This window comes from Lissotriton helveticus, chromosome 7 (genome assembly GCF_964261635.1).
Source record: "Lissotriton helveticus chromosome 7, aLisHel1.1, whole genome shotgun sequence".
Taxonomy (NCBI): Eukaryota; Metazoa; Chordata; class Amphibia; order Caudata; family Salamandridae; genus Lissotriton; species Lissotriton helveticus.
The window spans coordinates 1,470,424,780-1,470,496,868 of NC_136068.1; the positions used below are offsets into that span (position 1 = coordinate 1,470,424,780).

The 72,089-nt window shown below is 43.3% G+C and overlaps 1 protein-coding gene across 1 annotated transcript; it reads right to left on the bottom strand.

Annotated features, from left to right (window-relative positions):
• Positions 1–39,566: 39,566 nt before the first annotated feature.
• LOC144770382 (serine/threonine-protein kinase SBK1-like) lies at positions 39,567–53,336 on the bottom strand. The gene is made up of 4 exons (XM_078654859.1): positions 53,137–53,336; positions 48,317–48,511; positions 47,439–47,641; positions 39,567–41,958 (listed from the first exon to the last, which is right to left on the bottom strand). Exons 2-4 carry the CDS (start codon positions 48,480–48,482, stop codon positions 41,338–41,340), a joined length of 990 nt encoding a protein of 329 aa, XP_078510985.1. The 5' UTR covers positions 48,483–48,511; positions 53,137–53,336; the 3' UTR covers positions 39,567–41,337.
• Positions 53,337–72,089: the final 18,753 nt, after the last annotated feature.

The window sequence follows — 72,089 nt, forward strand, 5'->3', positions numbered from 1 at the left end:
AGGCCAGCCACACGTGGAACTCGCTGAGGTGAATGACGGGTCGTTTGCCCCCATCGGTTTTGTCCACAAAAATATGTTGCTGACGAATCCCCATGAGGAGTGGAAGGAATGATAGCCCCTTTGGCTAGGAGGGATGAGACCTCCCTGTCTACTAAGACGGATTTCTGTTGGGAGAACTGGATGGGACGGGGTACACACCGTTGGACGGGTTTGCCCACGTAGTGTATGTGAAAACCTCAAACCATTTGTAACACCCATGAGTCCCCTGTGATGGAAGACCAGGCCTGGAAAAAATTCCCCAGCCTCCCCCATACTTTTAAGCGGGAAGAAGGGAGAACACTCACCGGGATTGGTTGAGGCTGCGGCTCCTCTGTATCCTCTACCCTTGCTTTGCCTGCCTCTTGCAGGGTAGAAGTTGCCAAAGCTGGACTGGTCTTGGTACTGACCTGTAAGGAGCCCTGCCCTCTTAAAGGTTGGTTGGAAGGGAGGCCGGTCGAGCGACCCCTACCTTGACCCGCCCCACGGAAAACCCAGGGGAACACCTTCTTAATAGATGACTGTGCCTCTTCAAGGGAGGTAAATGTGTTGACAAATTTACCAAGCTCCTTGACAAACAGCTCACCAAAGAGTCCTCCTTGCGCCACTGTCCCCGCCTCTGAGTCAGTGAGATCCCCAAGCTTGGGGTCTACCTTGATAAGAAGGGAGCAACAGCGCTCTGTGGAAAGGGCACAGTTGGCTCTGCCCAAAAACACAATGGCCCTTTGTACCCACCCCGAAAGGAACTCTGGGGAGATCAGGGAACCTGACGTCTTGGTCTTCTCGACCATGTCCAAGATCTTTGTGAGGGGCCCTAAAACGTCCAAGAGCTTGTCCTGGCATGCTCGTCAGGACCTGTCAATCCCTTTTTTATGATCTCTCATAAAGTTTTGTAAGAAAGTAGCCATGGAGGTGTCAATCTCTGGAGTGAGGGCAACTTTACCCTCCAGGAGAGGTCGAGGGAATTCTGCCCAGAGGTAGTTACAGGCCTCTTTTTCTAACGGCTTCTGTATCCACATCTCCACATATCTGGCAACTTTATCAGCTGGGTCCCAATCCGATGGGCGGAGCTGGATAATCTCATCGGGATCAAACATGTCAGAGGTGTCCTGGGAGGGACTGGAAGGAAGCCAAGGTCTGGAAGGGCAGGGCTCAGCGTCAGAGCCCCCTTTGTCATCGGTGGGCAGAGCATCTTGTGGGGTTGACAAACCGTCTCCTGCAGTTGACAAATTTGGTTGGGTAGCCAGAAAGGCTTGTTTTAGCCTGTCAAAGGTGCTAAGATCCACTCCGTGTCGCGAGCGCTCTTGGCGGGGGGCGCGGTCTGATTTCCCCTACCTGGGCGTCTTCCTCATAGTCCCTTTCCATACTCATTGGACAATAATAAGGGTAAATGAGTGTTATTAATGGGAGTATGGGGGGCAGGCCAGGATGCCTTATCTTGAAAGGCTTTACCTTGTAGGGCTGAGAGTCAGCCTTATCTGATGTGTGAGGCTCTCGCTGACTCAAAGGGACCAGGCCCTGGGCACAGTAATACCTGGTACAAATGTTTTTTTTCTGTTTTAGTGATATTCTGTCCTGGGTATTTGCCCAACAGGCATCAGGTGTCTGCAAATGCAGACCCACAACAGGCGTTCAAGTGTCACCAATACCAACTCTGCTTCCTAAATGAAACAGCGCCTGGGCAGCAGAGCGTAAATAATCCAAGATCGCCTGATAAAGACTGCGTGGCACGATCAAATACACTGCAAAGGCATCCTCCTCAGGCCAGGCGCTCGGGGGGACTATGACACGCCGTTCAATCCCCTCAGGAATTTGAATGCATGCACCACGTCCCACTGCATCACACGCCCCCTGGCGACGGGAGGTCAGTAATGAGCGTACCAGTAAAAGAGCTGCGTAGGAGCGGAGACGCTCCCTCTGCTTTCCAACAAGGACGCAGGCACTTCCTCAGCGTTCAGGGGAAATAAAGGATACACCGAAATGCCAAAATAAACACAGCAGCGCAGCAGGAAACGCTGAAATGACAGATAAACACAGCGGTACAGCGATAAGGCAAACACCCTCAATTAACTTGCTCAATAGGCAAAACAAGCACAGCGGTAAAGCAATAGAGAGTGCACATGCTCAAATAACAAAAGGAATTTGGCAGAGCCTCATTAACAAGCACAGAGCTACGCGCAAGATAACTACAAGCAATTCAACGCAAGCAATTAAACAACTAAAGAGCACAATTGAAATACAAAAGTTTCCACAGAGTAGGAAAGGCACTTATCTCGGCTGTGCAGCAGCAAAGAAAGAGGATGAAGGGCCAGTGAGGACAGACTATGTTGGGGCTGGAGTGTCCCTGGTTGGAGGCCTCAGGACTGGTCCTGATCGGACACTTTTCTTTACTACAATTTTCCGAAGGGTTCATGGGAAATGTAGTCTTGCTTGTTAAAATGTGCTGCTGTTAATAAAAGTGAAGAGAGAAGGCATATTCCGTGCCTCCAGTCCAGACATAGAATTTACATCTATTGAAATGAACAAGTACTTACCCTCTTCTGGGATAAATCCTTCCTGGGCTGTTCTTTACAATCCACTATCTAATGGTGTGATTGAGAGGGTCAATAGAATGGTGAAGGAGATGATCCAGTTGGCACAGGTTAATAGAAAGGATGTGGAGAGATTCACATCAGAAAGGTGTGGGCATATCATACAACAACATACAGTGTGATAGAAAAGTGCTCTTTGTTGTTATGAGAGTACACAAACCAATTACCAAGTTGGTACCAGATTAGATGAAGAAGATGGTTGTGAGTGGGATGAAGTTACGTCAGGAAAGAATATATGGGGAGAGTGAGCTTGTAGGTGGTAAACGATTTGACACGGACACTGCATGTGGGGGAATGGATTGACTGTGGGTTCGAGGTCAAAGTTAAGTCTGCACAAGTGAGTGGAGTTTTGACAAAATTTGGAGATCCATTCAAAATCAAGGAAGTGCATAGGTTTCATGGGGTTTTAATAAATGGTGAAAGTTAGAATCGAAGAAAGGTGGCCCTCTACTAGAATGGTGGTGAGTATGAGAGTCAAGTGCAGGAAGGTGGTAGCAGTTTCAAGATGGTGAATGGCCTAGATGTATAGTTCATTGAGGAATGATATAGATTCGAGATTGTGTGACACTGAGAGATGATCCTGGTATTGATGGAAAAGGGAGAGGAGTGGGAGTAATAATAATGTCATAGAGCTTCAATTTTGTCCAAGAAAACATGGGCTTCGGAAAGCTCCAGCTTACTTATGGGAATATGTGAAATGTTACATATATCTATATATAGCTATATATATATATATATAGGTATATTAAAGACAAAAAGGAAGGTGCACTAAACAAATCAAAAAGATGTAGAATCTTTGGAAATTCTTCTTTATTATTCAGTTTCTTTTGGAAACAACAGCGGCACACAGCCAACGCATTTCGTTCCCCCGTGCCATGGGAACTTCGTCAGGGCTTGAAAAGTAATAATAATCTGGGCTCCCATATTCGACCCGAGCACAATGTGTATCTGTATTAAAGTACCAGGAAAAAATGTCACACCTATAAAAATCTTGAGACAGTGTAATGGTATGGCAATCGAAGATTCCACGAACTGGTAAGGGAAATACTAAATTTGGCCACTCTTCAGGATCCCAATTGTTGTAAGAAGATATGAAAATATGGGTGCGAATAGCACCGCAGGTATGCAGTGTCCTTCCCAATCACCCCCCGAAGAACCACAGTGACAGGGGATAAAGGTGAGAATCAGTGGCGAGAAAAGTCCTCGTGTGGCGGCCAGTCAGAAGTTCCGTGATAAGAATCTGTATCGGGCAAAGTGGCGGCCGTCTCCTTCGGACAGCACCGAATCTTCGACTGCCATACCTTCTGACGAAGTTCCCATGGCACGGGGGAACAAAACGCATTGGCTGTGTGCCGCTGTTGTTTCTAAAAGAAACTGAATAATAAAGAAGAATTTCCAAATATTCTACATCTTTTTGATTTGTTTAGTGCACCTTCCTTTTTGTCTTTAATTCTTATTGTAAATTAGCATCTTTTGGCAGCAGGTGCTGGAAGTTGTTGCACTTGAAATACATATTTGAAACTAAGTGAGTGATTGTGCTTGACCTTGGTCTGCTGCTGTATTCTTATGCTCTGGATATATAGGTATATATCTATATATATATATTCACTGAAAAAACCATAGGTTTTACACCAGTTATAGTTAGCTGAACATTTTACTCGTACAAAACCATTGAAATTCCCACGTTATAGTTAGTTGGACTCACTATAACTCGCGCGACCGCAATCCACTGCTGATGATGTCACATATTACATCATTCATGACATGGTCAGTGACAATACTGATGACATCACTGATGACATCTCAAATGACATCACTGATGACATCACTGATGACATCATCCATGTGATAATACGATGCAGCTGCTCACACTCTAATCTAACCTTTGATACACCAAGTGATAAATACAAACTACCATTCCTGAAATTATTGACACACCAATATCAGTAACTACATACGCACTCACTGATTCCTAGGTCTACACACACATCCACTCATTCACACATACAATCCCTCATACCTACAAACACTCATCAATACAACACTATCATATGCACTCATACACCTATACAGACACTCACACACTGGCGCTCATCCATGGAGTTACTCACACACCTAGTCAGTCATGCAAAGAATCAAACACACTCACATTTTCTCATCTATACAGTTATACACACTAAACTTTACTTATTCAAACACAGACTAACACATACTTACTCTCTTTTACAATCACTGATACAAGTACACATTGATAGATACAGTCACTTATGCAATCACAGGCTCTCATGTATAGTCATTTATATATGCCAACTCTCACATGCACTGTATTTTACATATGTACTTACTTGGACATGTAGCACTGAGATATCCATTCACTCACCCACACACCCATTCACACAGTCAACCGCCCATACAGTTGTTTTCACATGCACTCTTGAACCCATACACCAAGTGAATCAACTGCTCACACGTGTATGCACAGAGTCCCACACCTCCTAGCCACCCACACACACACGCAGCCTCACATACAAATACTTGGGCAACCAATCAATAACTCATATAGCCACTCATATAGCTACTGATCAACACATGCAGCAGCTTACAAAACAACAGATATAATGATGCACACATTCAGACAGATTAGTCACTAACCCATGCATTCAGTAAAACACATTTAATCACTCACTCATACAGTCAGTCACGCACCTACTAAATCCTTCATCCAGACACTTATACATCCACTCATTCTTCAATATGTAAAACATATTAAAACTTTACAGAAACACACCACAGACACTGGATGATGTCATCAGTGATGTAATTTGAGATGTCATCAGTGATGTCATCAGTGATGTCACTGACCATGTCATGAATGATGTAAGATGTGACATCATCAGCAGTGGATTGCGGGCGCGCGAGTTATAGTGAGTCCAACTAACTATAACGTGGGAATTTCAATGGTTTTGTATGAGTAAAATGTTCAGCTAACTATAACTGGTGTGAAACCCATGGTTTTTTCAGTGAATTTCAAAGGTTTTTTAAATGCTAATTCCTAACTATAATGATTGTGAAACCTATGTTTTTTTTAGTGAATTTCAAAGGTTTTTTAAATGCTAATTCCTAACTATAACGATTTTCAATGTATTTTTCATGTGTTTTTTTTTATCATTTTGTCTTGGAGCGCTGAGGGTGCGCGCACCGGGAAGCGCACCCGAGAGCGCAGCGAGAGCGCTATTCCCGCGTGCGGAAAAAAAAGTATGTATTTAAAGTAAATATTAATGCAAGACATTCAGTGGCATACTTATAAAAGTTGTATTTTTGATTTTAAATAACCGTATTTTAACTTTAAACGCATTTCTGAAAACCTAGCAAAACGTCATTCAGGCACGCCGCTTAAGCGCCCCCGGAAGCGCCTACGTTCGTGCCGCGTAAGCGCCCCCAGAAGCGCTCTGGTGCGCGCAGCGTAAGCGCGTCAAGTCATGTGACCTTAAAATTACACTTTTCATTGGTTGTTAACAGGTTTTTTTTACAACTAATGAAAACCTCACCCATTTCCTTCACTACCTCTTTCACTTTGGAGAGAGCAAGACCTGTTCCCTGTTTGTCTTCAATTCAGTGGAAAGAATGGCTGCAAGACCACCAAGCAGCAGTGATAACTCTGATGAGTTTATCCAGGAGGACCCTCCTCAGCCAAAGGTGAAGGAGCACTTCACATGGAAATTTTTTACAATTCCACCAGGGGAAAAGAAGGTAAATGCTCCTAAGGTGGAGTGTAAGATTTGGCACACTGTTCTTTCTCGTGGTGACCGCACCAAAAAAAATAGTTTTGGCAACTCAATAATGATCAGGCATGTTCAAAGGAGGCACCCCCAGAACTATGCCTGGGAGAGTGTCAGGGACCTGGCACGTAATCCCCCGAGAGATGGCGCCTCAACTCGGAGGAGCAACATCATCAGGGAGAGGAAGAGGAGTGGAGCTGATACCCAACATTCAACCTGTATTTACTGACATCACCATTAAATGTAAGCAATGTGACGAACTGCTGTGCTACGGAGAGCAGAGTATCATGCTAATTGTACGCAAAAGAGAAGACCATCGCTGCCCTCCCCAGCCCTAATTTTTCCCCTTTTTTTGCTCCTGTTGAGCAGTTTGGCATTCCCTATTTTTGTTTTTGTTCAGAAAAAAATAACCAATTTTTTTTTTAAACGTTCGGAAAAAGTAAAAAATAAAAATAAAAAAAAAGAAGAAAGAAGAAAAAAACTGTTCTTTTTAGAACTACCTCCAATCCTCCAAAAAGAGCTGTATTCTTTACAAATTCAAAAGGAGTGAGTGAAGTGGAGTGCAGTGAGAGAGAGGAAAGGAAAATGAGTGAGGGAGCAAAGAAAGGGACGAGAGTGGAAGGGAAGTGAAGTAGGGGGATTGAAAGAAGGTGAGTGTGGGAGGTGAGTGAGGGGAAGGGGAGTGAACAAGAGGAATGAGGAAAAGTGAAGAAAACAGAGTAAGGGAACGGGGTGAGGAAGGGTAAGAGAAGAGCAGTGAGGTTGAGGAAAGAGTGGTGATAGAGAGTGGATAAAGGCAAGTGAGCGTGAGACAAGGGGAGTGAGGGAGTGAGGAGACAGAGGAAGTGAAGGAAAGAGTGAGAGAAGAGGACTGAGTGAGGGAGCAAAGAAAGATAAGTGAGGGAGTGTGGCTGAGTTATAGGGAGTAAGCATAACAGAAAAGGAGTGAGGGACTAAGAGGACGGAGAGAATGGGGTAACAGAGAGAGAGTGAGGGAAGGGGAGTGATTAATTTAGAGGACAGAGGGATTGAGAGAAGGAGTTACTGAAGTGGAGTAAGGAGAGTAACAGAAGGGAAAAGAGTGAAGGAACGAAGGAAGGGAAGAGACAGGAAGGAAAGTAAAGGAGAATGTCTAAAGAAGGTGAGAGTGGGAGTGTGGCTGAGTTATAGGGAGTGAGCGTGACAGAAGAGGAGTGAGAGACTAAGGGGACGGAGAGAATGAGGCTAACAGAGAGAGAATGAGGGAAGGGGAGTGTAGAAGTAAGAGGACAGAGGGAGTAAGAGAAGGAGTTAGTGAAGTGGAGTAAGGAGAGTAAGGGAAGGGGAAAGAGTGAAGGAGTGAAGGAAGGGAAGAGAGAGGAAGGAAAGTAAAGGAGAAGGTCTGAAAGAAGGTGAATGTGGGAGTATGGCTGAGTTATAGGGAGTGAGCGTGACAGAAGAGGAGTGAGAGACTAAGGGGATGGAGAGAATGAGGCTAACAGAGAGATAATGAGGGAAGGGGAGTGTAGAAGTAAGAGGAAAGAGGGAGTAAGAGAAGGAGTTAGTGAAGTGGAGTAAGGAGAGTAAGGGAAGGGAAAAGAGTGAAGGAGTGAAGGAAGGGAAGAGAGACGAAGGAAAATAAAGGAGAAGGTCTGAAAAAAGGTGAATGTGGAAGTATGGCTGAGTTATAGGGTGTGAGCGTGGCAGAAGAGAAGTGAGAGACTAAGGGGACGGAGAGAATGAGGCTAAGAGAGAGAGAATGAGGGAAGGGGAGTGTAGAAGTAAGAGGACAGAGGGAGTAAGAGAAGGAGTTGTGAAGTGGAGTAAGGAGAGTAAGGGAAGGGAAAAGAGTGAAGGAATGAAGGAAGGGAAGAGAGAGGAAGGAAAGTAAAGGAGAAGGTCTAAAAGAAGGTGAGTGTGGGAGTATAGCTGAGTTATAGGGAATGAGCGTGACAGAAGAGGAGTGAGAGACTAAGGGGACGGAAAGAATGAGGCTAACAGAGAGAGAATGAGGGAAGGGGAGTGTAGAAGTAAGAGGACAGAGGGAGTAAGAGAAGGAGTTAGTGAAGTGGAGTAAGGAGAGTAAAGGATGGGAAAAGAGTGAAGGAGTGAAGTAAGGGAAGAGAGAGGAAGGAAAGTAAAGGAGAAGGTCTGACAGAAGGTGAGTGTGGGAGTATGGCTGAGTTATAGGGAGGGAGCGTGATAGAAGAGGAGTGAGACACTAAGGGGACAGAAAGAATGAGGCTAACAGAGAGAGAATGAGGGAAGGGGAGTGTAGAAGTAAAAGGACAGAGGGAGTAAGAGAAGGAGTTAGTGAAGTGGAGTAAGGAGAGTAAGGGAAGGGAAAAGAGTGAAGGAACGAAGGAAGGGAAAGAGAGGAAGGAAAGTAAAGGAGAAGGTCTGAAAGAAGGTGAGTGTGGGAGTATGGCTGAGTTATAGGAAGTGAGCGTGACAGAAGAGGAGGGAGAGACTAAGAGGACGGAGAGAATGAGGCTAACAGAGAGAGAATGAGAGAAGGGAAGTGTAGAAGTAAGAGGACAAAGAGAGTAAGAGAAGGAGTTAGTGAAGTGGAGTAAGGAGAGTAAGGGAAGGGAAAAGAGTGAAGGAGCAAAGAAAGGGAAGAGAGAGGAAGGAAAGTAAAGGAGAAGGTCTGAAAGAAGGTGAGTGTGGGAGGGGAGTGAGGAAAAGGGGAGTAAACATGGGATTGAGAATAAGTGAGGGAAGCGCAGTAAGGGAATGGGGGTGTGGGTGGGTGAGAGAAGAGTAGTGAGGTTAAGGAAAAGAGTGCTGAGAAACTAAATTTTGTACATCAAACTTACCTTATAAGTAATGTAAACTCACTTACATATTTTCAGTAAATGTAATATCTGTGGAAGAGAAAAAAAGTAAGTTATAATATTTATAATATATATTTCACAATACAAGAGAGAAAGCAGGAGATTAAAATTCATAACAGGGTAGTAAGAGATAAAGTAGGAGTGAAGAACTCAGAAAGGAAAACAAAGGAATGGAGAAGGTCAGAGAAAGTGAAAAAGAAATAGAGGGAGAGCAAATTACTAAGAGGATAATGACATTGATACATTCAATGACAGAGAACAAGAGAAGGAGAGAGAAATAAAGTGAAAGTGAGTAAGATACTAAAGGAATGTGCATTAGGAAAACTAAAGAAAGAAAGGGGAGTAAAGAAAGGAGAGTGAGTGACAGGGAAGCAGCAGTGAGTGATGGTGGTTTCATGACATTGAGGGATGGAAGGTGAGTGAGGGTGAATGTAGGGTCGTAAGACAGTGAGGGGACAATGGGAATGAGGGTAACAGAGAGGGAGTGAGGGAAGACAAGTGAGAATATGAGAGAATAGAGGGAGTGAGAAAAAGAGTGAGTAAAGGGGAATTAGGTGAGTGAGGGAAGGGGAATGACTGAGGGAGCAAAAGAAGGAAAGAAGGGGAAGAGAAGTGAAGCAAAGAGACTGGGAAAAGGGGAGTGCTTGAGGAGAGAAAGAGGAAGGGGAGTTAAGGATGATGATTGAGGATAACTGAGGGAACCGGAGTTAGGGAACAAGGATGAGAGAGGGTGAGTGAAGAGCAGTGAGGTTGTGGAAAGAGGGAAGATAGAGGGAAGATAAAGGCAAGTGAGCATGAGACAAGGGGAGTGAAGGAGTGAGGACACAGAGGTAGTGAAAGAAAGAGATACAGAAAGGGACTGAGTGAGAGAACAAAGAAAGTTAAGTGAGGGAGTGTGGGTGAGTTATAGGGAGTAAGCGTGACGGAAGAGGAGTGAGAGAATGAGTGGATAAAGGTAGTGAAGCTAAGAGAGAGGGACTGAAGGAAGGCGAATGAGGATGTGACAGGACAGGTAGTGAGAGAAAGAGTGAGTGAAGTGGAGTAAGGTGAGTGAGGTAAGGGGAATGAGTGACTAAGCGAATGAATGGAATAGAGGGGAAGAGTACTGAAGCATAGGTACTGAGAGAAGGTGAGTGGAAGATGAAAGTAAAGGGAAAGGGAGAGAAAGATAGGGAATGACGGGTAGTGAGGGAACCAGACTAAGAGAATGGGAGTGAAAAAACGGCAGAGAGCATGAGTAAATTGGGATGAAAGAGGGTGGATGAAAGTGAGTGAGGGTAAGCCAAAGGGAGTGAGGAAATGAGGGGATAGAGGTACTGAAGGAAAGAGGGAGGGAGAAAAAGAGTGAATAATGGGGAGTTAGGTGAGTGAGGGAAGGGGAATGACTGAGGGAGCAAAGGAAGGAAAGAAGGGGAAGAGAAGTGAAGCAAAGGGACTGGGAAAAGCTGAGTGCTTGAGGAGAGAAAGAGGAAGGGGAATTAAGGATGATGAATGAGGATAACTGAGGGAACCGGAGTAAGGGAACAAGGGTGAGAGAGGGTGAGTGAAGAGCAATGAGGTTGAGGAAAGAGGGAAGATAGAGGGAGGATAAAGGCAAGTGAGCATGAGACAAGGGGAGTGAAGGAGTGCGGACATAGAGGTAGTGAAAGAAAGAGAGACAGAAAGAGACTGAGTGAGAGAGCAAAGAAAGGTAAGTGAGAGAGTGTGGGTGAGTTATAGGGAGTGAGCGAGACAAAAGAGAAGTGAGAGCCTCAAAGGACGGCGAAAGTAAGGCTAAAGGAGAGGGACTGAGGGAAGGGGACTGAGGAAGTGAGAGGACAGAGGGAGTGACTTAAGGAGTGAGAGAATTTGAGTAAGGTGAGTAAAGGAAGAAGAATAAGTGAGGGAGCAAAGGAAAGAAAGAGAGGGGAAGGGAAGTGAAGAAGTGAGACTGAAAGAAGTTGAGTGTGGGAGGGGAGTTAGGGAAAGGGCAGTAAACATGAGGAATGAAAATAACTGAGGAAAGTGGAGTAAGGGAACGGGGTGAAGTAGACTGAAAGAAGGGCAGTGAGGTTGAGGAAAGAGGAGTGATAGAGGGTGGATAAAGGCGAGTGATTATAAGACGAGGGGACTGAGGGAGTGAGGACATAGAGGTAGTGAAGGAAAGAGTGAGAGAAAAGAACTGAGTAAGGGAGCAAAGAAAGGTAAGTGAGGGAGTGTGGGTGAGTTATAGGGAGCGAGCGTCATGGAAGAGGAGTGAGAGAGTGAGGGGACGGAGAGAGTGAGACTAAGAGAGAGGGAGTGAGGGAAGGGGAGTGAGGATGTGAGAGGACAGAGGGAGTGAAAGAAGGAGTGAGTAAAGTGGAGTAAGGTTAGTGGGAGAACGGGAATTATTCAGGGAGCAAAGAAAGGAAAGAAGGGGAGGGGGAGTGAAGTAGAGTGACTGAGAGCTGGAAAGTGGTGGATGGGAGAGAGGGAAAGGGCAGTGAAGAAATGGAGAATGATGATAAGTGAGGGAAGTGGAATAAGGAAAGGGAGGTGAGGGAGAGTGAGAGAAGGCCAGTGAGGGTGAGTTAAGAGGAGTGATAAAGGATGGAAAAAGGTGAGTGAGCATAAGACAAGGGGAGAATAATATATATTTGATAATACAAAATACAAAATATTTTTGTACAACATGTTATATGGTTTATTTTTGCTGTTCTCAGAATATATTGAATTTCACTTAAAACAGTGACTTCAATACTACTAATCATATGACAGTGGGCAAAGAAAAAACACACTCAAAATGATTGTGTTTAAAAAACACATACATAGTTTCAATAAATTATGTAAAATTTAGAAAAAACTTATTTTAAGTCACTTTTGATCCACGTACTTTTCCACGAGGCCAAATAGTATATGGAAAGTCCTTTTCTTTGGAAATTACTCAAGAGTATTCTTAATGTCCCATTTACCCGAGTTTCTGAAAGAAAAGCTCCAACATCTTTTACATTATGAAACAATAGTTTTATTTCCAACTCCTCGCTTACTTTTCATTCATATTTCCTACAATACTCACATCACACACTACGTGATACACTTATACTACCTCTATGACAACTACATGTTTTTTATTATCTTCATCACTCTCACTCGGAAAGTAATTTTGAACAACAAACTACATTTTATTAACTGCTCCAATCTTCATAGGCCAATTACCTTCCCTAAAATTTCGGTTGTAAGAACACTAGGTAAGAATTTTGTAAGTCAGAAGGCAAACGTTGTTTGAAAGTCAATTGAGTATCATTACAGTTACTCCAGCCTTTTTGACAGTTTAAATAAGCTGTGTAATGTTATTGAAGGACCATCATGGCAAATAATTGCTGCAGTTTCAAAGGTTCTTCCTGAAATTGATAATTGAGAAGCCACAACATTTTTAATTAAAGTTGTCAATTTAGTTCCATCAGGTCTACATCATTGGAACATTAAAATTACATACTGTCCATATCTTTGTATAAATAATTTTGATAGCATTGCAGATTTACATCGAGTACAGACCATGTTTTGATTTGCTTCTCTAACTAGATTATTAAAAGACACTGATTTGAAGTCTGGTAAAGTCAAATATATAAATCTTTCAGTGTCTATTGTAGTACTACTTGAAAAGGAGCAATTGTCGCAGTCATGTTGCCATTTATAAGAAAGGCCAAAAAGATTTTCTACATCTACACCTTCATCTTGCAATACAACAAGCATATACATTAGAAATTCCTGACAATCTTGCTGAATATTCTGTGAAAATTGATTTAGACCAGAACATATGTCTAAAACATTTCGAATTTCAGAAACACTTTTAATTTTTGTTCTATCACTGCTACATTTCTCAAACACAGAATTCAACAAACAACAAAATCTTTGATCTCGATTTTCAGCAATCTGTTCTTGTACAGTTTGGAGAAAAAAAACAACATTAACCACTACATTAGCATAGCAGTTGACACCAGAACTGTTTTCAAACTGAAATCCAACAACATCTTTAACTGAATCCTTTTCCTTTCTGCTTACAATTATTGGTTCATCTACTTTTTTTCTTTTTGCTACAACTTCACTACAATTTTTTTCATTTCTTCTTTTTCAGCCTACCACATGCTTTTCAAATAGAGGATATTGAGGTAAATTTGGAGCATACTCTCTTCTTAACCTATTATATTCTTTTACACAATTTAGATCTGCACTAATCTTTGTGTCATCAAAATCAATCAAGTACAATCCAGATAAAGTTCTGACTCGAGATAAAGCAACATATGCCGTACCCTCCTTGAACACAGAACTTCCAATATTCACCAAAGCACTATCTACACTTAAACCTTGAGATTTATGAATAGTCACTGCAAATGCCAAAGAAACAGGAAACTGTTTTCTGCGGACATATAAATCTTTCACAATCAAAAATCGGGCAGAACAACGACTGATTTGTTGTACTTTTTCGGTAATTCACAAAATCATCAACATGACCCATTGCTCCATTTACTAAACCTCTTTCCACATGTAAATTACGTCGTAAAATTATATGACAATTTAAAGATGCATACAGAGTCTTTTCCAAACCAGCAGTTTTAGATATTGTCTTCTCTAAAGAATCCAATTTTGATTTCAACTTTTCTGACAAAATAATAGTTGCTCCTTCAAGTTCTATTTTATCAATAGCTTCCAGTTTCACAATCTCTTGATTTTCCAACTTTAACATTTTGTTGTTGAAGATTGAACATTCTTGCAGAGTTGGCATCAAGCATATGACAGATTCGTTTTCAGGAATTTTCATAAAAATATTCTCTGGGAGAATATTTTCATTTGGAAACAAATTTGAAATTAATCGTCCATGTAAAGCTTCTTTGCCATGCTCAGTTAGTTTTCCAATTCTTACATCTTGTAGAATATTTTTATAATCTTCATCCTTTGCCTGTCGCATATTTTGAAGCAGTTCTGCATATTTGAAATCTAACCATATGTTAACATTTCCAATGCTTCCTAAGCACTTCCTGGTATCTTCATGCGTAAGCATTTTAAACACTGGCTGTCCTTTCACTGGAGTTAGCTGCAGTAGATCTCCAAAAACAATGATTTGTTTGCCTCCAAATAACACATCATACTCTGTTTTAAGAATTTCTTGCATTCTTAAATGCACAAAAGCAAGCATTACATTTGATACCATGCTTACTTCATCAATGATAAGAAGTTTAATTTTCTTTAGGACTCTTGAACCTTCACAACAAGCTTCTCCAGATAGCTTGTGGTATTGTAATTTATTATCATGCTCTAATGGCAGCATCAATAAGCAATGTAAAGTAATCCCTTTAATGTTGTGTGCTGCCAACCCAGTTGGAGCGGTAACAACACAAGACAGCGATGACTCCGTTCTTTTCTGCAGATACGTTGCAATTGCCTTAATCAGGAAACTTTTTCCAGTTCCTGCTTCTCCTCTCACGTACAGTCGGACAGGTATAAATGATGTACATGAGCACTCTTTTTTCTCATGAGATAAACCATGCTCAATATGTTCTGTGACTTCGTCATATATTTGTCTCTGCTCAACGTTTAGTTCTTTTTCCAAATCTTCTAAGTTAACTACATCCTCCTGAGCTTGTTCCATTGCTCTACTGTCTCTAGCAATCTCTGCTGCAATTGTAGCGTCTTGCTGTATTTCCTCGTTCAACATTTGCAGATAATTTGTAAAAACAGGACATTCTATGGTATCCTTGGTTGCATTGAACGAATCTTCATAAGTAAGAAAATCTCCAAGTAATTCCTCTTCTGTACGCCAAGGCTTAAAGAGTTGTAAAAGAGCTAAGTAATAAAATTCCCTTTTGTCTGGAGGTTCACAGCTCAATTTTCGATGATTAATCAAATGGCCTTTTCTTTGTTTCACCAGACAGCCTTCACATCCAATTACAGCATATACACCTTTATTGATGTCTTCTGTGACGTTCCTATTAAAAGTATAGGTTTGCAGAACTTCATAGAGACAAATGTTCTCAAGATGAGTACTTCTATTTGGATAGTATGTATCCAACATGTTTGTCTTCAAAATATCTGTACTGTCTGGTTCTTTCTCCGCCAAATACTCTATTTCTTGCACAGATTTCAAAACTCGGTTTCGTGTTGCAGCAAGACCTAGACTCACCCAAATGATGGTTCTAGATTTGGCATATAGACTTGCTGATGATAACCGATCAGAACATTCATATGCTCTAATTTCTCGATGCGACAACATCTTCAGACTGTAACTGTATAATTTCTTGCTTAGACTCTTTTCATGTGAAATTTCCTCCCACATTTTTCTTCACTTCCGTCTTTTCTGATTTTGTGATGTAAGACGTCATATATCGAGCCACAGCAATAGAGTTGTCAGCAACAACCGAACCCTGATGGACAACGGAGAAACAGCGGCCCTCATCCTCCTAGACCTCTCCGCGGCATTCGACACTGTCTGCCACCGCACCCTAGAGCAGCGCCTCAGCAACGTCGGAATTCAGGAGAAGGCACTGGAATGGATCGTCTCCTTCCTCGACGGAAGAACACAGAGAGTCCGTCTACCACCGTACAAGTCAGAGGCCACCGAAGTCATCTGCGGCGTCCCTCAAGGATCCTCGCTGAGCCCCACCCTCTTCAACGTCTACATGAGCCCCCTCGCGCCCATCGCACGCCAACACAACGTGAACATCATCTCCTACGCCGATGACACCCAGCTGATCCTCTCACTGACCAACGACCCCGCCGCTTCCAGAGCCAACCTTCACAAAGGGATGAAAGATGTAGCCGAGTGGATGACGACCAGCCGCCTGAAACTGAACTCAGACAAGACGGAAGTCCTCATCCTGGGCTCTTCGCCCTCCGCCTGGGACGACTCCTGGTGGCCCCCCGCCCTGGGCACTGCACCCACACCGACAGACCACGCACGCAACCTGGGCTCCTCATCATGCTTCAACATCCTGCGCATGCTACGGAAGATCTTCCGGTGGATCCCCACTGAGACCAGGAAGACGGTCACCCAGGCCCTCGTCACCAGCCGACTGGACTATGGCAACGCCCTCTACGCCGGAACCACCGCCAAGCTCCAGAAGAGACTCCAGCGGATCCAGAACGCCTCAGCCAGACTCATCATCGACATCCCCCGACGCAGCCACATCTCCGGACATCTGAGAGACCTGCACTGGCTCCCCGTCAACAAGAGAATCACCTTCCGTCTCCTCACCCACGCACACAAAGCCCTACACGATCAAGGCCCGAGCTACCTCAACAACCGCATCAACTTCTACGCTCCCAAACGCCACCTCCGATCAGCCAGTCACACCCTCGCCCATCGCATCCCGTCCCCCGCATCCGAAGAACGACAACAGGAGGAAGGTCCTTCTCCCACCTGGCCGCCAAGACCTGGAACTCCCTCCCTCCCGACCTGCGCCTGACCCAAGACCACCTCTCCTTCAGGAAGAAGCTCAAGACCTGGCTGTTCGAGCAGTAGCAGCACCCCCCCCCCCCAAGCGCCTTGAGACCCTCCGGGTAAGTAGTGCGCTCTATAAATGTCCTTGATTGATTGATTGATTGAATATCCATGTTAGCATTCCACATGGACAAAATGACTGGGTTGTAGTCATTTATGTATTTGGACTCCTCATTTCTTCTTAGGTTGTATTTATTTTTAGGTGATTTTCTTGTCACAGTATGTCGCAGAGAAGACATAAAATTGTTCACTCTTCCTTTCGATGTTACTGGACGTGGAAATGCAAAACGACATTTCGTGTAGAACTTGTCCTTGGATTTGTATTTTCGACAACAGTATTTTCCACAACGATGGGTTTGAAAGCGTAAAACTTGATGTCTTAAATTGTTTTCTTCTGTACTTTTCGGAACAGCACACGTAGAATACTGCTCAATGAAACTCATCACTTTCTCATCTGAATCTGTTCAAAATTTTGGTGCATCTTTAATCCATAGCAGCATATGTATGTGAGGAGCACCTCTTGCTTGATACTCTTTCTCCAAAAGAAATCCAACACCTCTCCAAGCGGAGGATTTTTTGTTTGTTTGTAATAAAAGACATAATAGCTTCAAACATATGATTGAAATACCTGCATACATTAACTGGATCCAAAGAGCACAGTTCTCCAGGTGTCTTGTATTCAATATTTTCAATGTTTTTATTTGCCTCTCGTAGAAAATCAAGTAAGTCTTCCCAAGCATACTCAGCACAGCTAAGAGTGAGGAACCATGTAGGAGTTCCTAAGTTTCTTAGCATACATTTCAATTCCCCCTGACGACGGTACCAATACTCGTTAGTACCACGCTGACATGCCATGAGATTAATTAGCTGAGATTCCAAAACACTGTCTTGCAGTTTCACTTTATCCATAAAGTCCTTTGTCGAAACATTTTGTAGATGTGCTCCACTTTTAAGTATATGGTTCACTGCATAAGAAAGTCCAGGCAAGTCACTCTCACACAGTAGATGGAACAAATATGGAATGCATTGACAAAACCTTGGATCTTCTGCACATAATCTTGAAGTCCGGTATTCAGATGCAGGAATATGAACAGGTCGGTCATCATATCGTCCACCTTCACCTGTTGGAAATAACTGTGGAAAAAAGCGAGCTTCCAAACTTTCTTCCCATACACTAATGGGACTTCTCTTTGCTTCTTTCATTTGAAACAAGTCAATAGCATTCCCCATTACTTCTTTGGAATGCAAAGGGTGAACACTATAATGTTCATGAATTTCTTCACTTCTAGAGACATAAACTTTTTCAATTTGCCCAGCTGAGAAATCACTGTCCTCTTCTACAGTTGTTTCCTCTTCTCCCACATACACATTTTTATAGTACTGATTATTTTTTACCAGATACAACGGTGCCTTTTTGACTTTCCTAACATCCACCAATTCTTGCCAGATTTTCTTACTCTTTGTCGGAACACCATTAACTAGAATAACCAGAGGTTCCTCCTATACTTTTTCTACACCAATTGTATCAATATTTTTCTTAAAATCTAGAGGCAAATAAACAACTCTTCCCTTTAATCCTCTCTGTAAATCTGAAGGAGGCAATTTCCCTGTCTTAGGCTCCATGCGAACAATAGCCTGAAAAGGATGCACACATTGAATCAGAATAGACTATTAGGTATTTAAATCCATCAATTCAGAAGGAATGTCTACCAACTCCAGATTATTATAAACAGCTCGAGCAGGCATTCTGTTTTCATTTAATTTATTATAACAATAGTTACAAATACGTTGATCAGAACCCAAATTAAAACAATTATCTACCAACAAATAAGTTGCAAAATCCTTCCACTCATTATTATTTACCTTTTCGCTTTTTACATATAAATTAACTAATCTAGTCTGATGCTTATAATGAGTTCGTCGACAACACACACAAGTAAAATTAGGCCTTTCACTTGAATTGACCTTAAACTTGGTAATTTCATGTTCACATTTTTCTGTACTTGAAATCTCTACATTCTCTTCTACATTATCTTCTATTACTGTATCAATTTCTGCACTGTCCTTTTTTTCTCCAAAGTAACAAAACTCAATTTCTTCACAAATGTTTTTCACATCTAATTCAGTTCCATGCAAAAGAGCACTGTTTAACTGTTTTAGTTTAAGTGCTGGACTTTTTGCATAATACAGCCTTCTCACTAATTTCCTCACTTTGTTATGATGCACTGCTAACATCCTAAAATGGTGAAAAACACTCTGACATACTTTTCTTGAAAGACAAGCCAGTGAATGCCCTTGCAAACCTTTTTTTTCTCTCACTCTACAAGGATCTAACTCTTGCAAAATTTTCATTATTTGTTTTATACTTTTCTTAGTATATGTCCGTAAGAAACTGCCAAACAAATCAATTGAATCCTGTTGCACACTACAAATACTACTACAATTCCAAGTATACACTGGAGTCTTAGGACATCTCCCTAAAACTTCACCAGCTAACACCTCTTCTGTATTTCTAGGTACAATCTTTTCTTTTTCAACCGGACAACCGTCCTTCACCTCATATGCTCGACCACTAGTGTCAACTACATGCACCAAATCATTATCCTGAAAGTAACTTTCTTCATTAAAAAATGGCTCACAACTTGAACTATGCTCCCATTGCCAGAAAAAACATCACAAAAATGAGTCAGATTAATTACTCTTTTCCACTTATATTTTGATTTGAACACATTGTTTACCTTATCTAGTGTACGAATTCTATTCATTACTAATCCATATAACTTATTTTTCACTTTAAATGCTTCATCTACAATCTTAACTATGCTTTTTTTTCTTGTAAAAAGCGGTCTTTTTTTATACCTTTTTACATTTTTTAATAAATTGTATACTATTCTGTTATAAAACATTTGTCTATGAATTTCAATAAATTGATTTCTCCTTCTATTGCTATAGACAATATCATCTCCTTCTACAGGTCTATCATTTTTTGAAGGACACAATTTCTTCTTTCTAATTAGATGTGTCTTATTCGTCTTTGAAACAACATCTTTTTTTTTGACATTTCAATACCTTCCTGAGAAAATTCTTAGTTTGCTTACCAGGAGCATTATTTTTTTTCACTGAAGATTTTGTTTTCGATGAGTCTTGTATTTCTTTTTTCTTGGACCTTAAATCTTTTTTATATTTTTTTTCACGTCTATCCTTTGATGGCATATTCTTTTATCTTTCTATAGATGATTATAATCTGTGGTAAAGAAAAAATAACATATTATAGACCACTACAAACATATTACATAGCAATTACAATAAGTAAACGATATAAACACTAGTTTACAACATAGGCCTGATTTACATTACATGTGCTGTGCTTTGTGTCAAAAACGATTTACTATGTAAAATGTTTTCTGGTAAAATGTCTGGCTTTAAAATTTTTGTCAAGGATCACATATGTCTGTATGAAATAAGGAATTACATTTTCACATTTTTCAATAATGTCACCTGTGCCTTCTAACAGTTTGTCTCTCTTAGCTTAAAAGGTACTCTGTGTCTGTGTCTCATGTCACTTTGCACGTGCATAATCTGTCTTTTTATGTGTGTCATTTCTCTCTTTGCGTGTGTGTCTTGACATGTGTCTCATGTGCCTAAGATCACACTGTTATTCAAGCTTAATTTTAAGTGGATCTGGGTGAATATTATGCTTAGTTGATGTCTTTTAAAATATGGAAATACATATATTTTTAAAGTCATTTAGGCTTTACCATATGTACTACTAGGGAATCTTAGGCAGCATGTCTGTTAGGCCTCTTACTTCAGAAATAGGCTCTAAGCTGTGCAATCAAGATCCAGGGTGTGCCTTTGAAATGAAAAAGGAATGTTATGTCTTGCTTATATATATGTGGTCTGTTTTTTGCCAGTAGAGACAGTGATATAGTATTAGCACAAACACACATATTGCATGCAGAGACAGACATGGTAGATTACATGTAACATCCTGGTCATGTGCCTAAGATCACACTGTGAGTCAAGCTTAATTTTAAATGGATCTGGGTGAGTAATATGCTTAGTTGATGTCTTTAAAAATATGGAAATACATATATTTTTAAAGTCATTTAGGCTTTAGTATATGTACTAGTAGGGAATCTTAGGCAGCATGTCTGTTAGGCCTCTTACTTTATTCACTCTATCTGGGCACAGGAGAAAAACAACTGACTAAACTGCAGGCTATTCAAAATGCCGCAGCCAGGGTCCTCCTGAATCTCCCAAGAAGACATCCAACCTCCAAAGCCATTCGTGGACTTCACTGGCTCCCAGTTAGGCGCAGGGTTCAGTTTAAGGCCCTCTGCCTGGTCCATAAGTCCCTGCATGATAATGGCCCGCATGACCTCGTAAAACTCTTCTCCCGATACTCCCCCCCACGTATCTTGAGGTCAGCAACCCAGGATCTAGTCTTCCAGCCCAGAATCAAGAGAGCGCGCTGGGGAGGAAAATCCTTCTCCCATCAAGCTTCCAAATTATGGAATTCGATGCCACCCATGCTCCGCTCACTAAAACCCAGAATGAGCTTTAGGAAGGCATTAAAAACATGGCATTTCTCCCTGCTATAGTCACCCCCCCGTGCTTCTACACCACAGCGCCAAGACGCCACGGCATTCGAGCGCTCTACAAACAATTCAGTCAGTCAGTCTTACTTCAGAAATAGGCTCTAAGCTGTGCAATCAAGATCCAGGGTGTGCCTTCCAAATGAAAAAGGAATGTTATGTCTTCCTTATATATATGCGGTCTGTTTTTTCGCCAGTAATGACAGTGAAGTAGTATTAGCACAAACACACATATTGCATGCAGTGACAGACATGGTAGATTACATGTAACATCCTGGTCATGTGCCTAAGCTCACACTTTGAGTCAAGCTTGATTTTAAATGTATCTGGGTGAATAATTTGCTTAGTTGATATGTTTAAAAATATGGAAATACATGTATTTTTTAAAGTCAGTTAGGGTTTAGCATATGTACTAGTAGGGAATCTTAGGCAGCATGTCTGAACAGTGTCAGTCACACACACCAGATTTTCTTAAGCAGAATCTCTGAATATTGCTTCTGTCACTGCAGCCTCAGAATAATGGCACAGATTCCCTCTAATTTCAGACCCATATTCTTGTACATAACCAATCAAAATTCTTCCCACACAAATTCAAAACCAAACTGCACATTTTAATTGGTTGTACATTTCAACACTTTGAAACTCACATAATATTCACCAATCCCCCCTGTGCTCATTCACCCTGTTACCATGGTAACTCCCACCTAACCCAGCACACAGTTCAAAAGTTCATCATAGTATGTTGCAAAAGAATCTAGCAAGGGTGTTTGACCTCTCAATGTACTAGCTAATCATGTGCAATGTTTCTTTAAATGACCTTTTTTTAACCATTAAAATGACTTCTTTAAAAAAAAAGCATGCACCCTAAAATGCACTTCCAGATCCACACCAACCCGAAGACCACCCTCAGAGGCACCCTCATCTACAGACCCCCGGGACCCCGCACACAATTCAGCGAAGACATCACCGACTTCATCACCCCGCACGCCCTCCCCTCCGCTGACTACATCCTCCTCGGGGACCTCAACTTCCACCTGGAGAACAACAATGACCGCAACACCACCACCCTGCTGGACAACCTCGCCTACCTCGATCTCAAGCAGCTGGTGACCACCCCCACCCCCACCCACTACGCCGGACACACACTCGACCCCGTCTTCTCATCCAGCAAGGACATCGTCTTCAGCCACGCCACCGGACTCCACTGGACGGACCACAGCTGCATCCACTTCAGCTTCAAAAGAACAACGGTCCACCACCACCAGCAACAGGGTGCAGGCAGAAGCTGGAACAAGATCACAGCCGAACAGCTCGCCGCATCCCTGAGCCAGCACCCTCCCACCAGCTCAGCGAACCCCAGCCAGGCCGCCGACAACCTCACGAAGTGGATCAGCAGCTGCGCAGACGACCTCGCCCCACTGAGGACCCCACCTAGCAGACCCAGCAGCAAGAAAGCACCCTGGTTCACCGACGAACTCAAGAGCTCCAAGAAGCACTGCCGAGCCCTCGAGAGAACCTGGCGCAAAGACCCTACACCAGACAACATGACCAGCCTCAAGCTCGCCACCCGAAAACACCACCAACTGATCCACGCCACCAAGAAAACTGCATTCAAGGAACGACTGGACAACAACGCACACAACAGCAAGGAACTCTTCAACATCGTGAAAGAGCTCTCCAACCCCAACGCCGGAAACAACGACATCACCCCATCTCAAGCCCTCTGCAACTCCCTCGCCTCCTACTTCCACAACAAGATCGCCGACATTCACAACAGCTTCAGCACTCAACCAACGCTCCCCACGACCGCACCTACGCTCCCCACCACCACCCTACGCGCCTGGACCCCGATCAGCACCGAAGACACCATCCGCACGATGAACACCATCCACTCTGGATCTCCAACCGACCCCTGCCCCCACCACGTCTTCAACAAGGCCGACGCTGTCATCGCACCCCACCTGCGGGACATCATCAACACCTCCTTCGACACCGCTACCTTCCCTGAGAGCTGGAAGCACGCCGAACTCAGCGCTCTACTTAAGAAACCGTCAGCGGACCCCACCGAACTCAAAAACTACCGCCCCATCTTGCTCCTCCCGTTTCCGGCCAAAGTCAACAAGCAGCTGGCCGCCTTCCTCGAGACAAATGGATCCCTCGACCTCTCGCAGTCTGGCTTCCGGGCCAACCACAGCACCGAGACCACCCTCATCGCTGCCACCGATGACATCCGAGCCCTGCTCGACAACGGAGAAACAGCGGCCCTCATCCTCTTGGACCTCTCCGCGGCATTCGACACCGTCTGCCACCGCACCCTAGTGCAGCGCCTCAGCAACGTCGGAATCCAGGAGAAGGCACTGGAGTGGATCATCTCCTTCCTCGCCGGAAGGACACAGAGAGTCCGCCTTCCCCCGTTCAGATCAGAAGCCACCGAAGTCATCTGCGGCGTCCCTCAGGGCTCCTCGCTCAGCCCCACCCTCTTCAATGTCTACATGAGCCCCCTTGCGGCCATCGCACGCCAACACAACCTCAACATCATCTCCTACGCCGACGACACTCAGCTGATCCTCTCCCTCACCAACGACCCCGCCACCGCCAGAGCCAACCTACACGAAGGGATGAAAGACGTAGCCGAGTGGATGACGACCAGCCGCCTGAAACTGAACACAGACAAGACGGAAGTTCTCATCCTGGGCTCCTCTCCCTCCGCCTGGGACGACTCCTGGTGGCCCCCCGCCCTGGGCAGCGCACCCAAACCGACAGACCACGCACGCAACCTGGGCTTTATCTTGGACTCCTCCCTCTCCATGACCAGACAAGTCAACGCCGTCTCCTCGTCTTGCTTCAATATCCTGCGCATTCTGCGCAAGATCTTCCGGTGGATCCCCACCGAGACCAGGAAGACGGCCACCCAGGCCCTCGTCACCAGCCGTCTGGACTACGGCAACGCCCTCTACGCCGGAACCACCACCAAGCTCCAGAGGAGACTCCAGCGGATCCAGAACGCCTCAGCAAGACTCATCCTCGACATCCCCCGGCACAGCCACATCTCCGGACACCTGAGAGACCTGCACCGGCTCCCGGTCAACAAGAGAATCACCTTCCGTCTCCTCACCCACGCTTACAAAGCCCTACACAACCAAGGACCAAGATACCTCAACAGCCGCCTCAACTTCTACACTCCCACCCGCCAGCTTCGATCGACCAGCCACGCCCTGGCCGCCGTCCCCCGCATCCGAAGAGCCACAACAGGAGGAAGGTCCTTCTCCTACCTGGCCGCCAAGACTTGGAACTCCCTCCCAACCCACCTCCGCCTGACCCAAGACCACCTCGCCTTCAGGAAGCAGCTCAAGACCTGGCTGTTCGAGCAGTAGCGGACCCCCCCTCCCCAGCGCCTTGAGACCCTGCGGGTGAGTAGTGCACTATATAAATGCTTGATTGATTGATTGAATTTTCAGTGGTGAATTTTACCACCAATCATTTCTTGTTTTTCAAGTGCACTGAATCTCAACCACTTTTTTTCATAATTCCTACTTTCAAACTGCCATTTCATTTCCACAACTCATCTGACTAGAAGCACATCTACCTTCAAGATGCCAAAGGTCTGGTTTGTGGGTCATAGCTTTGCCTACTGGAGTGAAACATTTGCAGGTAACAGAGGTATTTACAACCTTGGTTTACCAAATGTGGACATTGTGTGGATTGGACAGAGAGGATTAAGAAGTCTCCAATTGATACCATCTACCACAGCCTGACCTCATAATTGTGCACTGTGGTGGAAATGACCTGGGCACTTTGACTGGGGTAGGTCTAGAAATGCTTTTAAAGGACATCTTTGGGCAATTGATGTCACTTTTTCCAAAAACTGCCTTGGTATTTTCTAATATATGCCAAATACAAAAATGGAACTGGTCCAACCAATTTTGTCCACAGATTGAGAAAGCAAGGAAACATGTGAATAAATCTATTTCTGCTTTCCTCAGAGACTATGGTATGGGTTCCATTTACCACAACAACTTGCGTTACAACATGCAAGGCATCTATAGGAGAGATGGTGTACATTTTACAGATGAGGGGAATAGAGTCTTCCTCTTGAATTTGAGACTCTGCATTGGTACCTACTTGTAGGTACAAAAAACACCCACATAACACAACAGCTCTTTTCAGAGCTACCCTACCTCTAAGCACTCTAAATTTTTTTTACTATAATTTTTTACACTGTTTTCCCCCGTGGTGCGCTCAGGGTGCGCGTACTGGGGAGGGTACACGGGAACGCACCCTGCGCTCACCCCGTGAATTTTTTAAAAAAAAAAAAGTTTTTTTGCCCTTCAGGGTCCTTCTAGGCCCCCCTCAGAAAACCTAGGGGGTCAGGGGGTGTGTACCCTGCCCCCTTTTAATCATTTCCCCCTTTTTATTTTCACCTCTTGTGTCTCGATTCTACCGAGACACAAGATGGCGGACTCTCCGGACTGTTTAGAATGTCGACAGCCAATCAGCTTTCCGCTCGCGCACTCCCGTAGCGCGCCAGGTGCGCTCCCTGGTACGCGTACCTGTGAGCGCTCGGAGTGCGCCTATAGATATATATGTGTTTTTGAAGTTCATTTTCAAAAAAACCACTGGAGCAATTTTCACCAAATATAGCAAAGGCACATCTGCGTACCAGTCCCTACAATTTTGCAACGTTTGGCGTAATTCCGTTCAGCGGTTCGGGCTGGAGCCGTGTCAGAACGTCCCATGGAAATTAAAATGGGGAAAACACATTTTGGGACCCCCCTTTTTTCTCTGCCCCAACTTCACGAATCCCCACGAAACGTTCAGGGAAGGAACGGAGCGGAGCTGGCCAAAATTTTGGAAAATTACACGCAAATTCCTCAACTGGCGCCAGAGTTATTCCCATAGAATGTTGCGGATTTCCTATGGTAGCTAGGTCCTAACTATAACTACCTACTGGCGACCGCCAGTAGGTAATAGATATATATATATATATATAGAGATAGATAGATAGATAGATAGATAGATAGATAGATAGATAGATAGATAGATAGATAGATAGATAGATAGATAGATAGATAGATAGACAGATAGATAGATAGATAGATAGATTCAGGTGTTCATGTTAGGGTAATTTAGTGCTCTGTATTTTTTTATTAATATTATCATGTTGTTTTCTTCCTGACTATCTTTTGAATTGAAGGAAAGGTGATATATTATGCTTTTACAGCACAGAATCTGAACTACATGTGGCTCTGGTGGAGATCCTTGTACTGTGGCATGAGCATGAGCATTTCGAAACAGGGCAGTTGAGAGTTGGATATAGAGGGAGGTTGTTAGAAATAGGGTCTCTAGTTGCCAGTTGTTTGCACCTTTTCCAAGTAGGGACCCACACTCTAGTCAGGGTAAGGGAGTTAAATGGCCACTGCTCACCTGCATGGGCTTGGCACAAGCAGTCAGGCTTAACTCAGAGGCAATGTGTAAAGCATTTGTACCCACGCACATACTAACACAGTAGAAATACTGCACAAGTAGTCCACACCAGTTTAGAAACATAGCCAATATTAATGTGAATAAAACAAGACCAAAATGACAAAAATCCAACATACACAATTCAAGATATCACTTTTAAATGATCAAGCAAGTTTAGCCCATAGAAATCAGGGAATGCGTCCATTTTAGCACAATCTACCTTAGATGCATCAAAAATCAAATATGGTTGAAGGCGCAAGGGAGATGCGGTACCAGAAAAGCAAAGTGATGCGTTGGTTCCTTACTACACATGGGAGGTGATGCGTTGGATCCTTACTGACAGTGGAGGTGATGAGGCGGTTCCTCACTGGAAGGAGAGGTGATGCTTCGGATTCCAGGCACACGGCCATGGTTCCTTACTAGTGCCATTGTGTGCATTAAACAATACCACCATGTGAAGTATGTGGGTGGGTCTGGCTGTGCAGAGGAATGAGCTCAGTGGCCTCCATCCTAACTATGTCCTGAAACTGGCTTTAACTGCGCTTTTGTCTGTTTTAGTATAAGCAACTGGACCCAAATTGCCCTGTAAAGATACTCTTTGTATCCCCAACAAAGAACTCTGGGGCCCTTGGGTGTGCTGCATTCTTTTATTTCACGTACATTTTGTCATCAGAGTTCTTTGTTCTGGTTCAGTCCTGTTTTAGGTAAAGTCTATATATTATTAAGTATCCCATGTACAGTAGTCTGATCTGATGCGTTCAGGGTGTAAGACCTTAGAATGAATAATATTCGAATAAATACAGAAAGTCACAGGTTTGATTCCTGATAGGTCTGCTAAGTCATGGGTCCTGCTGGAGTCGATAAAACAAATGAGTTTCATTGAGTTTGCGCATCTGGTGTAGTTTGGAAAAAGTATTTGAAAGGTGCACTACGTATGTTTAATATTTATGTAATCACATTGCAAAAGTTTCGGTGTGAGTGGACACAAAGGTCTCTGTTTGCCCCCCTTAGCTCAGCACCACGGGTCTTGGTGGGCCTGCAATAGGGGCTGCACTGTGATTGGCTAAAGCCAGAGGCTTTACAGCAAACTGATTAACATTCAGAAGCCTGATAGGAGCACTGAGCCTTATCTTTGATTTAACACTTATACCTTGTTAATTAAACATTTTACTGGGGAATGGCATCCGTTTCTTTTTAACAATTCTAAATGCATTACTTTGGAATTTAATGTGGTTCCATTGAAATTAAGGAAGCGCACTGCTACTGTGAAAAGTGCTTTTTCTGCATAAAGAGGCTAAAATAACTGTAACACTCATCAACACACCTTCAATTAAACACATTTCCAACTGTGGTACTAAAGAAATGCAGTTATGGTGATCATCCCTTTACCTTTAACCCGATAACCCTCAGCCCTTACATCATAATGCCTTAACTCAACACCGAGACCCATAACCCAATACGCTAAAACCTTAACTCTATATCCCAAACCCGTAACCCTATATCCTTAACTTCCAACTCTCTTAGATTTCACTCCTGTTCCCTTAATACCTAACACCTTAGCCCATAATTATCCCTTACCCCATAACCCATAACCTCATACCCTTAGCTCTATACCATGTACCCTTAACCTCTAAACGATAGCCATATAGACCTAACCACTATAGACTCAACTACTAACTCTTAATTCCATAGTCATAGTGCCTTAACCCCTAATATCTCCACTCCATACCTGTAAACCTATACCACTCATTTTGTAACCCTATACCCATGGACATTGGAATTATGAGCTTGTGTGTCCACTGCGTTTTGTTTCTCATATTTATGGATTTGAAGCATTTCCACATAATCCATTCTCTGCTGCATAATCTACAGAATTTAACAAGAACAAAATAGCTTCTGTTTCAAATGGATCACAAGTTACTTAAAAGGTTACAACATATTTTCACTTGCTGTGGAAGGCCTGTAACAAAGATTAGCTGTTATCAGAGTGTCTTTCGAAAAATAGCTAAAGAAAGCATAGTCGATTCTACACTTGTGCTTAAAACGGCCGTTTCGAAAGGACACCCCCATTTTGTTGCCGACTTTTTCTCTCCACAAATCTGCCAGGCCGAGTTGTTTCATGATTGTGATAAGAGTTTGCCTCGATTTGGTGGAGCTGCAGGCTTTAGAGCTTGTGGATTTGTCTAGCCTGGGGTTGAGCACAATATTAAAATCTCCCATCCAGATCACTGGATCCTGAACTAATGTCAGATAGTTCCTGACTGCGTCTAGATGTGATGGATCATCCGAGTTGGGGCCATAATAGCCCAGCAGGGTGCGGATTTGGCCTTCCAGTGATACTCTCACTATTAACCATCTCCCTGTATGGTCTTCTTTGTAATCTAGGATTTGCGCCTTTACAGATTTCTTAAAGATAAATATTATCCCCCTGATGTTAGCGTTGTGATCTGTGGAGCAAAATTTATCTATCCACCTATATTTTTTTAGTATAGTTCGGCCTCTGATTTAAGTAGGTGTGACTCCTGGAGGACTATGATCTGTGCCTGAGAGTCTCTCAAGTATTGTAGAATATGCTCTCTTCTACCCCTCACTCGCAGACCATTGACGTTCCAGGATATGTAGTGGACAGATGTCATTTTATTATATCTATCCCTACCTCCTTCATACTATTTCTCTTCCGCTGGCAACGTCTGTGTATTGATTTGTTATAAATCAGATTTTGAAAGATAGGCCACGCTAGAATACAAAATGGGTTAGGCTCGTGAGGACTTTTTACTATTTCCACCCTTCTCCCCCCCCCCCCCCCCCTCCACCCCCCTGGGAAAACCCCCCTTACTTACTATGGCCTGGTGTCTGGCCAACTTCACGCCCACTGCAGCCTTGCTCTTTGACGTCTACTGCAGGTAATTTTCTGGTTTGGAACTGTTATTATCAACCCGTATAAGCGTAAGGAGGGCCACTAGCTATTGTCCTTAAGGAAGATTTTTTTTTATATATTGCTCCCTTTCTTGATTTTGTCTATATGTTGTTATTATATTTGTTATGTTTACATTCCACTTTTTTTCTACTTTTCGTTTTTATTTATATTTATTTATATATTTATTTATTTATTTATTTATTTATGTATTTCATATTTTTTTTGTCCATTTTAGCTCCCTTATGTCTTTGTTTTTTTTTTTGTTTTTTTAGTGTTAGGGTTTTTTTTCCTCTTTTCTTCCCTTCTTTTGTACACCCTTTCCCTCTCTCTTTCTCTGCCCATCTCTTAAGACGGCGGACATCTGGAACCTACAAGTACCTCTGTTTCTCCCTACCTGGGCTATTTTGCTTTCTGGGCCTGAGCGTGGTTTCGTATGCTCTCTAGTAGCTTATCTGCATCTTGTATAGAGCGGATATTATGCATTTGTTATTGTACATAATCCGTAGGAATGCAGGAAATCTCATCTGAACTGTGGCTCCTAGTGATCTAAACTTTTCCATACGCTGTCCCAGCTCCCACTGTCTATCAAGAGTGGTTTTAGAAAGATCTGACCGAACCTCGAAAGAAAAATCTGGACCCTGCATTGTTTTTGCCTTCAGGGCTAGATTCAATACCTTTTCCTTGAGTGCATATGTCAAGAAGTTAATTAGGACCTTTCTAGGTTTATTTCTTGCCGGGTTCAGACGGAAGGGGTCGCGGTGTATTCGTTGTATATCTCTTTCAAGGATTTCTACTGTCTCGTCTAGATTGAGAGAGTCCTTTAATAACTTTACTATAAAGCTCTTGAGATCACCCCCCTCTTTTCCCTCAGGGATCTTCAAAATTCGAATGTTTTTGCGTCTGGAGTAATTCTCCAACACTTCAATTCGCTCCCGCATGTTCTCCCCGTCTCTTTGGAGGGAATGTATTTTAGATCTTGCAGACTCTAGATTTGAGGTCAGGGCTTCCACTGAGTTCTCTAATATTTCAGTTCTTTCACAGAGGCCATCAACTTTCTGTTCCAATATCTCGCAGGACGCTCTTATCTCGTTCTGATTAGCTTTGGAAACTGCAAAGTCATGTCTTATTTCTTCTCTCATCACAGTTATAGAGCTAACAAGAGCCTCAAGGGTGCTGCCCACTCCTAGTTCCTCCTGTCCCCAGTCTGCTTCCTCCTGTCTCACCTCATTTCCTAATGTTAGCACAGTGTGCCCCCCTTCATCTTCCCGCCGCTCCTGCGGGTTGGGTGCCTCACTAGCATTTAAGGGTGACTTGGTTTCAGGCGCGGGACTCTCTAAAGGAACCGGTGATAATGTCTCATCCAAGCTCTGAGTGGGGCGATGACCCTCCCCTGAAGCAGCTTTTAACATTTCCTCCTGTTTGTCCTGTTGTAGACCTAAAATTTTTGATGTTGCCATGTCTTGTGGAATTTCCAACACCTGGGGTATGGGTTTAAAAAAGGACCGCAGCGACGGAGTAATGCCCTTGGAGATCTTTAGGCTTTTATTTTTTTTTGGCTGTTTCTGTTTGATGGTTTTGGCCCCCTTAATTGTGGCAACTCTCCTCGATTCCGCTGATTTTGCTTGATAGTCCAGCTCCTTCGTTGTATCTACCCCCAAACTGCACTCTGGGACCTGTATTTTTTTCACCAGTATGGCCCCCTTCTGACAGCCCCTGGTCTTGCTCCTTGTTACTCTTGTTAGGGGGTCTGCTTCTCCAACTATCCCCCTTAGGTTTGGCACATCGCTGCTTAATTCAAGAGTTTTATTTCTAACTACTCGAGGACCTCTCACCTCTTCTATGTGGGCCGCCTCCCCGTCTGATATCCGTGCAGGCGAGTCCTCAGCCGATTGAAGCAGCGGGGATCCCGTGTCAGTCGACTTTCTTCCCTCTCCTTTGCCGCCGCCGTCAGCAATCCTGCCGAGGAACCCCCGAGCTGCGGCCGCTCGGCCGCGCCGAAGCTCCACGGCTGCCCGCCTCCAACTCGGATGAAAGGCGGGAGCCGGGGAGAAGTCAGCAGCGGGCAAACACATCCACTAAGCCCAGGTACAAAGAGAACCGACTCAAGAATCTCGGGAAGTGAAATCCACAATCTTGCCCAATCTTTTGTTGTTATTTAACGAATGTATACGATTACCAGCTCCATAACGAGCGTCTTTTACCGCGCTGCAGTAATGGTCTCAAAGGACTGGTCAGGACGTGCGGTCCGCTCTAGCCGGCGGCGGCCATGTTTTCCCCACCCTTCTACATCTGTCGGATCACTCTGCATTAACATTCACAATGAGACCTGACAGCAAGACTAAATCAACATCTTGGTCGTTTGACCGGACACTCTTGCTCAAGGATGAAGAGGTCCTGGCAGCAGAGTCCCCAATATTTTTTTATCTAAATTTGGGCTCTTCAGTCTTGGCTGTAGTTTGGGAGACTTTTAAAGCCTTTCTGAGAGGTCAGATTACTAACAGAGCCTCTTATAGGCATAAAATATACAGAGACAAAATAGCCAACCTGGAGCAGGAAATGAGACTATTAGAACAAAAAATGTACACACTCCCGGCAACCCCACAGGAGCAGATAACACTAGCTGAAAAGAAGTTACAACTGGAAAATATTCTACAAGAAAGGCTAAACAAAAAGTGGGAATCAAGTAAGATCTCCCAATTTGAATTTGGAGAAGCCGCCGGGAAAGTTCTGGCCTGGAAAATAAAATCTGATCAAGCTCTCAAATATATCAGAGAAATTCAGGTAGAGGGGGAGGCTACAGTAAGATACTCTAATTTAGATATAGGTAAAGCCTTCTATGATTTCTTTGAGGCAATTTATAAAGAAGACCTTCCCAATTACCAAAATGCAAGGGACAGATGGCTCGAAGAAATCACACTCCCTGCCCTTTCAACGGCACAGAGTAAATCCCTGGAGAGCGAGATAACTGAGGAAGCGGTGAGGAAAGCAATACGTCAATCTAAAAAAGGGAAAGCGGCTGGCCCAGATGGTCTCCCAGGGGAGATATATAGAGCACTGGAAGATGTTATCGTCCCCCTGTTGATGGCTCTATTTAATGATATTCTAATAGAAGGAAATCCACCGCCAAAAACATGGGGGGAAGCTACAATTGTGCTTATTCCGAAACCAGGTAAATCTCCCCGGGAATGTGGGTCATATCGACCCATATCGTTGCTCAACAACGACTATAAAATCTTTATAACGATAATATCAACAAGACTGAGCGGCGTAATAGGCAATATAGTACATCAAGATCAGAAAGGCTTCATCAAAGGTCGACAATTATCAGAACTAACACACGATCTGATAGGAGCCATAGATATTGCCTCAGCCTTTTCCCTACCCTTGGCTACACTTACTTTAGACTCAACCAAGGCGTTTGATAGGGTCAATTGGTCCTATCTCAAGGATGTCCTTAAAAAATTTAATTTTGGAAGGACAATCTGTAGAGCGATATTCCAACTTTATGGTGCCCCCTTTGCCAGGCTACTAGTCAATGGTGTCTCAACGGAAGCTTTTCATATCACCAGAGGTACAAGGCAGGGCTGCCCGCTCTCCCCACTCCTCTTTAATCTATATATTGAGCCATTCGCCCAGGTTCTGCGGGTAGAGGCCAATATTCCATCATTTAGTTTCAGGGAGTGGGAGAGGCGGGTAGCACTATACGCTGATGACATTTTGATTTTCACATCTGATCCAACAACAAAATTTCCGGTAGTTATCCAGCGAGCAAAGGAATTTGGGCATATCTCGGGTTACGACATCAACTCGAGTAAAACCGAAATTATGACATGGAATATACCAGATCAACACTTGGGGATAAACGTCTCAACCTCCATGCGGTACCTTGGAATACGAGTTACCCAAGAAGTGGGCAACATTAGTCAAACCAATCTGGACAGAATCCACAGCGAGAGTAAAAAGTTGCTGAGATCTTGGTCACACTTGCCACTCTCCATAACTGGTCGAGTAAATTTAGTTAAAATGTGTATCCTCCCAAAATGTATCTTTGCCTTCAGCGCTATCCCCTTGGCATTCGATCTTAAAACGATTGAAAAAAGCCAACGAGAAATTAACTCCTTTATTTGGAACTATAAATCCACCAGACTCGCCTGGGAAAAGCTGAGGAGGAGAAGAGAAAAGGGAGGTCTCGCTTTGCCTGACCTATTATACTATGCTTGGGCCTTCCAGATGACACACTCTAGGATGCTTCTAAAAACACCAACCAACCTTTCTAATAGGTCAATGTATAGAGCCATGTTAATTGGGGCAAACTTATCAGTGGACGGGTTTATGTTTAAATTTGCAAGCCAGAAATTTTTCACAAAAATCAAACTTAAAATACTACAATCATGGTCTAAGACTTGGCTTATCATCAGAAAAAGACTGGGGCTGTCCTACTAATCAAATTTTGCCCCAATTTGGGAATCTCCCGGGCTTCCACCATGTATGAGAGATAGTTTGTCATTCACACTAGAACAAGCAGGTATTTCAAGATGGGGTCAATTACTGAAGGAGGGATCATTAATAAAATCGGACGAGTTATACGACCACACCGGTCCCGGACTGTCCAGATTTAAGTACATTCAACTGGATAGTTGGACGAGAGCCCAGCGCAGAAAAGACAAATATCTTGGGAAAGTAAGCTCTTTGGAACAACAGCTAGTGGAAAAACCAGCGGGAAGAAAGGAGGTAGCTTCATGGTATTGGCAGATCCTTGAAGAAATTGATGGAGACTTTACCCTCCCAGATCAGTTATGGGGAATGGAAACTGGCCTTCACTGTGAGCAGAGGTGGTTAAATTCCTTTGCTCTTCTACATAAGATTGTAAAACCATCATGGCTAAGAAGAAATCATCTCTTTTCAGTACACCGCGCACACATCACGCCACTAAAACTTTCCAAATTCCTCCCTGACAAAAAATGTAACAAATGTAATCTTATGGGAGCATCCGACGTCCACATGTTTATGGACTGTCCTGAAATAAGTCGGTTTTGGGAAGAAGTGAAGGCCACTCTAAACTCCATCCTGAATACATCACTCTCAATAACACTACCACTTATTATCTTTGGGTTGGAAGACAACATTACTGGTAAAGCAAGGTCATTCCTCTTCTATGTCATTTTGTTGGCAAGAAGGCAAATCTGCTTGCATTGGATAGAGAAAACAGCCCCTTCACACTCTGGATGGCTCACATCTCTATATGAAACATCCAAAGCAGACCTTAACAGATCATGTAGTAAACGTAATCTGGCATTTTGGGATTTGTGTCAGAGTGGAGATAGAATCTGTTTTTTTTTGTTTTTTTTCCCCCGGGTCCTATGATTATGCCGTAAACACTCCTTGGACTGGGTCTAGCCTCGACACGATATTGGTCCTACAGGTTGAAATATACCTAGATGGAGTCAGCTCAAACCCCTCAAGTTTCTGGGATTTCTCTGCCACCCTTAAAATAACTCGAGTCCTGGCACAGGAGAGAGGGCACGAAAAGCACTTTGGCCTGGCTCCAAAGTGAAGGACTCACTAGGTGGTTGGTATCTCCTATATTGAGGGCAAAGCAAATGAGGACAAAAACAAAAACAAAAAAAAAAAGATTAGCTGGTTCTCTTTCTGTTGCTTATTCTGTTTTTTGGTTGTTAAACTGGTACTAATATGGTGAGATCTTTTACCAGACAGCATTATCATGTGTAAAAATGATAAAATAATGAAGTAATACTACAAAGAAAATGTGCCACATAATTTGGATTTTCATGCCACATGATTTAGTCACTCTACCACATAATTTGGTGCTCCCTTACCTCATAATTCCAGATGCCCTGCCTATACCCCAAACCCTCAATCTTCTACCGCAAAGCATTAACCCTTAAACTAACAGGCTTAATTATAAAACCTTAACCCCTATGTTCTCATCCACTCCACACCAAATCCTTAACCTTTAACCCTATACCGCAAACCCTAAGCCCTATACCCCAAACCCGTAACCCTTAGAGTCATACCCTTGTTTTGAGATTAATATATCCATAGTCTGGAAGATCTGGGGAAAAGGAGAGGTGACAAAGCAAAATGTAAATACCTCAGGGATATGAATCCAATGGCAGAAGTCAGACATTTTAATATCTCTAGGGGTAAACAGACCTAACAACAAAGCCGTTACCCTGCATGCAATTACAGTGCGGTTGTTGCAATGACCATGTTGTAACAACGCATACCGTTACCCCGCAAGTAGTAACAATGACTTGCGTAGGGGGGAAGTTGGATTTAAAATCCAACACCTTCCCTACTGTCCACACAGATTGGAGTTGGAATAGTAAATTATACTATTCCAACATCCAAGGCTCCCCTCTGCAAGTCGTTGTTCCGACTTTCGGGGTAATGGTATGCGTTGTTACAAAGCGGTCGCTGTAATGACCTCATTGTAATTGCATGCTGGGTGACGGCATGCATGAAAAGGAGGCATATTCATCTCTGGGTAGAGAGAGATGGAGAGGTCACATAAAGGGACATTTACATCCTTCAGCAGTGCTACAGTAAACAACCGAGTAGAGAGTTAAAACATGTCAATAAGTTAAGGATATGAATACTAAGGATAGAGATGTTTACATTTCTCAGGGGTATAAATACAGTAAGGACTAGAGAGAGACGATATGATAGAGACATTTAAGGGTTACAAATACAGTCGAAATGAGAGAGGGACATACCGCAGAGGCAGTTACCTGCCTCAGACAAGTAAATAGACTAGAGAGTGAGGCAGAGAGCTAGGATGAAGAAGTGTAAACACATCAGGCATAAAATACTGAACAAGAGGGAAAAAGGAGACATGTAAGTACCTCAACATCATGGGCATTAGAGGAAGCAATGGAAGATACATTAGATTTTAGAATATTTTAAGAACATTTCATTATAAATTGTTTTGTATAAAGGATGTCATACTGTGTCTCTGCCACTTCTATGCACTGTAACTAACAGGAGTTACTATTACCAGTGCCACTGAAATAATGCGTTGTCGAGAGACAAATTATGCAGTAGGGTTGAGTAAATTATGTACCAAGAAAAAGTCAAACTATGCGATGTAATGTCGCACATTGATGCCTTGATGCCTTTGGGCTTAGTTGCGCGTTATAAGATTCTTTTCATTTCATTCATTTCATTTCACATTCTGTGATAGCATTGCATCCTTATTTTGTCATTTTTACACTTTTTAACACTCTCCGGCAATTTGTTACACCTCCTAAGTACCAGTTTAACAGCCGAATATAGCAATAAGCAACAGGTGACCAGCCAACCTTTGCTAACAGCCTTCCACTGTGCAGCAGCATGTGTTGCTGCGTTTTGAGCAACTTTTGAACAGTTTGAGCTACAAAAAATTGTTTTTGTTAAAATCTGCCGATTATGCCAGCAGATAATGGATTATGTGACCAATGCGGAAAATCTATATGCAAAAAACAATGTGTCTGCACAATCACATAATTCAAGTAGCTCTGACTGTCACCCAATGTATGTATGTTCAATTTACCGACCTCAGAACAATGGAAGGCTGAGTTGGCCTTCCCAGGATCAACATTGTGAGGTCGAACTCCCTGAATCATCTCACATTCAATGTCTTCACAATTATGAATACATTGGAGGAAAAAGTGGGGAGATATGAACACCACCCAGATAATGGATGACAACATTTTGAATTTAGAAGAGGGAGAAAGAGAGCTTCAACGGGCATTTAAATACAGTGGTGGATGGAGAGGGAAGACAATACTTAGAGGTTTGAGTACAGCTGAGGAAGAAACATTATACAAGACAAAGATTCAAACACTTCAGAAAAACACTCAGTAGAGGAGAAAAAGCAAAGATAAATGGAATACGTGTAAATACCATAGAGGAATGAAATGGTGGCGTATTTGAGCCATTTACATACCTCATATATGTAAATAAAAGAGACAGGGACATGGGAGATATGTGCGATACTTGAAGGTATCAGTACAGTAGAGGGTGGGATGAGGGTTGTGAAGGATGCATCTAAGCACACAAGAGGTATTAATACATTGGAGCTGGGGGGAGTGGTTTAAATGTGAGAGCAGCTTAGATACCTGGATGTATGAATGCGTTCGAGACTGAAGAAGGGTTACGTGAGTGAGATATGTCATTGCCTCTAGAGTAGAAAGACAGGAGAGGGGTGAGAAGGGCGACATTAGGGAAACCATTCAAAACACCAGGAATGGAGATGTAGGAAAAAGAGATTTTCGTAGCTCCGGCGTAAAGGTATAGTAGGGGAAGTAGTAGAAGCAGTCAATATGTTCAAGGGGACATGGCCCTACACCAAGGGGGCACTCTTGGCCGAGGTATGTAGGGGCAGTGGAGACCACAGCTGTAACAAATACATTTCTACTAGGTGATTATCGCCACTGGGGACCAATCATATAGTACGAGCAAAAACATAGCTATAAGGTGGGAACTGGGATGACAGGGCCAACGAGGACTAACTAAGGGAATATGAAGAAATACTGCAACAAGTAACTTACAATGAAGAGCTCGAGAGAACGAATTTTAATTGTAGGTCATGTTGAAAATAATGAAATAATGAAGAAACCATAGTAATGAATGGCTTATTCACAAACCTATGGCATCAACCCTTATTTTGATTGTAACCCTAACCCTTACACTTCAACTATGGTAACCCTGCATCTACCTATGTGTACTTATATAGGCCTTTACCCCCTGAGCCACTACATCTACCTTTGCACATACACCTGCTTTTCATCTACGTCTATCTCTGCTCTGCCTCTCACCTTTCTTATCCTCTATCTTTATGTCTACACCTACTTATATATCAATCTCTAGACCTACATCTACTTTATTGTCAATCACTAGACATACACCTACTTCTGGACCTACTTTTACCTCTTCCACTATCTTCACCCCACCTCTATTTCTGTATTGTTTTAATTCCACACTTTTCTCTTCAACTTGAACTACTTCGACAACTATTACAACTACTACTATGCCTACAACTATTTCTACCTCTACAGTACTTTTATTCTACATCTGTCTCGACAGCAATCTCTTCCTCTACTATTACATCTTCACAGTGGCAGCTCCTCCACTAATGCGGAGGAGTGTCACCCCAATGCGAGCAGTGTAAAAAGGAAAACGAACATGATAATAACTTTATCATGTTCGGTTTCCTTTGTGCTTTGGTGTGGGGCGAGTGATATTCCTGTACAACACACTTTTAACTTGTGTAACTATTACTTACTTTCACTACTTTTACAGCACTAGTCCAGCTGGCTCTGGCTGTTCTTAAGCAAATTTCAGTCCTATACAAGGAACCTACACCATGATATATCTTCCATCAATGTCATACATCTAAACCTGTCTGGCATTAATTAGTATGTGTCTGCGTGACACATAATCATCACAACCTTCTCCACAGAGGCGCGGCGCACAGTTACCTTTTGTTGAGGCAAGGATGTTGCAGAATTGCTAGGTGCACCTAGATGGGATGAAAACTAGAAGCAGGCCTAGGAGTTCTCTCTCTTCTCTACTTTTTAGATTCGCTGTTAGGTGTTCAGTCGCCAGGCTCACGAAGCTGATTTTCAGATCGGTTTTGAGCATATCGTTCAAGAAAGTGTTGATTTGTGTCCAGAACCTCTTGACTTTCACGCAGGTGAAGATGAGGTGCTCGAGGGTGCCTTCCTCTTTCTGGCAGTTCCAGCATTTGTCTGAATCTGCGATGCCGACCTTGTGGAGTTTGGATGGCGTCATTGTACGCACACCTGTATATATATATTTTTGTACGGCCTTCTTTTGTATGCCAATAAAAAAAATTCTAAATAAAAAAAAAAAATAAAAATAAAAAAAAACTAGAAGCAGGCCAATATATTTTTTTTATTCAAATACTCTTTTATTTGTATATATTTACAACACAATAAGCATTTACTATAATAGGTGCGTACTGTATATATTTACAAAGGAAGGTACATTGCAGACGCCATTTTAAGATTCTGGCCATATCGTGTGTCAATGTCTTTGTTTCAGATTAGCACCATCATACTTGCCTAGCTCAGAATAGTGTTTTTCCTGTTTAGGATTTCTACTTTTGATTTCCTAACAGTTTCCATATTTTCCTCCATAAAAAAAAAAAAAAAAAAGTTAATTTCTTTTTCCAAACTGCGTTTTTTTGTTTCACTTTGTGACATTCGGCTTAAAACTCTCTCCTGCTATGCATCTTTTTAAGAGTATCATCATTTTGAGTTTCTCTCTGCCAGTGATTTATAATCTCACAAAATCTCCCAGATGAACAGTTATAATAGCTCTGTGCTCAAGGCCTATAAACGTTGCTACTATTTGCTCACAAGTGATCTGTGGCCCCACCACCTGGGTAATTTTCAAAGTCAGGATTCTGGTGAGATCGATGAGGGAGATTGCTCTCTTCTTTAACCTATAAAGTGCGTGATTCCTATGTGGAATGTGAGACGCCATCCTTGCCTTCGTATCCATCTAGGTAAGACTACCCACATTCGAGCAGTCACGACAAGGCTGAATCTGGTGTTGTCGAGCGTCTTTAACTGGAAGTGTGTCATAACTGGCTCTGGAGCACCCCTACCATTTACATGCACCGTTTTCAGTGTACTGATCCATTCAGATTAGGGAATACTTCCGGCATGCCCAATAGGGTTGGGAAGGTTTTGCCTCTTGTTTCATTGATACAAGTAGAAATATGGATTAAAAATGTTGGCAGACCCAATGCGAGCTGTGCCGCTAAGCACATAATACCATTAGAATTGTTCAAGTTATTTTCTGGTGGTGAAACAAGAAGGAATTGATAAAATGTATCCCATATATTTCACATCTTTAGTACAACATGTCTTATGCAGCATAGAGGAGCCGTTCACACAATGCAAGATCTATGTTGCCATGTGTCAAAAAGCGGATATGTTACACAACTGAGCCACATATTGCTTTCTTATGTTTAGAGATGTACTAACACTGGGACACCCTTCTAGACACCACACATGTGTATCTTTGTCTACCAAACACCAGTTAAACTGAAAAGAATAGAGTTTGTGCACTCTAGCTAGACACCGTCTACAAAAAGAATGGTGTCATATGAAAGGACTGCTTTTCACTAACTCTTCCATAGCACTGGTCCCATATTCACATAGGTTTGCATTGATTGGTCTTGGTTAGGAAATAATTCAAAATGGAAAACAAATTAACCAGCCCTTGCACTCTACTCTGGGTATAGCTTCCATCTGCTTGACTCTCTCCAAATTCCTTATAGACTGGGGTTGCTGCTCAAACTGGAGCTCTATCGGTGGTCTCATGTGAATGACCCTTGTTGTCATCATTAGGTGATTTGACTGTTTCCAGATAGTTCACTTGATGGACGATGGGTCAGCCTCTTAGAATGTTCACTGGAGTTCAGAACTTCCCGCGTGATGTTCCTTCTCGTGTCTGAGTAAGCTGAACGATGTGCTCTTGAGGACGATCCCATCAGAGCAGCAAGAGCCAATTTCAAAAAAGCTCCCCATAAAACTGTGGAAGATTCAGTACGCTTCCAAATGAGGAGAGTTTGAGCTGTACGGCTCTCACGGCAGAGGCTGTGTCTATCAGCTATTGCTAGAAGAACGCATAGAGCCAAGGATGTCTTAGCGGCCTCTCTTTACCAGAAAGTTTTTATTAGTCACTCTGCCCTGCAGGTAGCGGGAGTTGTCTGGCTTGTTGCTGTTATGTAGGATGGCTTTCCATGGTGTCTTCAGATAGTTCATGATTTCTTTTGGAGAACACCTCTGGGTGGGCACTGGGTCTAGCAACTTCTTGAACATCTCTAAGGCTTCGCTTGTGAACCACTTCCACTGAGCAGGGAGTTGGAAAATCCGGCTGCTTCTGTGCCAGCGTGTGTATTCGAGATAGTACTTGTCAGATGGTACTGCCGTGTTCCAGGGGAAGTACCCGGTGAGAACACAGAACAGGAGCACACCAAAAGCCCACACATCCAGGCTGGCATGAGCAATCAGTTTCTCGGTATCGCCTAGAATGCACATCTCTGGTGCTGTGTAGGGCAGATTCTCTGGCATGGAGTCAACGGCAGTGCCCTTGGCGCATGTCAACCCAAAGTCCGTCAGCTTGACCTGGCGGCAATCCTGGTCAAAGAGCAGGATGTTTTCCGGCTTTATGTCACGATGGACCAGTCCTTTGGTGTCCATGTATTCAAGGGCACTTGAAATCTGCAAGGCACAGCGTTTAACCGTCATCTCAGGGATTCCAATCTGGGAAAGGAATGTACAAAAGATGTCAGAAAAGGGTTTGGAGTACTGTGTTTGTTTTTAAATGATAACATTCTGTTCCCATCACACTTCTCTATAACTATAACCCATGCAGTAAAGTAACTATAACTCGTGTCCCTGCTATGCACAGTGTTGTCATCAAGGATGTCTTTCAGAAGCAGTGATGTTATCAATGGTGTCATAGAACATGTCATGAGTGATGTGATTTGGGAAGTAATTAGCAGTGCATGGGGAGGGCAAGAGTTACACTTACTTTACTGCATGTGTTATAGTTACTTGAGACAATTATAACTGGTTAATTTCCGTTGTTTTATAGTTTAAAATGGTATGCTTTAACTGACTTTTTCCCCTAGCTTAAACGTGCCTTTAACCTTTGATTTGTTTTGTGAATTTCAGTTTTTTTTAATGTAAAGTAAGATATAATAACAAATCCTAACAATGACGTTAGTTTAATCTTTGTTTTTCTCCAATGAATTGCTAGGGTTTTTAAATCTAAATTAATATTTTCTTAAAATACCTGAAGCCAACTCCTTGCTCTGAACGTGCATAGGGCTGGTTGCAGGTCCTGGCCTAAGGATAGGCACTGCATTCAAATACCGCGGGTGCCAAGCCCCTGCCGCATATGGCCTTCTTCAGTACAAACTGTGAGGTTGGCTGCAAGGCCTGGTCTGCAACCAACACCCCAGGCAGCCAACCCCCTGTCCACTGTGCATCTCCTTTGATCGTGCATGGCATAGGCTTGTCCACAGGGCTTAGTCCACCCCCCACACAGACTTTTTTTATATACATTGTTTTACTCCCCCAGGTGTCTCATGAGAGAAGTACCCACAGGCCTCCCGCAGGAGTCCAGATGGGCCTTGCTGGCACCCACGGGACAACTGCGGGATCGAGAAAACAAAAAAATAGATTTTTCTTTGTTTTTGGGCCTCCCCCAATATTGTTCACGGGGTCAGGGTACCTCTACCCTGCCTATTTATACTTTTAACATTTATTTTTTCAGGAAATGTGAACCGAGTCATTGTGCCCTGAAATGGCAGCAGTAACATTTTGCTTTATGTTGCGGCCCGCCAGTCAAAATGCATGCTACCATGGGCTCACAGGAGCGGGACGGCTGATGGGAAAAAACAGCCTCAACCAATCAAATGGCCTCATTTTTTTTTTTGCATGACTGTGGGACCCCCATGAGACTCTCACAAATTCAACTGCCCAGACATACAAATATTTTCCAACTAGGGTTGGCCAGCAATTGTGGAGTTTCACTTCACGGAATTCTGTGGAGATCAGCGAGAGGGCGGAATTGGCACCTCGTGCTGATTTTGAGACCTGGCAGCCTGTTCCATGATGCAAAATCAGTGCAAAGAGCACTACTCTGCTTGTCAGAGGGCATTGCTTCTTTGCTGCTGCTCACTTATATTTTCTGCATGAATGGCATCTTTCTCATCGCATGCGATAGCAATCGCCCGTCACCGTCCGTATTGAGAAAATCTCGCTGGATGCTATCCTAGTGCCCAAAATTCACACTAGCGTACATCAATTCTCGCTTGTGCTTACCAACTTACCATGGAGAGCTGTGGTCATGACAAAACTCACACAGTGGTTGGTGGCTATTTCCTGGAAACTCCGTATTACAAGCATAGGCAATACTCAGTGAACTCCGCCTCCAGGGGGGAAATGTATTGCCTGCCCTATTTTTAACCTTAATTTCTCAAAAACACCTGGACAATTGTACACCAAATCACAAAAAGAAGCTTTCTAGATGAAGATCTAGCTTCATGCCAAATTTGCTGTTATTCCGTTCAGCCATTTTTGCTGTAGCCCGTTTCAAAAAGTTCTATGGAAAATGCATGGGTATTTTGTGTTTTGGGACTCCTTTTCTCAACATCTGCTTGGCAGGTCACCCCAAAACCTTAAATGAAGAAACTAAGCAAAAGAGAGAAATTTTTGGTACGGTTTCATGAAGATTCCTCAAAATGGAGCCAAAGTTATTAGAAAACCATCCTAACTACATCTAAAGAGTGTGTTACAGAGTGGCAGTTACCACTGTGTAATTATTGCTAGGACATAGTTACCATAGTTACCATAGGTAGGAAGTTGAGTTTGGTTTGCTGATAACTTTGTCCCCATTTGATGAATCTTCTAAAACCTTCCTGGAAAGTTTCAGGGTGAGCCGTTAAGTTGCAGCTAAGAAAAAACAGGAGGCCCCAAAACGCAATTTTCTATGGGAGAATTGAACTGCATTACTTCAAAAACGGCTGAATAGAATTACACCATATTGGGCAGAAAGCTAGATCTCGGTCCAGGTGGCTCAGATCATCTGGTGCAAATCTGTTCACTATATTTTGAGAAATTAAGGTTAAAAAACTATGAATATCTGAACGGATGGATTCATGGAAGGCCAGAGAGACACCTTTATTTCCTGTGGCCTCCTCGCTCCTACAGGGGAGAATGGCTGCTGTGAACTCCTGCAGAAGATTTCCCTCTAATTGGCTTGCCGCAACATTAAGACAAATGATGCACCAGACATTTCAGGACATTGAGACTCAGTCAGTCCCTGTGTGATGAAAATTAATAAGACATAAGTTATAAGGGGGCAGGGTAGGGGGTACCCTAACCTCCTACACCTTAGAGGGTGAGGGGGGCCAGAGTGCCCCCCGGGTGCCACATTTTAAAAATATATCTATTTATTTTGGGTTTCTGCAATCCTGCAGGTGTCCCACAGGAACCAGCATGACTACCTGGACTCCCCTGGGAGTCCCTCAGGAATGTAAGTGTTGGGCTGCTTCCTGTGATAATCTAGTGGGATCAGAAATATTTTTGGGGCTAGTTTTTGGGCTGCATTTTCTGTGGTGGGTTGGTAGAAACAGGTGAAGGCTGTACGCGGCGAGGAATTTGACTACCCGCTGGGAGGTTGAGAGTCAGGCCCTGTGACCAACCCCACTCCTGGGTGGGTTATGCAGATAGCCTGGCCATGGGAAGTTAGCCTTAAGTTTGGGAATCAAATATTTCTGTAGTTTAAAAGAATCCTAGAAAATCACAGAAAAAAACAAAGGTTAAAGTGATTTTATAGTTAAGTATGATGATAATATCTCAGCTTTACAAAAAAAAAACCCACAGTAAATGCACTGAAAAAACAAAGGTTAACGTGATGTTATAGTTAGATAAAAATATAATTTTAAACATAACATTTTAAACAAAAAACCACTGAAATTCAACAGTTATAGGTATTTCAAATAACTATAACTTACTCCCTCACTATGCACTGTGTATGCCCTCACATATTACAACACTCACGACATGTCCAATGACATCATTGATTTTATTACTGATGACAACTGAACTGACATCATTGATGACAGCACTGTGCATGGCGATTAAGTCCCCTTGAGTCCTGAGGGTTCCTGGGGGCCAACTAGCCCACCATGTACCTCCAGTAAGTGCCACAGAGCTGCGTTGCAGAGTGGTTTAAAAAGGGGGCGTGGCCTTGGACTACCTCTCTGCAACCCAGCTCCCTAGCCCATACCGGAGGTTTCTGGTGGGCTAGTTGGCTCCCAGGGACCCTCAGTATTCAAGGGGAATTAATTTCCCAACTTACAACGAGCCAGGGGGCGCATTTGCAGAGTGCTGCAGGGAGGGGGGGGGGACATTTTTTTCCAGAAGAGGGGCTGTGTTGCCCCCCTTCTTTTCCCATTTTTGGGGCACTGGGGACCCCGTCCCCAAGGGCCTGACCTCTATGTTAAAAAAATAAAAAATAAATAAATGGGAAGGGGGCCGTGTGGGGCCCCCTCCTGAGGCGAATTTCTGTCCCGGGAACCCCATCCTCTGGGGCATGGCCAGAATTTTTTTTATTTTTTATTTATTTGGAGGGGGGCCGTGTGGCCCCCCACCTTAGGCCCATTATGGCCCGTAGACCCCATCCCCCAGGGCCGGCCTTTCCTTTTTTTTCACAGGAGATAGGGGCCACGTAGCCCCCCCCTCCCAGGCCACTTCTGGCCCCAAGGACCCCATCCCCCGGGGCCTGGCCACTTCATTGGGGTCCGTGGGGGGGGGCCCAATACCCCAACGGTCCCTGCCGACTCACCGCCTTCTGCGGGAGCCGGCATTGCTTTTCCACAAGGGGAGCTGCTGACATGCAGCTCCCCTTGTGGAAAAGCAATTTTGTTTTGCTTCAGTGAAGCAAGAGCAGGTTTACCTGCTCTCGCTTCAATGAAGCAAAGCAGAGTTTGCTATGACAGCCCCGCCCTGTCATAGCAAACAGCAGTGGGGGAGGGACACTGCAGGAGCCGGGCCTGGGGGTGGCGGTCCCCAGGGCCTTCAAGGGCTCTATGAGGGGGGCCGCGCGGCCCCCCTCGCTTTGTCAATATAGCCCCGGGGCAATGGTGTTCCCTAGGCTGGGGGTCCACTACGGACCCTTAATTTAAATAAGTATGTGCCCCGGGGTCAGGGTGTTTCTACCCTGACCCCTTTTCTTGTTTTTTAACCCTTATTTTACTATGTTCTGACTCACAAGATGGCTGCCAACACTTCCTGGTTTGTAGTGTTGGCACCCAATCAGAGGGAAGCTCGTGCCCGGGAGGGTTCGCGAACCCACCGCGGCCACAGATATCAAAACTTTTTTTTTCTAATTTCTTAACCAAGACCTACCTTTCTGCCACATTTGGTGTAATTCCGTTCAGCAGTTCGGGCTGTAGCTTTGTCTAAAGTGTCATATGGAAATTAGCATGGGCAAAACGCGTTCTGGGACCCCCATTTTTTCTCGCCCCCCGCTTGAAAAATCACCCCAAAACTTTCAAGACAGGAGGTGACCAGAGCGCCCCACTAGTTTTGAAAATTTTGCAAAGATTCGTCAACCGGCGCCAAACTTATGGGGAAATGAAAAAACGCTTTTTGAATAGAAGCGAGGTCCTAACTATAACTACCGACTGGTATTACCAGTAGGTGATATATATATATATATTTTAGTTGTCAGGTATTGCTGGTATCAGTTATTCAGTTATTCAGTAGATCACTTGATCAGGGAATAGAGGACCAAAGTTATTAGAATGGAACAAATTGACAATGTTGGAAGAGATCAGCTCTGATCAAGTCTGTAAACATATATATAACAATATACAATACATTCCAACATTGTCAATTAGTTCCATTCTAATAACTTCGGTCCTCTATTCCCTGATCAAGTGATCTACTGAATAACTGATACCAGCAATACCTGACAACTAAAATGGCAGTTAAAATGAATTGTGGGGTCACATTCACAATAATGTGTTGGACTGTGCATTGAGCCCATACCGTATGAACTGTTGCTGCCTAGTGTTCGCTGTAAAGGTAATGAATGATGTGCTACTCTCTGCTGTATTCTTTAAGATGTTCAGGCATTGGCTTTTCAAACATGCTACACACATGCCTAATCCCAGTGCCTTCGCAATGACAGTCCAGTGCCCACACATGGGGGCTTCTATAGTCACCTGCGGTTTCATGATGGAGAAGAGATCATTGGCCGTGGCCAGCTCTTGAGCGAAGATATAGTGAGTGTCCGTTTGAAAGGCGATGCCGAACGTGCCGATGACGCATGGGTGCGCAGAGAGACTAAGCGACACACAGTACTCAACAAGGAATGCCCTCAGCTCTGTATTACTCTTCCGTAAGAATTTCAGGGCCATGGGTGTCCCTTAAGGAAGAAAAGAGAGAGAGGAGATGATTGGCACCTGCAAGTGGAAACAATTGACAAATGGCAAAGCAGCGCGCGCAATGTAATTCATTTTATATACCTAACTCCGTTTGGTCGTTACTGGAGTTTACTACGCCCCACCCTGCCCCACCCCCGCCCCACCTCACCACCCACAGCACTACCTCGAGGAGCCGCCACTGCTCCTGAATGTATTTAAAAAGGACATTAAAGGTATAACTCTTCACCTACATTTGGCAATGCAGTGCACGCAATGTAATTCTTTTTATTTATTTATTTACCTAACTACGTTCAGTCGTTACCGGAGTTTACTACGCCCAACCCTGCCCCTCCCCCACCCCGCCTCACTGCCCCGCAGCACTCCCTCAAGGAGCCGCCACTGCTCCTGAATGTATTTAAACAGGACAATAAAGGTATAACTCTTCACCTACAGGCCACAAAACCTATACTCCTGATATACAAAAGACTCCATTTGAGGTTTCAATACCCCAGCCTCATGAGACAGCAACACTACAGCCTTCTCGTGAGCTGGCGACACCTTCTGAGACCACAAGTACCGAACCACAAGATACACAGCGGGTCGTGGCACAATATTAAAAGTACTGCACTTTGCAGACAGGCTGGCTGTCCGCATTCTGTTCACCCCTGTGGTCCTACCTTGAGTGTGGTGCACCGCCAGCAGCACCTGCCCGTAGGACCCGCTGCCCAGCTCCTTGAGGATGCTATAGTTGTCCTTCAGGTCAAGCCGGGGCAGGTTCTGGGAGGTTAAGAGCAGCATGTCCTCCAATAGGAGCCCACTCCGCCGTCTGCCGTTGAGATTCATGCCCTCTGGTGGTGGTGAGTGTCCAAGCTCTGTGGGGCAGAAGAAAGGGGTTTGGTGTATGTTCGGGTGAACTCAGACACATCTGTACCATAACATCCATCACCTGCTCAACCTCCACATAAAGCTTTTGAAACACAAGAAATATGGGGGCATATTAGCAAGAACCTCGTTAAAATTATCCCTGTTTTAGCGGCAGGAAACTGATGAATTTTACATTCTGCTGTCTTCATATTTAAATAAGCTAACCAATAAAACCACAGGCCAGGCACCCAGTGACAAGTCAGCCTCCTTTTGGAAACTGTAGGCTAATTTGTCGACATTGGGAAATTCTTGCGCTTAAAACCCCCACTTGTAGTGTCTATTTCTACATCATTTTTTTCTGTCATTTATTTTTAGAGAGCATCCTGACACTGAGACATAACCTTTCAAGCTAATACTTGTTCCATAAATGAGGAAGTTCCACCTCCAGATCTGGCACGGTGTTCTGGACCTCAGTGTCCTTGCGAGGCCATAGGTAATAAATGGGTTCATTAAGAACCGTGGTCATTTCCACATAGAGTTCTGCGCATTAGGTTGGTTGTCTTAAAGCAGAGGGTGCCCAACATAGGGCCAGGAGGGCTGAATCGACTCCAGACCTTTAAAATTAAAATACTCATATAAACATAATTTACATAGATTTATATGATGAGGATGAATCTCGCAATCTGGCCTGAATTCAACCTTCCCAGGTCTAGTTGGACACTGCCTATCAGTTTTCTCCTCCCAGTCAAAGTCCATCTCCTTCAGTGAAAATTCTCCAACCTGGTGCATTATGAACACATTCCCACTTAGGTGTTCTTTGGCAGACCTGGTTGGGTGGGGTTCCTGCAATCAACGGCGTGCCATATATAAACACATTCAGAAGTACAGGGTTAAGGGCAGAGTTGTGGTTCTCAACATCACTACTTTCGCCTTGGACTCAAATAGAGGCAGTGAGTGCCAATAATTCACTTCCCACGCGATGAACTGTACCCCCCTTTCATCCCTGTGAAGGACACAGTAACCCCAAAGATAGGCACAAGCAGAATAAGAACAAAAAGATTTCAGATGTTCACGTGGAAAGAGTCCACATAAACATAATCTGCATTGTAGAGAACGGAAGTTCAGACGAGTCCCACACTGGTGCTAATGACTTGAGCTGAACGTCAAGAACAGTAGAATTATGCAATGCTCAGCACTGGAGGCTGAGAGGTGACCTCTTTCAAAGATGTTCAATCTTCGCCTTCCTGGGTCTCGTCAATTTAATGTGTTTGACATGTTTTAAGAGCTATTACCTTCAAAGTGGTTAATACACTGCAGTGTAAAATAAAGAGTTGTGTGTTAATAAAAAAAAGTGCCAAAACTATATCAAATTGTTGTAAATGGTTGTTAAACTATGTAAGAGAAAAAATAAAAGTAGTGGTACTCAAGTAAGTTAGGGCTAGATTTAGGTAATTCTATTTTACCACATCTTAATAGGATTGTGTGGTAAAATACCGAATTCTGAAGGCCTGTAGCACTCTAAACAGTGCTACCTACATCTTGGATTTACCGAATCTGTAAAATTACCGATTCGGTATTTTACAGATTCGGTAAATTTACCGATTCGGTAAATTTACTGAATCTGTTAAATGATGCCCCTACATCACAAATACCCATTTACCGGTCGGTAACGGCCGAAATCGTCCGTTGCCGGTCGGTAAATGGCCTCCTACAACTGGCCCTTACCCCCACATGCATCAATCTAGGATTTTGCATTTCTTAAATAGCGAAAATTAAGGAATCGCTATCTAGGAAATGCAAAATCCTATGCATCAAGAAATCCTAAAAGTTTTTAGGATTTCTTAATTTTCGGAAATTGCGATTCCTTAATTGCGAATCGCAATTAAGGAATGGCATTACATTGATTCCTATGGGCCTAGAGGCCCATAGGAATCAATGCCGTTTTTCATTTTTTTTTTTTGCACTCGCAATTTGTTGATGCATTGCAAGGGTGCAGAGGGGGGTCCAAAGGACCCCCCCCTGCACCCCTGAAATGTATTTTCAAGTGCATGTTTCACACACACATGTCCTAAGGACATGTGTGTCTGTAACATGCAAGTTTAAAAAATGCATTTTTTTGCTTCTTTATAAATTTTCGCAAATTAACACGAGGGTCAACCTCGTGTTAATTTGCACTTCCAATTTCAAAAATCGCAATTTTAAAAAAAAATGATGCATTGCAATTAAGGAATCGCACAAATGCGATTCCTTAATTGCATTTGCATTTTTAAGAAATGCAAAAAATAGCGAAATATGGCACTCTGTTTGATGCATCCCAAAAACGTATTTAGGAAGTGCAAACGGCCGAATTTACCGATTCGCACCGTTTGCACTTCCCAAATAGGTTGATGCATGTGGGGGATGCTGTTCCCACTTACTTCGACCCCTGATTGCAATGTTTAGTACACAAGATACATTATTCGTGAAGATCTTCACGTGCAGATTGCCTGGTCCATCTTTGCAGGTGGAATTCACTCCAAAATTAAAATGTGAGCAGGTGCTGTCAGCTTGCAAATTTTAAGGCAAGGACATTCATTTTTAGCTTCAACGACTTCAAGCAAACCTCTGAATAAATTCGCACATAGAAGAGGGACCTCTTTAAACTGGCTTTTTCAGTCATACAGTCGTTTCTCAAAAAAGGTAGAAAATTACATAGATATTTTGCCTTGTTAAATGTTGTTTAGAACACTTTTCCTTTTTTCTGGCACCCCCAGCACATTCTTTCTTAAATACACCGATTAAACATAAACTTCCGTTTGTGAAAGCGCTTTCTACTTGGGCAAGAGTAGGTAGAGCCAGTCTGTCGGGACTGTTGCATTAGCGCCGACATCCATCATTTTGCCTTTATTTGCACCAACTACATGATGCAAAACGGACAATGACATAACTTGATCTGTGCAAAAACAACACAGTGCGCTGCTCGGTCATTCAAATACAGTTTGTGCAGCGGTCGGATGGTACAAGAGAACGGTGCAACATAATCAGACCAATTTCCAGGGTGTTTGAATTCTGCCACATTCTGCAAATCAAGAATGGCGTCTAGAAAAAGAAAATACTTTGCCCAAAACCACATATTTTGGTCTGATGTGGAAGCTACAGAAAGATAATTCACTTATATGGACAGTGCGAAGCTAATTTTTAAAAGCACTTTACAGTTCATTTCAAAGAGTACTTTGCAAAATTTGTGGCATAAATCCACACAACTTCAACTGCAGGGGCCAGTGAAGGGAAGCGCATATGATAAGATTGATAGCGAACATTCACAGTTTCCATACCTGTGCTCTATACATTGCACACAATTGCTGCATGCCTCCTGGGCATGTATATAATACTTCAATCTGCTCCTACTATCCCTCAATTCACTCTGCACATTTATTTTTAGTAAAGAAGAAGTGTTACACATACAAGAACGCTGCTTCAAAATGCAGCGGCAGTTTTACCATTCTTTCATGCAATGCAATGCACTGCAGCACGGCAACATGTTACCCTGAGCTGCACGAAAGAGCAGAAATGCTGGCCAGGTATAAAGATATGAAGCATATGTTCTCTCCTTGCACTGGTGCAGAATGTGCTTCCTGGGGCCAATGCAGGAACCCATGTACCATAGTGCACAGGTGTGTGCGATAAATGCAGGACCTTTCTGCACAAAACAATCATTCGAGGCATATTCTTTTTTCTACGTGCTGAAGAATGAGGAATTACAAAGGAGAAATAAAGATATTTCTCCTTGCTACACCTCTGTTGGGTAGGATCACCATTGTGACACAAACCCAGGTTTACAGGTCTTTGTAAATCTGCATTTGCATAAAAATCCATGGGTGGGTGCATGGGAATGCGTTCACCCCCCATCTAGTGCCTACGCAACGAAAAGTAATGCAAGCAGTGTTTTGTGCTGCATTGCATTACTTTGTATTTACTAAACCATGCAAAGTGGCTCTGCATGGCTTAGTTAAGGACTTACTTTGCCTTACAACAACTTGTGTTACACAAGGACAACGCAAGTCCTTAGAAATCTGCCCTGTCATATTTTGCAGATATGGGAAATTTCACATTCAGATCGAGTAAAAACATTTGACTTTGTGTATAGCTGCAACTTCCACGTTGGTACGGAAAATCCCCTTAAGAGGTCCTCTGGTGGGAAATAATTATTTTTCTTAATACAACAAGCCCATGCAATGACACAATCTTGGAATTAATAGTTTGCCGGGGAATCTATTGTTCTGTGCAGTTGAAAAGACAAACCCTGGCTGCCCAACCAGCTACAATCGCAAACCTAATTCAGAAAATAACAATTTTCTAGCAAACTCCTGATAAATGGCATAATGGCATAAGCCTCTGGGATCCACGTGTCTTCCATCTGCAGAGGCGCACCACTGTCTGAGCTAGACTGCACCAACATTATCCATTTCTGAGCATCCCTCGTTGTCTGCTGCTAACGGAACAGGGCTAGAACGTTGATTTGCCGACGATCACACAATGCATCTAGTAAGGATAATTTGGCGCCAGACTTATTTGCTTTCTAGTGCACAGTGAGCTGTATATTATGTTACAGTGGCCACCCACTACTTAAGCGGTGCAGAGAGGGGCGCCTTACCTGAACCGGAGCTTCAGGGTGGGTCGGGCGCAGCAGTGCCTCAGCCGGTGTCTCGAGGTCTAATGGTGCCCCTCCGCTGCTGACGGGTTAAAGCGGGGGTTGTCAGGGGGTCTGTGTGCGCGCGCGTGTACACTGTGTGATCCTCTCAGCTTTCCCTTCCCAGGCCTGCAGGCCAAGTTCTCCTGTATCAGTCCAAGGTGCAGGCTTATATGGCAGGGCCAGGCCCCCCACCCAGCTCAGGGGAGGGGGCTGCACCTGCCATTCACAAAGGCTTCTTGGCAATGCTGCCTCTATACTTAGCCTCCCACTGGGAGGGAGGCGGCGCTCGCCTCTTCCTGGACCCAGCCCAGCTACTGTTGTTTGACAAGTTTCCCGGTTTCTCTGAACTATAACAGGAGCCAGCTGTTCATGGGGACAGAGGCGGAGTGGCACAGCCACATCGCTGAAAGAACTGCATCTGAAGACCGTGTAGATGTGAGAGCCCTGCACCGCTCGAGGCAGGCTCGAGCCAGGTGCTGGGCTCTAGATCAGCTCGAGGGCCTCATAGAATCTCGAGCCCAAAACGAGCCGAACTTTCATGGTGCTTCTGGCTGCCACCTTCGCTCTACCCTCATGCACAAAGTTAAAACAAAGCATTAACATTTAAGGTAAAAAGGAAAGACAAATGGATACCGCCTTAGATGCTGATTTGTACAAAACGAGACTAGAAAACCTAGGATGAATCCCGGCTTCCCTGCTTAAACATACTCTATGACCTTAGGCACCTAGAGGCAGATTTACAACAAAGTAACATAGCACGGTGCAGCAAGTCATTTTGCTGCGCCGTGCTGCATTAGTTTGGAAAGCAGTGAGATGCGACATATTTACAAGAATAAGACGCATCTCTGTGCTTCCCCCTGCTCTGGCGCAAAAAACTGCAGCAATGCGCCGGGGCAGGCACCCTTGCACCATGGTGCAAGGATGCCTGCGTCGTGGGGAGATTGTTTTTGTGCAGGAAGGGACACCTTCCTGCACAAAAACAATCACTAGAGGCTTTTTCCTCTTTCCATGCGTGCTGTAGAATGCAGCACGCATGGAAAGACGAAAAAACGTGGAGAAATGAAAACATTTCTCCTCGTTGCGACTCGCTACGCCACCTCTAGGGTGGCGTAGCATTCACATGCATCTCCAGATTAAGGATTTCTCGTAAATCTGGAGATGTGCTTGTTCCATGGGTGTTGCGTGGGAACACCCACAGCAACGCCCATGGAACTCCCCTTCCAGGCACAGTGCTGCGTGTGAAGGCGCCATATTTACGAAGAGCGGAAAAGTCACGCAGGGTGGCTTTTCCTCTCCTTGTAAATATAGAGGAGCCCCCTGCGCCACCAGTACGTCACGAAAAGTGACGTAGTGGGCGCACAGGGGGCTTGTAAATTTGCCCCATAGCTTGTTTCACCATCCCACTTTTTCTCCATCACCTAATGTGACTTATTAATGTCAACACTGCTACATGTTAAAGAAAGGCCCTTTATTTTTACTTTTGTAGAAACAATGATAATGTCTGTGTTTTTTTGCATGATTTACAAAGAAAACATTTCTGGGGCTTGGCTCGTGCAAGGGCTCTTAGAGCCAAGGCAGACCCGTGGCTCGGCTCTGGCTCAGCTCTCCCTGTTTATTTGTTGGCTCGCCCATCTGTACGGTTGAGCAGGGTCAGCTGCATGTCAGGCTGCCTCTGTCCCAGCACTGGCGAGCAGTCTGGAATTGACCAGTTCTGCTATAGGCTCGTGTGCCATCGCTTAGCGAAAGGTTATCCATCTTTTATCAGGGGGCGCTATTTTTACACCAGGACCCTCCCCCGGGGGCTTTACGTGGATACTTCAGAGCCTCTCCAAGAGGCCCACCGACCCCCTTCGGTCTGCACTTTCCATCTGACACATCCATCGGCACTGTGCCCTGAGATAGGAACGTCCCGATGGATTCCACAGATGGTGCAAGATGAGAGGGGGTGCTGGGTTCACCCCACATCTTCGGTCCAGCAGGGCTAGAAATGGTGCAGAACAGATGTAATGTTCTGTTTACCCATGTAGACCGTGCTTCCTCCTGAGCACCGCAGAACGACCTCATGGAGGCATTGGCACCTTGGCAGTAGCACCCCTCTTCGGTCACCCACCCCTAGATCCCAGGAATATACACCACGCTCATTAGTTTGGAAGGGTAAAGGTCGCAGTTTATTGACTGCTTCACTTACAAGTATATTTTGCTTTGTGCTCTACATTCAAAGGGACAGTTTTGATATGATTTTCTCATCTGGTGATCGCTCACCGGTGCCACCTTCAGTTCTCAGGCATACCGAGTGGCCTTCCACTTCTGGTAGTTGCAACTCCATGAGTCAGAAACACTGGGCGACCTGTCACTTAAGGTAGACATGCTTCAACGCTCACAATCATGCATAACGCATGGTTTAATTTTCTCTGGTCAATCAGGCGTGCCGAGTGGCCAAACACTTCCGGTAGACTTGCACCAGACAGTGAGGCACACCAGATGAACCGTTAGGTGGACGTGTTTCAACAGTCACAATCTTAGAGCATCCATGTTTAATTCACCTTCAGTCAATCAGGCATGCTGGATGGTCATCAACTTCCAGAGGTGCAACTAGGCAGGGTTTTTAGATATATGTGATATTATTATTTATGCTCCCAGAAATTTGACTGGCATTCCCTTTCTCTCTACAGTTTTACTTCCTTTTTTCTATTTAGTTTAATAAACTGGTTAGCGGAATGCAAGGGTCTAAATACCATCCCAGTCACAACATAATATTGGGCCAAGGATATCACGCCAGTATTCGCTACTTAATTCCTACATTGGTAGGTACTATTATCATAATTTTTTCCGATTTCCATTTGTTACAGTCTGTGGTTTTGGATACGGTGAGGGTTATATATCACATGGGGCTTTTGTTCTCGCATGTTCCACAATGTATTGGTTTCGGAGGTTCCCCCATTTTGTCGCCCCTTAGGCAAATTATGATAGGCTATGGGATCTTGGGGTTCATCCCATGGCAATAGACTATATACTGATGGTCTCTAAAGTGATACCTAGATTTGGTCTTTTTAGTGGTTGGACACCCATTCTCTGAGTACTGCTCATGCACATTCTGAGAAAAAACATCAGTGATTTTTCTTTTTTCTGTGTTCAGTATTCTAATGATTCAATGCATCAATGTGTATATGATGTTTAGGTGTTTTTATGGTTCTTCAAATTGGTGTAAAGTCTCTAAACAAACTGTTGTACGTCTAACGACATGTCTGGGCTTACTGTAGTCACAAAACTTATAATCTCCTTCTCCTGTAAAGTAAGATATGTGACTCCTGTTGGATGTTTTTCGTGATTCTATGTTTTTTCATGTTGTTTCAAATGTTGAATACATTTGAATTAAAGTCTGTATTGTATTTGAAAGTAGTTTTTATATGTTTTAATCTACAGCCCTGAAGAAGTCCTGTTGTTTTAGGACAAAACGTGTTGGCTGTCTGTCTTTTAAAGAACTAAAGAAAAGAAAAGAAAAAACTTGACCAGGGTACAACAACTGTATGGATCCATAGAGAATTATTATTCAAAGGACTTTTCCGAATATTGCTGCCAAGTGGTGCATCTCTAATTTTGTTTTCACGTGTTTTCTAATCACCAGATGCTAATTAGTCTCAGATTCTGTTCATATTTTCCCATGTTAGCAATACATAACATAACATAACGTAACACAACTAGGTGCTTTGCTACTCTCCTGCGCTTGTGGAGTCGAAAATCTGGTAAGATAGACACAATGGTCGAGTCTGAATTGCAGTTCACATACTCATTCCACCGCAACAACATGCAAGAATGTAAGAGGCTTGGGGCCTTATTAGAGTTTGGCGGATGTGAAACTCCGTCACAAACGTGATGGATATCCTGTCTGCCATATTACAAGTTAATTATATCCTAAGGCATTTGCAGTATGGCAGAGGGAATATCCATTGTTGTGTCTTGTGAGTTAGAGATGGCAGGACCCTTTTGTTTCCTGATGGACTCCGTAGAACATGAGTGCATGGGTGATATAACTCATGACGTAGAATGTTCCGTTAACTGTTACACGGTAAGAATGAAAATGTGTAATACCAAGCTCCGTGTGTGGCGTGATCATTTGCATGTACACGGGCAGTGGAGGGCTGCTACAACTGGCGGTGAGATAGGGGATTACTTAAATCCTGCAACCCATAGAACCAAGAGTGCTCTTCTAGAGAGTTTGGTGTGGTCTAGCAAACTGCTCATGATGCCAAGTGTGCCTCAGTCGAAGTGAAAGTCAGGACAGGAGATACTCGGCCACAGCCTAACACAGAGCCGTAATTCGTACAGTACGACAGTGTAAAGGCAGTGAAAGCGGAGTGCAGAAAGCGCTAAAAGCAGAAACATTTCTGATGTGAAAAAATGCTAAAAGCATTTGAAACCATTTACAATGCAAAGAGGTGAGAAGGGTGACGGACCTGTGCAAGAAAGAAGGCTGCTACTCACTACTAAATAAGAAGACAGCACCTTACATCAAGAGAGTGGGCACAATTACTCAAATGTTAGCATGTGGCTAGTGCTTGACAAAGGTGCCGGTCCAAACAGGCAGCAGATGCTACCGGAGCGAGCTCCTCTCTCAACAGCAGAAAGTTCCACAGGTTATGATGCTGGCGCTATCCTGAAACCACCGTCTTCCACCAAAAAGCAGAATATTGGCAACAGATGGACTGCCTGTATCGAAGCTTTCAATGATTTCATTGATGAACTGGAAGAAGTAAATGGGAAAAAGATCCTTAACTATCTAAAAAGATTTAGCGGGTGAAAGAGTAAAAGAAGTGATAAAGAAAATACTACATGGTGGTGAAGTGAAGTATCGTCAATTCAAAGAGGTGCTCAACACCAAGTTCAAGCCAATGCTGAATGTCGACTATGAAAGGTGCGTTTTCAACCAAGAAATGCAGAAAGCTGATGAAACAATAGATGAGTTTGTAGAAAGAATTGATCTGCTCATCAAGCATTGCAAGTTCAACGAGTTCAGTGATGAAAGGCTATGCGAGTAATAGATGATTGTCTCTCCGATTCCTTCACACGGCGAATGCTAAACGACACACTAAACCTGGAGCCAGTACTCATGGCGGCCAGAGCGGAAGAAAGAGATGACAGACAAGCAGCTAACATGGAGACGGGAATGGCAAAAAATGAGTCAAAATTGAGTGTGAAAAGTAAGTTGAAACACAAGGTAGAAGGCCACAAAGTATTGTCTTCAAAGAAAAAAAAGTTGTGTTTCCGATGTGGATTTTCCTTTCCACATGAAGGTAAATGTCCTGCTATTGAACAGATATGTAAAGTCTGAGGGAAATAGAACCATTTTGAAATGGTTTGCAAAGTGAGGGACAGATCTAGTACATCATATCGAGAAAACAAAATGGATTCCAGAAAGTTCCAGAGAAGTTCCAACTATACCCACAACGCTAAGCAGCAAAATCAGATGAGGCAGGTAGAAACTGAACAATGTCGATTGACGTCAAACTCCTCGTCTAAAAGTTTGTCTCTGTCATGGTCAAGCGACAGTGAGTAAGATGGGTGTGCAATGTCAATGTTGATCGCTGGACTATGTGCACATATAGTATTTGCTTCTTGCAAGGAAGAATGCTGGTCAAAGCTAGGTCGACAAGTGAAAGTACAAAATTAATTTGGACACTGTCCCAAATTCACACTGAAAGTGACTAGGTGCTCCATACCTTTTAACATAGACAATGGCGCCTTGATAAACATTATGCCGGCAGAAAAATAGAATGAACTGTTTCCAGTGTCCTGTTTAACCCAGACGAAAACCAAAATGTATGTGTGGGCTGCTTCGACGCCACTGCAAAGTCAAGGTTCATTAATAGCAACTGTGAAGCATAAAAAGACAAAATTACAAGCACCAATTCATGTCCGGCACGGCACTTCATCAAGTGCATGTTTACTCAGTTTCAGTACTGCTGTTGACATGGGGCTAAATTCTGTTTACTACAATATAAATGCATATCATGAGATAGTGAATCAGTTTCCATCTTGCTTCATGGACTAGGAAGATTCAAGACCATGAAAGTGCAACTTCATCTAAATGAGGACGTCCGTTTTGTTGCTCAACGACATCGTTAAATTGGATTTAGTTAAAATAGGCTGTTGAGAAAGAACTTGAGATACTATTATTAAAGCACATTTGAGCAATCCACTGGTCCGATGCCATGGGTTTCACCCATAGTGGTAGTGCCAAAGAAGGATAGTGGAGGAGCCATGCACATCTGCATTGATATGGGCCAAGCGAACAAGGCGATTGAAAGAGAATGACATCCAGGTCTGCACATTGCTGACATGATTACTCAGCTGAATGGACCTAAAGATTTTTCGCTCTTCGATTTTAACAATGGGCATCACTAACTCAAACTGGAAGACAATTGCAGGTCCATTACTACCTTTATGATTCATGTTGGTTTGTTTAGATATAAAAGGCTACGTTTTAGAGTGTCATCAGCTGCAGAACTCTTTGTTCTTTGTACTTTGTTGCATAATAAAGCCAGTCACAAAAGCTTTCAATTACACTGATGACATACTAGTTTTTGGGGCAACAGGAAAGGAACATGATAAAGCTCTTACACAAGTGTGTCATATACTTGCCAATGCAGGTCTCACTTAAAGGTGCCAATGTGTGAGTCTCATAAAACTGAACTCAAGTTCTTTGGTCATATCTTTTCAGATGGGGGAATGACTCCATATCCATTAAGTACAAGCCTTGTCATCCACTTCTCCCCCACAAGATGTAACTATGCTGCGATCCGTCCTTGGTATGGTCAGTTATAGTTCCAGTTAAATATGTGACTTTGCCATAGTAAGTGCCCCAGATTTAATGAAACAAAATGTTCCATTTCGATGGTCATGTGAATGTGTACAAAGCATCAAGAAAATTGAGAACGCTCCTGAAATGGCATAATTTGATCTGAAATTGCAGACGGTGGTTGTTATTGATGCAAGCTCAGTGGGGTTGAGTACCATCCTCGCCCAGCATACTGGTCATCGCAGTGCCCCAAGATTCATAGGGCCCGATTACGAGTCTGGCGGTCAATGGAATGCCAGGCTTGTGGGGGGCGCGTCGGTGGCAGTCTCCTGACTGCCCTTTTATGATTTGGGCGGTCAGACCTTCAAAGGCCTGCCGCAGTCACCAGGGAACCACCATTCCCTGGGGTGTTGCGGATGTCAGGTGGCCGCAACATGTTGGGCGGGACCCCAGCGGTCCTGATAAGCATATTATGAGTTTCCTCTCCGTCAGCAGTATCATGGAGGTTGCTCCTTCATGACAACCATGGTGTGAGAAAATAAAGGGGGCCCTGCATTGGGATGCATGCCTGTGTGCATGCGCCCCAGTTCCAGCACAGCATGGACTTTTCAGTCCATGCCATGCAAAAACTGTTTTTGGACGTTCACATTGCAGTGTCCATTTTCTGAGGCACCGCTGTGGGAATGCCAAAAACCAGCCCGTCAGACAGAAGGAAACTCCTAATCTGGCAGGTGGTCTGACCACTTTTTTGGCGGTGCAGAGCCAAAGTCAAAATCAAGCCTTGGTGGCTTAGGCTAGCTGAAGTTTGTCATTGGGGAAACATGCCAATTCACAACCTGAAAAAGAAAGCCTCACAGTTGTCACCAACCACCAAGTATTGCTCACTATTTTCGGCAATCCTAAAACCAAGATGCCCCCTCGCATGGGAAGGTGGGGGTTGCGATTGCAGCAGTATGATTATACGATTGGTCATCTTCCAGGAAAAGCACAAAACCCTGCTGACTACTTCTCAAATGTACCAATAGTGTCATAGCATTACTTCTAAAGCGGTTGATGCTTATGTTAACTTCACTGTGAAATCCAGTACCCCTGCTGCCATATCAGTTGAATAAATCATTGCTGCCACGAGCACTGACAGAGATTTGCTAATACTCAAATACATCATTACACATCAATCTTGGTGAAAACATACTCGACTTCTTCATGATGACCTTGAATACCAGAAATTTAAAAATGTGCAGGTACAACTTTCAGTTACCCCAGAAGCAATCATCTTACAAGGGTAGAGAAATGTCATATCACAGAGTCTGAGACTACAAGTTATTGTATTTGCCCATGGGGGACATTGTGGAGTTATTGCTACTAAATGAACTATATGGGACCGAGTGGGGTTCCCTCATCTTGATGAAAGAGTTGAAAAACAGTTAAGGGCATGTCATTTGGGCAACTGCTTGTCATCCAAAACAACCCCACAGCCGTTAAACATGTCTGATCTTCCAAAGCATGCATTGGAGAAGATTACAATTGATTTCTTTAGACCCTTTGACAATGGACATAATCAACTAGTAATTGTTGTTGAATAATCTCTTTTTCCCCTGTGGAAGATCTGTCGTCCAATACTCATGACTTATTCATTGAGAGATTAGAAAGTATTTATGCAACATGGGGTGCTCCTTCGATTTTGAAGTCTGACGATCGTCAGCCTTTCAACAGTCGAGAATTTAAAGATTTTCTCACTCGTCTAAATGTCAAGCATCAGAAAAGCACACCTCTCTGGCCATAGGCAAATGGTGTTGTCGAAAGACTTATGAGCACGCACAAGACGACCGTTTAGCGTGCTGTGCTTGAAAAGTTTGAACTCAAATCATTTCTTCAGTCTACGCTTTGTGCATACAAGTCAACTCCTCATTCTACCACGAGTGAGAAAGCCCTGCACCTTAATGTTTGGGAGAGTCATATGAATCAAACTACCACAATGGACTACTGAAAGCTCTAGTGACATTGATAAACTTCGCACTACTGATTCATCTCACAAACGCAAAATGAAGACCTAAGCGGACAGTTGCCGCCATACTCGGAGCATTGTTTTCAAAAGAGGAGACCAAGACATTGTCAGGCAGAAATGGAAACACAAGTCTGATGCTGACTCCCTGAGTGTTGTGACTAGTAAAGGACACATGGTGAATGCTCACCGTTTTGGAACATCCCTTACGCAAGATTCTTTGCATTTCAAGCACCTGTCTTGACTTTCACCAACTCCAGATGTCAGAAGTGAGACTTATCTATGTGAGAATCCAGAGAGCCCAATGACTATACCAATGTCTCTGTCACCAGTGAGAGTCCTGGACACTTCTCCAGTATCTCTGCGGCCTCAAATGGTGAATCCTTTTTAGCACCAAAATGACTTATTGAAGAGTTGGAATTTATATGCGTATTATTTGTACTTTTTAGTTAACAAGGCGGGAGATGTAGGTTCCTGTGAGTTAGAGATGACGGGATCCTTTTGTTTCCTGGTGGACTTCGTGGAACAGTTGCATAAGTGCATGGTAGATAGAATTCACAGTGTAGAGTTGAGTTAACTATTACATGCCTAGGAATACCAAGCACCGTGTGTGGCGTGATCATTTGCATGTACCCAGGCTGAGGAGGACGCTACATCTGTCATGTTTATGACCGAGTATTCCACCCACCAAACTTTAAATCATGCTCTAAATGACCTTTCTGTAAATACAACCTTGTTCTTGGCCTTGAGATAAAATGCAGAAGGGTACACAAAGACTCCTCGTCCATCTTCCTTATTGCATTCCTCACAAATTGAGCATCCCTTCCTGAGCTCAGACATTCACCATGTAAAATATAATTTCCCATCCTTCCAATATGACTCCTTGTTCTGCCTAGTCCCATGAGTCCTCATAAAGAGGAAGTTTATTATCCCCACTTCCTGTATCTGCACACCACACTCACCAGGTAAGTGTGTTAATTCATGAAGAATATATACGTTTTCCTTTGTTCTTGAAAGATATTGAGAGGGTCTGCAAGAGCCACTTCAAAAATGTAAAAGGCAATCGCAGGTCAGCGGGAGGTCCTGCTGCAGTAGTTTCAGTGTCTCGCTAGTGATCTCCTAGACTAGTGAAGCGTGCTGAGCTTGTAGTGTGATCGGCAACATTTTAAGGAATGCAGCAGAGTGAGGAAGTTCTCCTTGTTCTGTGCAAGAGTACCTCATGTGGCAGAAGAACCCTGGACAGAGGAGGAAGAGGAACAAGCTTCCAGTTAATTTCTGGGGACACTCTGAGGATGGTAGAGATGGCAGCTACAGCAGCATTTAGGTCAGAGAGGCATCATCTCTTAAGACGCTGCATCTGAGTTGCCAAGAGGAAGCAGACCAGGATGCTGATGAGGTTGAAGCCAAAGACAGATTCATTCAAGAGCCAGAGCTTAAAGATTTTCTTTGGCACCTCAGAGATAACATAGATTTCCCAGAATCTCTGTGACAGGGAGAAGACAAAGATTTATTACCAATAGCGGAGAAAGGAGCCTGACAATTAACATTTACATGGTGCAATCAGAAAGGTACCGCAAGGCAAATGGAAGGAAGTGGACTAACATTTTTTGCCCCCCCTTTTTTAAGAGAAAGTGTACTTTACAAGGCTTTGAAGAGGAGTTCTCAACTTCTGTCAAGGTAGATTCCCTGATGGTGGGGTTAATCTGGTAGTTAACTGACCCCATTGATAAAATTGGAGGTTACAAGGGAGAATGCAGCTTTTCATTTTTCAAATAGGGCTCCGGCGTATACAAACTATACCACCCAGCCATTGCTTAAAGACTTCAAAATAGTGGCTGAGCAGTTGGAGAAAAGTGCAGAGCTAGCTGTTGCGCTATCAATGATAGAGCAGTAAGTCAACTTCCTATTGGACATTTCTTTTGATGCACTGGATGCAGTCAATGAAGCTGAAGGCTTTTCAATAGTGGCAAAAGGACAAATATGGATGAGATCATGGAAGGAGGATGCATACCCAAACAACCTATTGATGCACATTCCCTTTTAAGGTCCAAAACTCTTTGACTCTCGGTTGGAGACATTGTTAAAAAAAAGTCTGTGAGGGACAGAAAACTGTTGTCTCTAGTGATAAAGGAGCTATCAAAAGGGAAGTTTGCCACAGTGTTCACAAAGGCCTTGGCACCTCTGGCAGATGCGATATATTCTAGTGAATTCCAGTTTCCCTTTATCTGGACAATTGGTTGATCTGGTCTGCATTTTTTAAGTCTCAACAGGAGGTTCATTCCCTCGGCCGTCACCTACCCAGCCAGACATTGGGCACAGTTTCTCCTCGTCTCCCTGTTTCTCCCATCCCTCCTTCTCCTATAACGAATTCCTTCGATAGAACTATGACGTTGGCCCCTGGGTGGAATCCATAATTGTTCAGACTTATCACAGAGCTAGAGTAACCTTTGGCTGATGCCCGGTGGAGCTATCAATTTCAAAGATGCTTTATTCGGTTTGTAAAAAAATACAACCATATAGCAACATACACTTAAAAGAAATTTAACACAATACTAAATTAGGCTATCACAAAAACAATCTTACATAATAGCGCTCATAATAAAACATTTTAGCAGAACTAATAGTGCAATTTGGTCATTCAAATTTTAACTAAGATTTTAACAATCCAATCCGGTGGAGCTATCATATGTAGCTAAAGGTTCACCCCCTTGGCTGGCACCTTCCCAGCTGGACATCAGACACTGTTTTCTTCCTTATCTTCCCGTTATGGTCTCTTACCTCCCTCCCTCAGTCTTGTTTTTCTATGTTTATTGAATGCACTAGGAACAGATGTAACTGTAACTGATGTAACACTGTAACACGTCTTAATGTAAAGCGCTCTGATACCTCCGGGTCTAGCCAGCGCTATATAAAACTCAAATAAATAAATTGTAACATGATCAGGTAAGTTAGAAACAGGGAGAATGTCAATTTGCCCTGCTACATACATAGTGTAGTATTCTCTCTCCATCTATTGTATGAGTATTCTCTGGAACTTAGAATGCTCTGGTGCTGGATATTCCTGATGTTGTCAGTTGTTGCCTGGTAGCTGATGGTTAGGGTGTTATGAATAAACTACCCTTAAAGATATAACTTTTACTAGTATTTCTTTATAACTTTTCATTGGCGACGAGGACGGGATCAAGAAAAGATAAAGAAGAAGAACACCTTAACATCAAGCTAAGTAGATTGGTATATGATTGACTTTATTGACATTTAAAAGAAATATTTAAATTGAAGGTAAAGAGGAAAAAATCTCAGGAGAGGTTGAAAAAATAAAAGAAGTTATATTAGTATGAATTTAAGCTTCCCCAGCGGCTGTAGTTTTGAATGGGAAGTTAACACTCTTCCCCTGCGACAGTAATTCAAATTTAAGAAAGATTGGGAAGGCTTATGAAGAGTAATAGCTATTACGCGCATAGTTTGGTCATTTAAAGGTATTCCTTCTCCAGCTGCTGTTGTAGAAGTAAAGAATAATATATATTCACTACGATGACTTCCCCCGCGGCAGTTTAAGGAAATGTGTTGAGAAGGAAGAAAGATAAAACATATTTTTGCAGTGTGAACGAGGAATGGAAAAGATTTAATTGCGACGAGTTAAATGTGACAGGAAGTCTTTCTTTGTTACCATTATTATCCTGGCTTTGTTACTGCTTTGTTTGGCAAGCGGAGCTCTTCTCTGCTCAGCGTTTCGTGTAAAATGATGACGCTGTAGAATGTAGAAAAGGGATTTGGCGAAAGGCTCACAGGAAACACGGCGAGATCTTGAGTGTGTGCTTCTCATCGGCGATTCTATAAAACGTCATTAGCGAGCTGACTGAACGCGTTGGTTGCTATACGCGTGTTGGATTTTTGTTAAAATGTCAACAACATCACCTGCGCATCATCTGTCATTTCGGATCTGACAGAACATTTTTGGAAATGTAAACATAGGATGAAAATACGTTAGCTCAGCAGGAATACATTAATTATTTTCAATAAGGAGAAAATTATAAAATAGAAAGAAATGTTATTTGTGTATGAACATTTGCTGTCTCTCTATTTATTTATAGTGAATAATTTTAGAAATTTGTGTTGTATATTAGAATAAATATTTTATTGTTATAAGTAAGGAAACTGTACACTTTAATTTTAAAAGATTCACTTATAAGTATTGAATGAGTATAAGATATAGAGTATATTTAGTGTTGTTCATCTGATTATAAGTTTAAAATCTAAAATGCAGAATGTAACTACTCCACCGTTTTTTCTGAGTGATCCAGGGGAGCCTAAGGTTAAATGGAGTAAATGGAAAAAGATTTTTGCACATTATGCAAGGGTTTGTGGCGCTAATCTAAGTGCAGAAAGAAAATATTCATTGTTAATGCATTGTCTTGGGGGAGAAGGTCAAGAAGTGCTTGAAAATTTGCCAGCTTTGACTCCTCAGGAACAGAGAGGTTTAGATGAATATGAGGTATGTTTGTTACAACTTGACAAACATTATTTGCCTCGTGTGAGTACCATAATGGAAAGATACCATTTTGGTAGAAGAGAACAAGATAAGGACGAGTCAGTTGAGGAGTATTTATCTGCATTAAGAAAATTATCATCTACTTGCAAGTTTGGTCCTGCTAATGAAGAACATTTAAGGGATCAGTTTGTCTTAAAGTGTAGAGAGGACAAAATAAGAGAAGAATTGTGGCTCAAGGATGAACCACCTCTGGAAGAGGTTATAGGTATAGCCAAGAGGGTTGAGCATATGTTGAAATGTGTAAATGAGTTAAAGAATGACAAAGGGAGGTGTGAAGAAAAGGTAGAAAAAATAGAAGTGAAGGAAGATGTTTCCCAAATAAAAGATGTGAAAGAAGTTAAGACCTTAGTGAAGGATCAAAGCAAAGAAGAATCTACATCGTCTGCTATAACATGTTTTAGATGTGGAAAATCTGGTCATAAAGCCAACTCAAAATTCTGTCCAGCAATGAGTTTTCTGCGTCATGGGTGTGGAAAAAAAGGTCATTTTGTAAAATTTTGCAAATCAAAAGATAAAAAGGTATTTAATAAAGAGATAAAGGACGTTATATGTCAAGTAAAGGACAAAAATGAAAAGGATTATCCTACTGGAAAGGTTAAGATTGATGGTGAAGAACTTGAGATGAAATTTGACTCTTGTGCACGCATTTCAATTATTCCTAAAGAAATTTATGATAAATGTTTTAAAATTGAGAATAAGCTTTGTAAAATGGATGTGAGTCCAGGGGGTTATGGTGGTGCTCCAATAAGTATGATAGGTTATTTCAATGCTGCCATTGAATTGGAGAAGAAAATAATTGTTGGAAAAGTTTATGTTTTAAAAGTTGGTGATTGTTTAATTGGGTGGCCTCATCAACGTTTACTGGGAGTAATACTGAATCCTAATTCTAATCCCCAGGTTCAAGTTCAGGAGATTGAATCTAAATCTAACTCTTTTATAGAAGAGTTTCTTAAACTGTTTCGTTCAGAATTGGGTTGTCTTGAAGGTTATAAACATGGTATTAAGTTAAGAAAAGATGCTGTTCCTGTAATTGCTAAAGTTAGAAGGATTCCAATTGCGATACAGGATAAGGTAGAACAAGAATTGAGGAAATTACAAGAACAAGATATCATTACTTCTGTTGAGGCAACAGAATAGTTGGCGCCAATTGTTGTCGCAAACAAACCGAATGGTGAGATAAGATTGTGCTGTGATTTAAGATCACTCAATAGAGAGGTTGTAGTAGATGAATTCCCTTTGCCCAATATAGATGAGTTATTAACATCTTTAGGTGATTCAAAAGTATTCACAACACTGGATCTTACTCAGGCATATCATCAAATTGAGTTGACGCAGGATTCACACGACCTAACAGCTTTTATCACTCCGGTGGGTGCATTTAAGTATAAGAGAATGCCATTGTGTCTGCTGCGTCGGTTTTCCAACGTGTCATGGCTTCAATTTTGAAAGGAGTTAAATCGGTGAAATGTTATCAAGATGATTTATTGATCTATGGTGTGAAACAAGAAGAACATGACAAGATCTTGAGAACAGTTTTAAAAAGAATAGAAAATGCTGGTCTAACATTGAAGTATGAGAAATGTAGATTTTCTGTCACCGAAGTGAATTATTTAGGTCATTGCATATCAGCAGTTGGTATTTCACCTAAAAGAGAGTTGGTTGATACTATAAAAAACTGGTCTCACCAAAAAACAAAGAGGAAGTTGTTTCTTTTCTTGGGATGGTCGAATATTATGGTAAGTTCATTAAACATTTAGCAAGTAAATCATGTAATTTAAGAAATCTTTTAGGTAAGAACAAAGAATTTAAGTGGTCAGAGGAATGTCAAAGGGAGTTTGAGGATATTAAGAAAGATTTAGTTGATGCTCCAAATTTGCAGGCATTTGTTCCTTTTGAAGAAACTTTTGTAATTACAGATGCCAGTTCAAAGGGTTTAGGTGCTATTTTGAAACAAAGAAGGAATGGACAAGAGAAGCTTATTGCTTATGCTTCAAGGAGTTTGAGAGGTACAGAACTGAACTATTCAGTTATTGAGAAAGAAGCCTTGGCTATATTTTGGGCTTTAAGGAAGTTCAGAATTTTTTTGTGGGGTTTGAAATTTAAAGTTTGTACAGATCATAAACCTCTAAGAGAAATTTTCATGGTGAAAGGTTTAGATAATGTTTCTTCAAGAATCAGAAAATGGGTTATTGGTCTTCAAGAATTTAATTTTGATATAGACTATATACCAGGTGTGGAGAATGTATCTGCAGATTGTCTTTCACGTCTTGTTGATGATGTTCAGGGAGATGGTGTTGAGGAAGATATCTGTGAAAACGAAGTTAATGTATGTGAGATTACTTCAGGTGTTATACTTGAGGAGGAATGGTTGGAAGAGAATAGCAAGGATTGTGAAATTAGTAATGTGATTACTTCAGTTACGAGTAATTCTGGTTTTGACAACTCTTTCTCTAAAGTATGGCATTTGATTAAAAATTTATTATCTGTAGAGAATGGCATTCTTTTAAAAGGTTCCAAGTTGATTCCTCCTAGTTCTTTGAGGAAAAGGTCGATTGAAGAGGCACATCAAGGTCATTTAGGTATTGTAAAACCAAGGAAAGGATTTGATGTTCTTTTGAAGAACTGAAATCTTCATTCTCAGTGTTAGAAGCGGGACCCGCGGTTGGCCAAGGCTCACGCCCAAGTCAGTCAGGGATCACCATTTCTAAGTCAGGGCAAGGGAGTTACACACCAAGATAACCCCTGCTCACCCTCTAGGTAACGTGACGCGAGCAGCAGGGCTAATCTCGGAGGCGATGTGTAAAGCGTTTGCGCGCGCACCCCAGCAACAACACCCAAGGCCCACCACAAAGGAAACTCCACACAAGGTTATATCAAAAATAACCTTTGTATTATAATAAAAACACATTAGATAAAACACATATGATACAATGTGCCAACAGGCACAGGCAGAATTTACAAGGGATTATGTACAGGACAGGGCCACCTGGACCACTGTCAGGGGTATGCACTTTTTAGAAATAGCACTTGTAGGTATAACACTTAGCACATAGACATATAATGACTGTAGCATTAAGAATAGTAAATGTAGCACACAACCAGTAATTACTGGTAAAGGGTAAATACCAGCTACCCAACCCTAAACACTGTAGGAAAATCACGCAGGGAACTAGGACCTTATTCTCAGGACCTATAGGACATAAACAATCACCTAAGCAAGTCACATTTAGCAAAGGTAATGGGACATCAACGATCCTCTAAGCAGGTCACTTTTACCAAAGGGGAAGAAACATAAAACAATCACCTAAGCAGGTCACTTTTAGCAAAGGTAATAAAACATAAATCACATTGCACATGAGGCATTAAAACACATTCAGAGGTGCAGATAGAACATTTGCGCAGGAATCACATTATCAAGTAAACCATAAATGCACAGGGTGCACGTAGCACAACACTAGAACTGTCCCCAGGCCAACTGGCCTCGCAAGGTCTGAAATGCCCTTAGTCCAAATTGTCAGGGCAGGCTGCGCAGGCAGCAAGATCACAAGCCTAAACGTAGCAACTGTCCACTAAGTGCTGGACAGTTGTAAATCAATGATGGCCAACGTTGGAGCTTGTGGGCTCAAGAACAATGGTGAGGGCAACACAGCGTGGGAGCCACGGGGCTCTAACCAACTCACTACCCCTCAAGAACCTCGCTGGGCTCTAACAAATATAATGTCACTCAAGAGCCTCTCTGGGACTCATAAATCAACTGTGGGCAGTGAGCCTCTCTCAGGGCTCACAGAACAATGGGGGGGCTCGGACCCTCGTGGGCTCGAAAACGCAGATATGCCGCCTGAGCCTCGGGGGCTCTGATTAACAAAGAACTGCCCCCTCGAGTCTATCGGGACTCGTAACGAATATGGGCGGGAGCCTCGGGGCTCTACACACAAGGAAATGCCCCTGAAGCCTCTCTGGGCTCCCTCCCAATTGTGGGCGGAACGTTGGAGTCCCTCACGGGGGACTTGAAAGCAAGTGATGCCCCCGGAGCCCTCACAGGGCTCTAAGCACAACGGGGGCCTCGCTCGGCCAGGCCCGCACACTAGAGGGGAGGGGCGGACACCGGCAATGTACCCCAACGCCCTCCTCCCTTCACTCCACTCACCGGCTGTCTCGCTGGCGGGACGGCTCTCTTCTCCCCGGGCTTCGCTGGCGGCGCTTCCCTCCTCGCTGCCCGGCTGCGGGGGCGGGACTTCCGACCTCCTCTCTCAGGGCGCGCAGCGATTGGCCGGCCGGCCCAACACTTCCGGGTCGCACTAGGCAGCGGCCCGGCAACGTCTGAGAACACTCCGGGGCTGCGGCGGTGAAAACACGGGGCAATGCCGGGTGGGCACCGGCTCTTCTTTAGGCAGACAATAAATCGAGGTGGGCACTCGATAATGAAATAGCGAGCACAGCAGTTTCGGCAAATGCCGGGTGGGCACCGGCTGGACAATCAGAGCGCTCTCAAGGCAAATTCAAGCGCTCCCAGCGCTAGGGAGGAAAATAAAACGCTCCCGGCGCTAGCAGCGAAAATGAAGCGCTTCCAGGCGCTCTGGCCAAAAGTATAGCTCCAGCAAGGGTCTGGAGGCAGGCAGGGGGCAAGGCTGGGCCCAGAGCCAGCTCACTGGGTCTCCAGGCAGGGAGACAATCCAAGTGGCGGTCCTCCTGGCCCCAGCAACAGCAGCAGCCCCCTCAGTATCCTGGAACAGAACAGAACCAATTGTAAGGGGACACAGCCCCTTCTTATACCACTAAATCCTTTGTCTCAGGGTGCAGGGTGGGGGGAAACCAGTTGCAGCTGGTTTTGAAGCACCCTTGATGGCCCAACCACCCCTTTCATTCACTGGGGAGGCTAGGGTCGTTAGACGCACCACAGGGGCCGGAGCCAGCATTGTGTGGGGAAAACCCAGCCCCATCAGGAACCAGGTGCAGCCCTCCCACATATCACTCATGCTGATTTCTACACTCACTCCTGGGCAGACCCATCCAGACTTCCTGGAGCCAGGCTTGCCAGCCAGCTCCAGCCAATCACGCTCCAGCACCCTCACTGCACACACACATCAATGTCTAGAAGTGGCACTTCCCCACTAGACACATACAAGCCGCACATACCATCGCGTAGCATTCACTCTCACGAGTTCGCACATACCAAACTCGAGCCTGCACTCCCCACACATCAGGAACTAACATGGACACACACATTCCCCTAGTATTCCTATGGGAGGGCAGGCCAGCCATACTACACGCACGCACTTTACTCTGGGACACAGAGAAAAAGTGCGCAGAGACCCAAAAATCACTAACACAGATCATATACTAAAAGCAAAAAAATTAGGGGTGAACCTGCCAGGAGGGCCAAGTCCAACACTCAGGGAATACTTACTAATTTGTATTACACCTAAATGTATGCATTTACTGAAGCCTAAAGCACTTTAAAGCTATCATAAATGGCAAGAATGCTGTTTTAAATGGTCTATTTTACCCAAATTCGACTTTGATGTTTGGGGCACTTAAAAATAAATATCCTATACTTGTGATACATA

Excerpts from the sequence above, each read along its gene's own strand:
- LOC144770382 (XM_078654859.1), bottom strand. The coding sequence starts at position 48,482 with ATGAATCTCAACGGCAGACGGCGGAGTGGGCTCCTATTGGAGGACATG. Across the intron at positions 47,642-48,316 it reads GGCGGTGCACCACACTCAAG|GGACACCCATGGCCCTGAAA; the intron begins GTAGGACCACAG and ends TTCTTCCTTAAG. Across the intron at positions 41,959-47,438 it reads TCTCCATCATGAAACCGCAG|ATTGGAATCCCTGAGATGAC; the intron begins GTGACTATAGAA and ends TTCCTTTCCCAG.